At 44.3% G+C, this 65,413-nt stretch overlaps 4 protein-coding genes across 4 annotated transcripts; 2 read left to right on the top strand and 2 right to left on the bottom strand.

The window, feature by feature from the left end:
- Positions 1-7,076: 7,076 nt before the first annotated feature.
- LOC308620451 (olfactory receptor 5P6-like) lies at positions 7,077-7,999 on the bottom strand (the record flags this gene model as incomplete). The annotated part of the gene is given in 2 exon segments (XM_081240020.1): positions 7,077-7,339; positions 7,342-7,999. Coding segments are annotated over 2 exon segments (921 nt in total).
- A 7,865-nt stretch (positions 8,000-15,864) lies between these two features.
- Positions 15,865-16,787, bottom strand: LOC308620623 (olfactory receptor 5P6-like; the record flags this gene model as incomplete). The annotated part of the gene is given in 2 exon segments (XM_081240411.1): positions 15,865-16,127; positions 16,130-16,787. Coding segments are annotated over 2 exon segments (921 nt in total).
- Positions 16,788-39,403: 22,616 nt separating this feature from the next.
- LOC308620622 (lysine-specific demethylase 4D-like) lies at positions 39,404-40,969 on the top strand (the record flags this gene model as incomplete). The annotated part of the gene is made up of 1 exon (XM_081240410.1): positions 39,404-40,969. The coding sequence occupies one exon, from the start codon at positions 39,404-39,406 to the stop codon at positions 40,967-40,969; it is 1,566 nt and encodes a 521-aa protein (XP_081096536.1).
- Positions 40,970-54,716: 13,747 nt separating this feature from the next.
- LOC308620778 (lysine-specific demethylase 4D-like) lies at positions 54,717-55,622 on the top strand (the record flags this gene model as incomplete). Its single annotated transcript, XM_081240684.1, has 1 exon — positions 54,717-55,622. One exon carries the CDS (start codon positions 54,717-54,719, stop codon positions 55,620-55,622), a length of 906 nt encoding a protein of 301 aa, XP_081096810.1.
- Positions 55,623-65,413: the final 9,791 nt, after the last annotated feature.

Below are 65,413 nucleotides of genomic sequence, written 5' to 3'. Positions count from 1 at the left end.
TGGAGTGCTGACACCCACTGCCTCCTTGCAGATGAATGAGATGCAAATGCAGCTCCTGCCACCACCCTGTCATCTCCTTCCCAGTTACAGTGTGATGCCAATTTGCACACCTCCTTTCTTCCAAGTAAGGTCAGTTCCTTGTTGGGCCCCACTGCCACTACGGAGGGGGGACCTGCAGAGCTGGCTCACACTGCTCTGTTGTTGCAGGTGGAGGTGGAAGCTCAGGTCCCCACTGGACCCCTACTCACAAGGGGGGTGCGGTTACAGGGGAGCAGAGTACCAACTAGTACCACCTCACACCTCCTCATTGTCTCATTGCTGCCAGATGACAGAGGAGGTTCATTTCCCTGCTGGACCCCACTGACAGTACCCTGGCAGAGGAATCAAAGGGTGGGTGGGGTGAAGAATACCTCCCTGCTTGGCCCCAGTGATTCCTGCCAGTGGGAGACAGGTACGATTTTTCCACTGGTATTTGTCTGGAGTAAGACAGGTATTGCCAAAATGTTTTCTATTCTGTTAAGGTCACCCTTTTCCCAGTTCTTTGGCTAGCAAGAACAGACTTTTCTTAAAGCTTTTTTTTTGTCTGTGTCTCTTGATGGTTCTGAGTTGGAGGTTTGTGCAGCAATCTGTACAGGATATATGGAAGCAATAAGAAAATGCAGGGATTCAGCACTATGTGATTTCCTCAGGTCCAAAGTCCCTAGGGGTTTGCCTTCTTCTCTGTCCTGTTCAGAATCTTCCTATGCTTGTTTGGTGTTTCATCTAGGAATGTTTTTAGTAATAAGAGGGAGGACCTGAAGGGTATGGAGCAACTTCATCTTCAATGAAACCAGAAGTCTATGCCTTCAAACATGTAACAATATTTTTCCTGCTTATTTTCTTTGTGACAGAAAGTTGATCTAATACAAGTTTGCCTGACATATCCAGATGTAGGAGTCTGCATACTTACTCTGAACAGAAAGGGCTGGCTAGAAAGAAATGTGTCACAGACAAACGGAAGTCCTCTATTGGTGAAGTATTAAAGCCCCTCATTCTGCCCCTCCACAGAGAGTATGTGCCTTAAAAGAAGTCAGAGTATTAAGAGGATATTTGTGACCTTGAACTTCTGCTTAACCTTTATATGCCTCAGTTACATCTTCTGTAAAGTACAAATTAAAAAACACCTTTTGGGGTTATTCTGAGGATTAATTAGGTCACTACTTGTAATGACTGGGAACAGTAACTGGAAGGTAGTAAACTATCTCCTATTAGCTCCTTTTCTAATTCTCTTGCTACTGCTACTACTACTCTTACTAACATTTGACTTGTACATGTTCTAACTCTCCAACCACTCCAAGGCATAAGGGAGACATTATTCAGCAGAGAGTGATTACATAGCTTTTACTAAACCAGGCTGAGATGCTATTTACCAATCTGTTTAAATGTTAAACAGTGTCATGGCAGTGGTGTAACTGTGGTGAGCATGGGTTTGTGTAAAAGCCTATCACAGGTGTAGCACGATCTGACACAAACGTTCAATCACTTGAATCAGGCTGACATTCAACAGATTCAAAGGACGCCAAGTCAGTGGTTCATGCTACAGCAAAACCTTCATACATCCACTCATTTATTAATTTTTCATTCATATATTTTAAATATACATTTATGCTTACCGTGTTGCAGGAAGTGTGTAAAAATTAGACACACAGGAAAAGAAAGACATTGAACGTGTCTATATGAAGAGCTCAGCATTCTGGAGAAAACAAATACTGAATCTGTAGTTGCAACTGCACTGAGTATTCTGAAAAATAATATGTGTGTGTGAGGGGGTTTCTACGGGAGATAACAGGTGCACTTAATTTGGTCTGGAGCCTGAAGAAGGCTTCAAAGAGGATGGGAAACAACATTTAAGTGCATACATATAGCATAAGTTGGTGTTACAAAGGTGAGAGGGAAAATGCATTCAGGCAGAGGTACTGCATGTGAGAGTGTCCTAAGGTGGCAAAAAATATGGACATACATGTGGTTTTAAAAGAATAGCAATGATACCTAGAGGCTGAATGTTTGGGGAATGAGGGAAGAGTGCTGAGAGCTAGAAACATAACAGGGACACATTCAGGACTTTGTAAACATGTTAAGAATTGTTGCCTTTATTCAAAGTCTTTGGGGGATATTAACAAAGGAATTAATCTATTTCGATTTTTTGTTTGTTTTGTTTATTCAAGATCCATTTATTCTCTAGTTCTGCCCACATGGAAATACCCTCCTTGAGGAGGCGTGCCTTCACTTTAACACCTTGCAATGAAAACACGTGTTCCGAGGTTTCAACTAGGAGATCCACATTCTTAAAGCACATTTTTTTTTTTTTTGCGGTATGCGGGCCTCTCACTGTCGTGGCCTCTCCCTTTGCAGAGCACAGGCTCCGGACGCGCAGGCTCAGCGGCCATGGCTCACGGGCCCAACTGCTCTACGGCATGCGGGATCTTCCTGGACCAGGGCACAAACCCGCGTCCCCTGCATCGGCAGGCGGACTCTCAACCACTGCGCCACCAGGGAAGCCCTAAAGCACTAATTCTTAAACCTCATCTAGATTTCTCCCCTTGGATGGGGGGAGAGGACCCAAACACAGCGAAGAACCGCTCAGGACGGCGGGCTCTGCTCGCGCAGAAGACCTTGCAGCTGCCCTGACCACCCGGCTGGAGCCAGGATTAGGGCCCTGAGATGAGGGGCGCCTGCTGGGCTGCCGCCAGCGCCACCGCCCCCAGCTCCTGTCCTCTTCACTGGCTTGCTGTCACCTCTAGTTCCCCTGGAGTTGGGGGATTCCAGACGCTCTCTGCTCACACTTCTGCATCACGCCTGCTGCCTCAGCACTGCTGATCCACACCAAGGGGGAAAAGCACACAGAACTGCTTTTCAACACACCAACGTTCCACACACAAGTTATTTTATAAGCCTGCGGGTTCTTTTTTCATCAGAGGACATTCCCAAGGCACTCTCCTGGAGGACTGAGGCCGGTGCCCTGGGCTCATCAGCAGGATCTGTCCTGAAGCCAGGAGTGACAAGAGCCACACCTGCAGGTCGATTCCACTGACCAGCCGCCCAGGACCGAGCTGGGCCCACGGACCTTGGTCTGGATTGTGTTGGCTGGTCATTCTTGCCCAGGTTCACAGGCCAACAGCCAGTGTCCTTCCTTCCCTGCTCATCGCTGCACCGGCGGCTCACTCCTACCTGCTGCCGTCACGCGCCTGGCAACCTAGTGTTCCGGGGCCAGCCAAGAACTGAGACCCCAGCAGGCCCCTAGTTCCCAGCAGGCCAACTCCCCATTAAACTACTGCTGCCTAGCCTTGTTCTCGAGGCTTCAGAGCCGGGAAAGTGCGGAGAGCATAGCAAGCCGCGGCGCCCCCAGCCCCGGACCCGCGATGCTCCGCGGAGGCGCCGTAACCTCCCACTCTGCGCCCGCCTGTCCCGTGGACCCGGGCGCATCTCCGACCACCGCGACCCAGGACGGAGGCACGGGGCGCGGGGCTCGGCCGGCGGCGGGCGCTGGGGCGGGCGGGGACCCGGGCTCCGGACCCGAGGCCGCGCGGACCCGCCAGGCCCACCTCCGTCCCCGCCGCCCGGAAAGCAATCTATTTAGATTAATGAGTTGTAAGACAGTAAGAGAGGGGAGAGGAAAGCTGGTTACAGTTCTACTAGCTAGGATTCTCCAGAGAAACAGAACCACTATAACGTTGTTGTTGTTTTTATTTTAAAGGAATTGGCTCACACAATTATGGGAGCCGGCAATTCCAAAATGCACAGGGCGGTCCAGGAGATTGGAAATTCCAGCAAGAGTTGATGTCACAGTTTTGAGTCCAAAGGCATCCTGGAGACAGAGTCCTTCTTTTTAAGGGGACTTAAGGCTTTTCTCCTAAGGCTTTCAACTGATTGGATGAGGGCCACCCACATTATGGACAGTAATCTGCTTTATTCAAAGTCTACCGATTTAAATGTTAATCACATCTAAAAAAACACCTTCGCAGCAACATCTAGACTCATGTTTGACCAAACACCTGGTCACTGTAGCCTAGCCAAATTGACACATAAAATCAAATATTACAGGAGTACTACTGTAAAATAAAATATATATAAGGTGGTAGCTGGGGGAAAAAAGTGCTGACAACGAAAATGAAGAGCAACGGGAGATAAATATTGGACTCAGAATGTACAAGACTTTGTCACTGAGTGCAAGCATGTGGAGGGAGAAAAATACATTACCCTCAGGTTTCTAATCAATATGTTGATTGAATGATGGTGCCTCTTATTGGGATATGGAACATTGGAGGGGAGCAAGTTGGGGGTGGAAGGAGATAATTACTTTAGACGATTTGTGCTTGAGACTCAACAGACAAAAATATTTTTGTCTAAAGCACTAAATAAAGGACAGGGAAACAGAAATAAATATGGTAGTCATCAGTGTATACAGATAAATTAAACTTCACAGGGGAAACACAATCTAGTTCCCTCAGTCTTCCTTAACAGGCTGCATCTGAGCACGAAAAAGTCACTTAAAGAGCTTGTTCACTCGCTCCCTAGGAATTCAGGAACCCTGCTCATTTCCACAGAGAAGTCACCAGTTTTGACCTGACATAAGCATTCACAGCTGGTTTGGTCAGGGGCATCTCATCCTGTTCTTTTATGAAGTCTCCTGTAACTAGGCTGCAGCCAGACTAGGAACACAGGCCAGCATTTATGGGTCCAAAAAGCCCACCATCTACAGATAACCATGCAAAAAGAACGTGTCCAGTAATTTTACTGTCTGGTTCCACTTGGTCATCTCCCCTCAGAATGTACTCAGTCATAACTATAATTATCACACTCATTCCAGGACAAGCTGCTGTTGAAGTGGACACAGTCTCAAAAGGTTGGAGGTCCAAAAACCTTAACTTATAGCAGAGTACAGCTTTGGAAAAGATGTGAATAAAATTTTATAGAATTTTCTGCAGAGTATTTTTTCATGTTAACCAACTTGTGTTACTAATTAATAATTAAATTTCATTTTATTAATGGTAGCTCACTATGGGCTTCTAATTTACGTTCTCGTATCAGAAAATCTAATCCTGACCTTTACTAAGAGCTTTCCCATTGTCTAATAACCTACAGACCAATATATTTTGACCACAGACACTCTTTGTCCTTTTATTGTTATTTTAGGGTCTATCATTAGATCAAATACTAAAAAAATTACAAATTGATTAAGAAAATATTTTTCTAGCAAGCTCTCTCTTTACCCCCAAGCTGAGGTGAGCAAGTGAAGCTAGACTAAGCACAAAGGAAAAACAAAGCAGTCTTCATCAAATAGGAAGAGGCGATTTTAAAGGTCACCGCAAGATTAAGGAGAGTGGCCAAGACGTCGGAGTACAAGGACACTGAGCTCACCTCCTCTAGGGAGCACACCAAAATCACAACTATATGCACAACAACCATCGATGAAGAACACTGGAACCTACCAGAAAAGATCTTCTACAACTAAATACACAAAGAAGGAACCACAACAAAACAGGTGAAAAGGTTGGACTCGCGGTATAATCAAACCCTATTACCCCCGGGGTGGGCGACCCTCAGACTGGAGAATAATTATAGTGCAGAGGTCCTCCCACAGGAGCGAGAGTTCTGAGCCCCACGTCAGGCCCCCAACCCAGGCGGGGGTCCAGCACCAGGAAGACGACCCCCAGAGCATTTGGCATTGAAGGCCAGTGCTCCAGGCAGTTAGCAGGAGCCCCCCAGGACCGGGGGAAAGAGAGACTCCACTCTTAGGGGGCACACACAAAATCCCACGCACACCTGGGCAGAAGCAATAATTTGATAGGAGCCTGGGCCAGACCTACCTGCCGGCCTTGGAGAGTCTCCCGGGGAGGCAGGGGGCATGGCTGCGGCTCGCCCTGGGGACGAAGTCACTGGCAGCAGCTTTTCTTAGGAGCTCCTTCTGCTGCGTGGACGCCGCTGCTGGCGGGCGCCATTTTGAAAGTCTTCCTCCAGCTCATTAGCCCAACAGCCTGCAGGTGCCGGCGCTGGGACGCCTCAGGCCAAGCAACTAACTGGGCGAGGACACAGCCCCAGCCTTCTAAAGACAGGCTGCCTAAAAGACTAAAGAGCCCACAGCTGCCTTTAGACGCAGCCCTAGACAAGGCCCTGCCCACCAGAGGGCCAAAACCCAGCTATAACCACCAGGGGGCAGACACCAGCCAGTCCCACCAGGAGGCCTGCCTCTAGACCAACCTCACCCACCACGGGGGAAACACCAGAAGTAGACACCAGAACGTAGGCCAGACCCTACCCTGGGACCAGCTGGGCCCTGGCCCCGCCCACTAGCAGGCCAATGCAACCTTCAGGACCTCCCGGACCCCATACCCAACTGGGTCAGGAACCAGCCCCCACACCGATGATCTGAAACGAGCTCCAGGATCTCCGAGCCCTGCAGCCAGACTCCAGGAATCAGCTCTTCCTGCCAGCATCTGGCACTAACCCCAGGACTTATCTTCACCTGCCAGTGGGTGGGCAGCAGTCTCAGGATCTTTGGGACCCTGACTCCACCCACCACTAGCCAGCATGAGTCCCGGGAACCCCTAGAGTTCTGCAACCAGCCACCCCGTGACCAGGACCCACTAAGCAGCAGCCAGCAGCATCCGCACGAGGGAGGGCCTGGCAACCAACCAGACGAGGAGCCATCCAAGCCCACCAGACCAGCCACATGCCCACCACAACAGAAGGACCCATGCAGCCCTCTTAGGGGGAACCCCTAGAACATACAGCTTGGGTGATGAGAGGGGAGTGCACTGCTGGGATGCACAGGATGCCTTCTACAGAGGGCCACTTCTCCAAGGTTGAGAAATGTAACTAACCTACCACAGATATAAAAATAAAAATAGCAACTTAGAAAAAATGAGGCTGCAGAGGAACATGTTCCAGACAAAGGAACAAGGTAAAACCCCAGAAGAACTAAGAGGTATGGAGATAGGCAATCTACCTGAGAAAGAGTTCAGAGTAACGATCGTAAAGATGTTCAAAGAACTTGGGAGGAGAATGGATGCACACACAGACCGAGAAGTTAAAAGTTTTTAACAAAGCTCTCTCTTCAGAGCCTCATTAATCTCACTGTTCCTCAGGCTGTAGATGAGGGGGTTCAACATGGGGATCACCACCGTGTAGAACACAGACACCACCTTGTTCTGATCAGTTGAGTAGCTGGACTTGGGCATCACATAAATGAATGTGATGGTCCCATAGAACAGAGCGACTGCTGTGAGGTGAGACGTGCAGGTGCAGAAGGCCTTGCGGTGCCCCTCGGTGGAGCGCATCTTCAGAATGGTGATGAGGATTAGGAGATGGCTATGACAATCACCGTGACCACAATGATGGAGCCAGCTGTAAATGAGAGGACAACTGCGGGGATACTGATATCAGAACAGGAGAGTTCAACCAAGGGAGCAAAACCACAGAAAAAATGATTGACTCGATTTGGTCCACAGAAAAGTGAATAATAGAAGCAAATAGTAAAAGACCAAGCACTGAGAAAACCACCTACATAAGCCACTGTGAGTAACTGAACATAAACTCGTGTGGACATTTTGGTGGAATAAAGCAGTGGGCTGCAGATTGCCACGAAGCGATCATATGCCATGGCAGCCAGAAGGAAGCATTCAGTTGACCCAAAGAAAACAACTGAACCAAGTTGAATGGCACATCCAAGATAGGAGATGGTATTTCTCTCCACCAGGAAATTTGCAAGCATATTGGATGTTACAGAAGATGAATAGCCTATGTCAGCAAAGGCCAGGTGGCTCAGAAAAAAATACATAGGATGATGGAGCTGAGAAGAGACTCTGATAAGAATGACTGTGCTGAGATTGCCACATATGGTCACCAGGTAGATACAAAGGATGATCGTGAAGAGGATGACTCGAAGAATTGGATCGTTTGTTAAGCCCAGTAAAATGAACCCTGTCATTGCAGTATTGTTCCCATGCTCCTGGGAATCCATGAGATAGGGTAGCTGCTACCAAAATGAACCTGTGATGAGACATTACATTAAAGAAGTTTTGAATTTGATGGTTTTCTTTTTATTAATACACATAGAGTTTATTATAAACAAGTAAATTATTCAGTTAGGTTTGGACTGACTTTTTTTTACCTTAGAGTAAAAACCTTATATTCTGTTATTTTTATATATATTTTAGAGTAGAAAATTTTATTTATTTATATAATGAGTATTCTATATTTTAAAAATTGTTTTCAGCACGAACACGGGAAAACCTGCTTCAAATAATGTATATCTTTCCCTCTTTATATTATATAATACCTAACGGTTATTGAATATTTACTAAATGGCAAGCCTTGGGTTAAGAATTTTCTATTTATTTCTATTTTAATTTGTATGAAATAATATTAAGTATTTAATCTCATGTGTAGACAATGAAACTGAATTTGGCAACGTAACTGAGCTAAGTTTCCATAGCAAATTGTAGAATCAAAGACGTGACTCTCAGGTAGTTTGAATACAGTCCATTCCTTTAGTAGCTATGCTATAAATGAAATTAAAGAATACTTATGATGAAGTCAAGTCTCTTGGAAATGGGTGGATAACAAATTACGTTGCTACTTTCTGACAGCTAAAGTATAAAAGAGGTGCCTAGGTAATCACAAAGGTTACAAAATTCTCTCAATAAAACAAGACCATGTTTTTAAAAGGAGAAATACAATTTTCTTAGTTGGACAAAGAAGGGGAAAGAAAGTTCGAATTAAGGTTATAAATGAAGTCAGCTATTATAAATGTATTATGTTTATTTCACATTTACAATTAAATATTGTTTTCCCAATTAGTTTGAAATATCAAAATAATTACTGTGCAAAATCTTACATGTGTAATATCTAGGACATAATTAAACTACATTCACTCAAATCTGATCATTTCCTAATGTAATTATGTTTTCAAATTGGAGTAATATAGAACAAAATAGTATTCATTTCAACATAATATATTGATATATATATATATATATATCAATATATCAAGTCCATGGTGGGACTTGCTGATGTCTGCCCCCTGGTGGGTATAGCTGGGTGAATAAAGTTCCAGCTTAAAAAGTTAAGAAGTGTACCCAGGTTCGCCCAGCAAGTTGCCAGGCTGAAACTCATCTCCAAGTTCTCTGGCTTTGTATTCTCAACTTTGCCCCAAAGCCTCTGGTTGCCTGTAAGCCTAAGCCTTCAGAACAATAAGCAAAGGAAGTCTTTCCAACATATGCACAAACAGCAAGTCCCCAAAGCACCTTAAATGTAGTGAATTTTATAGTATAATACTTATTGGCTGAGTACCCAGTTTAATATCGTTGAAAGACCATGTGAGTTTCTGGTCTTACGGGTGGAAAAATGAGGAATCATGGTAACTTGAATTATGCCTATTTATACACTAAGTAGACTATAGAAACAGGTTAATTCAGCTAAGGTTACTTGCTAGCTGGCTGCTGGATAGCATCTGCCCTGTTTCTCCTGGCTTGTGAGAACAGATACAACTTTAGAGAGTAAAGTGTTCTCAAATGGTTATTGAAAATCAGGACAACTGATTAACTCACAAAAGCCAAATATCTTACCTCTAAAAATGAGAATTCATTCATCTTACAGTAATAAATTCAGAGTCATTGTTGTACTATAAGAGCTGTGCTATTTTAGTGTTTGCCTTTGAGGATAAACCTCTGAAGATTCTTGAGATTCAAATGTGAATTCAAAAGCACCAGGGGTCATTATCACATTCTCCAGTGAATATTGAGCAGTGCACCTCACACAAATATAACTAATATTTAAGGATTCTGTCAATTCTCCAAGCGACCAGTTTCTTTCTTTTTCTACTTGTTTGTGCACTTCCATTTGATAATTATTGGAAGTATACTATAATAAATTATCTCATAGCTAAACATTTGTTCTGTTTAATACATCAGGTTAAGGACTACACTACCAATATAAAATGGTAGAAGAATGTGCGATCAAGATAGCAGATTAGGAGGACCCTGAGCTCACCTCCCACAAACACATCAAAATTACAAATATATATATATATATAGCAGCTTTCTCTGAGGATAACCTGAAAACTAGACAAATGACTCTTCTACAACCAAAGAAAGAACCACACAGAGTCTAGTAGCAGAGGAGAAGTGATCGAGTTGGGACCCACACCCTCAGTGGGCAACCCAGAGGAGGAGAATAGCACAGGCTCAGGGATACTCTCTAAGAAGAGAGAGGTTTCAGCCCCACAGTGGGCACCCCAACCCTGGGGTCAAGCGCCAGGAGGATAAGCCCCATTTCCTGGTTTTGAAAACCAGTGGGGCTTACCAGAAGGCTGTAGGAAACTGAGACTCTGCTCTTGAAAAGCACACCCACAGACTTGCTTGCTCTCAATATCAGTGCAGAGGCCGAAGACTGAAAAGTTCCTGGTGCTCTGGCTAACCTGCGGGATTGCCCCAGAACACCCCACCCCAGCCTGCACCAGTCGCCAGCTGCAGCCTCTCTGCCAAAGCCCCACCAAGGTGTGACTGCCAGCATGTCTCAAGACTAGCTGCAGCTTGCTCCAGGCTGTAGTTCAAGCCCCTCTGGCTCCAGCCATACCCCCAAACAAGGCAGCAACTGCCATCATGCCACAGGAGAATCCACGGTTTACACCAGGCTCTGACTCTAGCCACTCTGTCTCCAGCCCTAATCCCCACCAAGGTGGTGGCTGCCAGCTCAAACCAGGAGAAGTCATGACCCTTGCTCATTTCAGATCTAGATCTCCCACCAAAGCCACTGAGCACACACAGAGTTTGAATGTTTGGGGAATGAGGGAAGAGTGCTGAGAGCTAGAAACATAACAGGGACACATTCAGGACTTTGTAAACATGTTAAGAATTGTTGCCTTTATTCAAAGTCTTTGGGGGATATTAACAAAGGAATTAATCTATTTCGATTTTTTGTTTGTTTTGTTTATTCAAGACCCATTTATTCTCTAGCTCTGCCCACATGGAGATACCCTCCTTGAGGAGGAGGCGTCCCTTCACTTTTAAAACACCTTGAGCTGAAAACACGTGTTCCGAGGTTTCAACTATGAGATCCACATTCTTAAAGCACTAATTCTGTGTGTGTGTGTGGGGGGGCGTACGCGGGCCTCTCACCGCTGTGGCCTCTCCCGTTGCGGAGCACAGTCTCCGGACGCGCAGGCTCAGCGGCCATGGCTCACGGGCCCAACTGCTCTACGGCATGCGGGATCTTCCTGGACCAGGGCACAAACCCGCGTCCCCTGCATCGGCAGGCGGACTCTCAACCACTGCGCCACCAGGGAAGCCCTAAAGCACTAATTCTTAAACCTCATCTAGATTTCTCCCCTTGGATGGGGGGAGAGGACCCAAACACAGCGAAGAACCGCTCAGGACGGCGGGCTCTGCTCGCGCAGAAGACCTTGCAGCTGCCCTGACCACCCGGCTGGAGCCAGGATTAGGGCCCTGAGATGAGGGGCGCCTGCTGGGCTGCCGCCAGCGCCACCGCCCCCAGCTCCTGTCCTCTTCACTGGCTTGCTGTCACCTCTAGTTCCCCTGGAGTTGGGGGATTCCAGACGCTCTCTGCTCACACTTCTGCATCACGCCTGCTGCCTCAGCACTGCTGATCCACACCAAGGGGGAAAAGCACACAGAACTGCTTTTCAACACACCAACGTTCCACACACAAGTTATTTTATAAGCCTGCGGGTTCTTTTTTCATCAGAGGACATTCCCAAGGCACTCTCCTGGAGGACTGAGGCCGGTGCCCTGGGCTCATCAGCAGGATCTGTCCTGAAGCCAGGAGTGACAAGAGCCACACCTGCAGGTCGATTCCACTGACCAGCCGCCCAGGACCGAGCTGGGCCCACGGACCTTGGTCTGGATTGTGTTGGCTGGTCATTCTTGCCCAGGTTCACAGGCCAACAGCCAGTGTCCTTCCTTCCCTGCTCATCGCTGCACCGGCGGCTCACTCCTACCTGCTGCCGTCACGCGCCTGGCAACCTAGTGTTCCGGGGCCAGCCAAGAACTGAGACCCCAGCAGGCCCCTAGTTCCCAGCAGGCCAACTCCCCATTAAACTACTGCTGCCTAGCCTTGTTCTCGAGGCTTCAGAGCCGGGAAAGTGCGGAGAGCATAGCAAGCCGCGGCGCCCCCAGCCCCGGACCCGCGATGCTCCGCGGAGGCGCCGTAACCTCCCACTCTGCGCCCGCCTGTCCCGTGGACCCGGGCGCATCTCCGACCACCGCGACCCAGGACGGAGGCACGGGGCGCGGGGCTCGGCCGGCGGCGGGCGCTGGGGCGGGCGGGGACCCGGGCTCCGGACCCGAGGCCGCGCGGACCCGCCAGGCCCACCTCCGTCCCCGCCGCCCGGAAAGCAATCTATTTAGATTAATGAGTTGTAAGACAGTAAGAGAGGGGAGAGGAAAGCTGGTTACAGTTCTACTAGCTAGGATTCTCCAGAGAAACAGAACCACTATAACGTTGTTGTTGTTTTTATTTTAAAGGAATTGGCTCACACAATTATGGGAGCCGGCAATTCCAAAATGCACAGGGCGGTCCAGGAGATTGGAAATTCCAGCAAGAGTTGATGTCACAGTTTTGAGTCCAAAGGCATCCTGGAGACAGAGTCCTTCTTTTTAAGGGGACTTAAGGCTTTTCTCCTAAGGCTTTCAACTGATTGGATGAGGGCCACCCACATTATGGACAGTAATCTGCTTTATTCAAAGTCTACCGATTTAAATGTTAATCACATCTAAAAAAACACCTTCGCAGCAACATCTAGACTCATGTTTGACCAAACACCTGGTCACTGTAGCCTAGCCAAATTGACACATAAAATCAAATATTACAGGAGTACTACTGTAAAATAAAATATATATAAGGTGGTAGCTGGGGGAAAAAAGTGCTGACAACGAAAATGAAGAGCAACGGGAGATAAATATTGGACTCAGAATGTACAAGACTTTGTCACTGAGTGCAAGCATGTGGAGGGAGAAAAATACATTACCCTCAGGTTTCTAATCAATATGTTGATTGAATGATGGTGCCTCTTATTGGGATATGGAACATTGGAGGGGAGCAAGTTGGGGGTGGAAGGAGATAATTACTTTAGACGATTTGTGCTTGAGACTCAACAGACAAAAATATTTTTGTCTAAAGCACTAAATAAAGGACAGGGAAACAGAAATAAATATGGTAGTCATCAGTGTATACAGATAAATTAAACTTCACAGGGGAAACACAATCTAGTTCCCTCAGTCTTCCTTAACAGGCTGCATCTGAGCACGAAAAAGTCACTTAAAGAGCTTGTTCACTCGCTCCCTAGGAATTCAGGAACCCTGCTCATTTCCACAGAGAAGTCACCAGTTTTGACCTGACATAAGCATTCACAGCTGGTTTGGTCAGGGGCATCTCATCCTGTTCTTTTATGAAGTCTCCTGTAACTAGGCTGCAGCCAGACTAGGAACACAGGCCAGCATTTATGGGTCCAAAAAGCCCACCATCTACAGATAACCATGCAAAAAGAACGTGTCCAGTAATTTTACTGTCTGGTTCCACTTGGTCATCTCCCCTCAGAATGTACTCAGTCATAACTATAATTATCACACTCATTCCAGGACAAGCTGCTGTTGAAGTGGACACAGTCTCAAAAGGTTGGAGGTCCAAAAACCTTAACTTATAGCAGAGTACAGCTTTGGAAAAGATGTGAATAAAATTTTATAGAATTTTCTGCAGAGTATTTTTTCATGTTAACCAACTTGTGTTACTAATTAATAATTAAATTTCATTTTATTAATGGTAGCTCACTATGGGCTTCTAATTTACGTTCTCGTATCAGAAAATCTAATCCTGACCTTTACTAAGAGCTTTCCCATTGTCTAATAACCTACAGACCAATATATTTTGACCACAGACACTCTTTGTCCTTTTATTGTTATTTTAGGGTCTATCATTAGATCAAATACTAAAAAAATTACAAATTGATTAAGAAAATATTTTTCTAGCAAGCTCTCTCTTTACCCCCAAGCTGAGGTGAGCAAGTGAAGCTAGACTAAGCACAAAGGAAAAACAAAGCAGTCTTCATCAAATAGGAAGAGGCGATTTTAAAGGTCACCGCAAGATTAAGGAGAGTGGCCAAGACGTCGGAGTACAAGGACACTGAGCTCACCTCCTCTAGGGAGCACACCAAAATCACAACTATATGCACAACAACCATCGATGAAGAACACTGGAACCTACCAGAAAAGATCTTCTACAACTAAATACACAAAGAAGGAACCACAACAAAACAGGTGAAAAGGTTGGACTCGCGGTATAATCAAACCCTATTACCCCCGGGGTGGGCGACCCTCAGACTGGAGAATAATTATAGTGCAGAGGTCCTCCCACAGGAGCGAGAGTTCTGAGCCCCACGTCAGGCCCCCAACCCAGGCGGGGGTCCAGCACCAGGAAGACGACCCCCAGAGCATTTGGCATTGAAGGCCAGTGCTCCAGGCAGTTAGCAGGAGCCCCCCAGGACCGGGGGAAAGAGAGACTCCACTCTTAGGGGGCACACACAAAATCCCACGCACACCTGGGCAGAAGCAATAATTTGATAGGAGCCTGGGCCAGACCTACCTGCCGGCCTTGGAGAGTCTCCCGGGGAGGCAGGGGGCATGGCTGCGGCTCGCCCTGGGGACGAAGTCACTGGCAGCAGCTTTTCTTAGGAGCTCCTTCTGCTGCGTGGACGCCGCTGCTGGCGGGCGCCATTTTGAAAGTCTTCCTCCAGCTCATTAGCCCAACAGCCTGCAGGTGCCGGCGCTGGGACGCCTCAGGCCAAGCAACTAACTGGGCGAGGACACAGCCCCAGCCTTCTAAAGACAGGCTGCCTAAAAGACTAAAGAGCCCACAGCTGCCTTTAGACGCAGCCCTAGACAAGGCCCTGCCCACCAGAGGGCCAAAACCCAGCTATAACCACCAGGGGGCAGACACCAGCCAGTCCCACCAGGAGGCCTGCCTCTAGACCAACCTCACCCACCACGGGGGAAACACCAGAAGTAGACACCAGAACGTAGGCCAGACCCTACCCTGGGACCAGCTGGGCCCTGGCCCCGCCCACTAGCAGGCCAATGCAACCTTCAGGACCTCCCGGACCCCATACCCAACTGGGTCAGGAACCAGCCCCCACACCGATGATCTGAAACGAGCTCCAGGATCTCCGAGCCCTGCAGCCAGACTCCAGGAATCAGCTCTTCCTGCCAGCATCTGGCACTAACCCCAGGACTTATCTTCACCTGCCAGTGGGTGGGCAGCAGTCTCAGGATCTTTGGGACCCTGACTCCACCCACCACTAGCCAGCATGAGTCCCGGGAACCCCTAGAGTTCTGCAACCAGCCACCCCGTGACCAGGACCCACTAAGCAGCAGCCAGCAGCATCCGCACGAGGGAGGGCCTGGCAACCAACCAGACGAGGAGCCATCCAAGCCCACCAGACCAGCCACATGCCCACCACAACAGAAGGACCCATGCAGCCCTCTTAGGGGGAACCCCTAGAACATACAGCTTGGGTGATGAGAGGGGAGTGCACTGCTGGGATGCACAGGATGCCTTCTACAGAGGGCCACTTCTCCAAGGTTGAGAAATGTAACTAACCTACCACAGATATAAAAATAAAAATAGCAACTTAGAAAAAATGAGGCTGCAGAGGAACATGTTCCAGACAAAGGAACAAGGTAAAACCCCAGAAGAACTAAGAGGTATGGAGATAGGCAATCTACCTGAGAAAGAGTTCAGAGTAACGATCGTAAAGATGTTCAAAGAACTTGGGAGGAGAATGGATGCACACACAGACCGAGAAGTTAAAAGTTTTTAACAAAGCTCTCTCTTCAGAGCCTCATTAATCTCACTGTTCCTCAGGCTGTAGATGAGGGGGTTCAACATGGGGATCACCACCGTGTAGAACACAGACACCACCTTGTTCTGATCAGTTGAGTAGCTGGACTTGGGCATCACATAAATGAATGTGATGGTCCCATAGAACAGAGCGACTGCTGTGAGGTGAGACGTGCAGGTGCAGAAGGCCTTGCGGTGCCCCTCGGTGGAGCGCATCTTCAGAATGGTGATGAGGATTAGGAGATGGCTATGACAATCACCGTGACCACAATGATGGAGCCAGCTGTAAATGAGAGGACAACTGCGGGGATACTGATATCAGAACAGGAGAGTTCAACCAAGGGAGCAAAACCACAGAAAAAATGATTGACTCGATTTGGTCCACAGAAAAGTGAATAATAGAAGCAAATAGTAAAAGACCAAGCACTGAGAAAACCACCTACATAAGCCACTGTGAGTAACTGAACATAAACTCGTGTGGACATTTTGGTGGAATAAAGCAGTGGGCTGCAGATTGCCACGAAGCGATCATATGCCATGGCAGCCAGAAGGAAGCATTCAGTTGACCCAAAGAAAACAACTGAACCAAGTTGAATGGCACATCCAAGATAGGAGATGGTATTTCTCTCCACCAGGAAATTTGCAAGCATATTGGATGTTACAGAAGATGAATAGCCTATGTCAGCAAAGGCCAGGTGGCTCAGAAAAAAATACATAGGATGATGGAGCTGAGAAGAGACTCTGATAAGAATGACTGTGCTGAGATTGCCACATATGGTCACCAGGTAGATACAAAGGATGATCGTGAAGAGGATGACTCGAAGAATTGGATCGTTTGTTAAGCCCAGTAAAATGAACCCTGTCATTGCAGTATTGTTCCCATGCTCCTGGGAATCCATGAGATAGGGTAGCTGCTACCAAAATGAACCTGTGATGAGACATTACATTAAAGAAGTTTTGAATTTGATGGTTTTCTTTTTATTAATACACATAGAGTTTATTATAAACAAGTAAATTATTCAGTTAGGTTTGGACTGACTTTTTTTTACCTTAGAGTAAAAACCTTATATTCTGTTATTTTTATATATATTTTAGAGTAGAAAATTTTATTTATTTATATAATGAGTATTCTATATTTTAAAAATTGTTTTCAGCACGAACACGGGAAAACCTGCTTCAAATAATGTATATCTTTCCCTCTTTATATTATATAATACCTAACGGTTATTGAATATTTACTAAATGGCAAGCCTTGGGTTAAGAATTTTCTATTTATTTCTATTTTAATTTGTATGAAATAATATTAAGTATTTAATCTCATGTGTAGACAATGAAACTGAATTTGGCAACGTAACTGAGCTAAGTTTCCATAGCAAATTGTAGAATCAAAGACGTGACTCTCAGGTAGTTTGAATACAGTCCATTCCTTTAGTAGCTATGCTATAAATGAAATTAAAGAATACTTATGATGAAGTCAAGTCTCTTGGAAATGGGTGGATAACAAATTACGTTGCTACTTTCTGACAGCTAAAGTATAAAAGAGGTGCCTAGGTAATCACAAAGGTTACAAAATTCTCTCAATAAAACAAGACCATGTTTTTAAAAGGAGAAATACAATTTTCTTAGTTGGACAAAGAAGGGGAAAGAAAGTTCGAATTAAGGTTATAAATGAAGTCAGCTATTATAAATGTATTATGTTTATTTCACATTTACAATTAAATATTGTTTTCCCAATTAGTTTGAAATATCAAAATAATTACTGTGCAAAATCTTACATGTGTAATATCTAGGACATAATTAAACTACATTCACTCAAATCTGATCATTTCCTAATGTAATTATGTTTTCAAATTGGAGTAATATAGAACAAAATAGTATTCATTTCAACATAATATATTGATATATATATATATATATCAATATATCAAGTCCATGGTGGGACTTGCTGATGTCTGCCCCCTGGTGGGTATAGCTGGGTGAATAAAGTTCCAGCTTAAAAAGTTAAGAAGTGTACCCAGGTTCGCCCAGCAAGTTGCCAGGCTGAAACTCATCTCCAAGTTCTCTGGCTTTGTATTCTCAACTTTGCCCCAAAGCCTCTGGTTGCCTGTAAGCCTAAGCCTTCAGAACAATAAGCAAAGGAAGTCTTTCCAACATATGCACAAACAGCAAGTCCCCAAAGCACCTTAAATGTAGTGAATTTTATAGTATAATACTTATTGGCTGAGTACCCAGTTTAATATCGTTGAAAGACCATGTGAGTTTCTGGTCTTACGGGTGGAAAAATGAGGAATCATGGTAACTTGAATTATGCCTATTTATACACTAAGTAGACTATAGAAACAGGTTAATTCAGCTAAGGTTACTTGCTAGCTGGCTGCTGGATAGCATCTGCCCTGTTTCTCCTGGCTTGTGAGAACAGATACAACTTTAGAGAGTAAAGTGTTCTCAAATGGTTATTGAAAATCAGGACAACTGATTAACTCACAAAAGCCAAATATCTTACCTCTAAAAATGAGAATTCATTCATCTTACAGTAATAAATTCAGAGTCATTGTTGTACTATAAGAGCTGTGCTATTTTAGTGTTTGCCTTTGAGGATAAACCTCTGAAGATTCTTGAGATTCAAATGTGAATTCAAAAGCACCAGGGGTCATTATCACATTCTCCAGTGAATATTGAGCAGTGCACCTCACACAAATATAACTAATATTTAAGGATTCTGTCAATTCTCCAAGCGACCAGTTTCTTTCTTTTTCTACTTGTTTGTGCACTTCCATTTGATAATTATTGGAAGTATACTATAATAAATTATCTCATAGCTAAACATTTGTTCTGTTTAATACATCAGGTTAAGGACTACACTACCAATATAAAATGGTAGAAGAATGTGCGATCAAGATAGCAGATTAGGAGGACCCTGAGCTCACCTCCCACAAACACATCAAAATTACAAATATATATATATATATAGCAGCTTTCTCTGAGGATAACCTGAAAACTAGACAAATGACTCTTCTACAACCAAAGAAAGAACCACACAGAGTCTAGTAGCAGAGGAGAAGTGATCGAGTTGGGACCCACACCCTCAGTGGGCAACCCAGAGGAGGAGAATAGCACAGGCTCAGGGATACTCTCTAAGAAGAGAGAGGTTTCAGCCCCACAGTGGGCACCCCAACCCTGGGGTCAAGCGCCAGGAGGATAAGCCCCATTTCCTGGTTTTGAAAACCAGTGGGGCTTACCAGAAGGCTGTAGGAAACTGAGACTCTGCTCTTGAAAAGCACACCCACAGACTTGCTTGCTCTCAATATCAGTGCAGAGGCCGAAGACTGAAAAGTTCCTGGTGCTCTGGCTAACCTGCGGGATTGCCCCAGAACACCCCACCCCAGCCTGCACCAGTCACCAGCTGCAGCCTCTCTGCCAAAGCCCCACCAAGGTGTGACTGCCAGCATGTCTCAAGACTAGCTGCAGCTTGCTCCAGGCTGTAGTTCAAGCCCCTCTGGCTCCAGCCATACCCCCAAACAAGGCAGCAACTGCCATCATGCCACAGGAGAATCCACGGTTTACACCAGGCTCTGACTCTAGCCACTCTGTCTCCAGCCCTAATCCCCACCAAGGTGGTGGCTGCCAGCTCAAACCAGGAGAAGTCATGACCCTTGCTCATTTCAGATCTAGATCTCCCACCAAAGCCACTGAGCACACACAGAGTTTGAATGTTTGGGGAATGAGGGAAGAGTGCTGAGAGCTAGAAACATAACAGGGACACATTCAGGACTTTGTAAACATGTTAAGAATTGTTGCCTTTATTCAAAGTCTTTGGGGGATATTAACAAAGGAATTAATCTATTTCGATTTTTTGTTTGTTTTGTTTATTCAAGACCCATTTATTCTCTAGTTCTGCCCACATGGAGATACCCTCCTTGAGGAGGCGTCCCTTCACTTTTAACACCTTGCGCTGAAAACACGTGTTCCGAGGTTTCAACTATGAGATCCACATTCTTAAAGCACTAATTCTTTGTGTGTGTGTGTGTGTGTGGTACGCGGGCCTCTCACCGCTGTGGCCTCTCCCGTTGCGGAGCACAGTCTCCGGACGCGCAGGCTCAGCGGCCATGGCTCACGGGCCCAGCTGCTCCGCGGCATGTGGGATCTTCCCGGACCGGGGCACGAACCCGTGTCCCCTGCATCGGCAGGCGGACTCTCAACCACTGCGCCACCAGGGAAGCCCTGCTCATACTCTTTTGAATGTAATTTGATGATCTTTTAGGTGCTACTGAAACTGCTTTCCATTTCAGGTCATCTGAAAAGCATCTGAATGATAGGAAGAGGAGAGGTCAGCACCGCCATTCTGTCTGTCTGAGCTGCCACTCTCTGTAAGGCATTGGGCTTAGCTGGTGCAGAACTGGATCCACAGGCTGCAGACCCAAGCAGAGAATCCTCCTGGGGGTGACAGGATGTGTCATTGAGCTGGAGGCCTCTATGCTCTACCCTTTGTTCATTCCTTTCACTTCTGTTGAGTTCTCAGCATTTTTTTTTCAAGGAAAATATAGCTGTGTTCTGCTTATAGATTTGTTCTGTTTTGTTTTTACCTTATATCCATGTGCTTACATTAGACCAGTCTTAAAGCCTCAAAGTGTTAGCTAGGGAAAACCCTATCCCTTTTTAAGAGTTGAGACTGATCAAGTTGTCAGAAACTCATGATTGACTGAGATTGTCTGAAGGTGGGCCAACTTCTCCAAGTTTGATAGCCTGTGTTACTAAAGTCTGTGATGGCAAAAGGGGATCAGTAAAGGGGAACATTGGATTTAAAGTAGACTAATTACAGCTCACAACCCTGCTCTAGACCAATGTTTAACCCCAGGGAGGATCTTAAAAGTGTGGCTTCATTAGAAACTCAGGAGTCATTTTAACCTAATTTCTCCCTCATCACTGCTTAAAATTGACACCTAAACCTTTAAGAATTAACTCATAGTCTCTGACTCCTGACACTGTTCACCCTTGGTAAGTGCTCCCCAGAGGACCTGAACACTCTTACTAATTTCAGTAAATGTTTTCATGATCTTGGCTGTGGAGTTAATGCTTAACAAATTCCAGAGGAACCAATTTCCTGCCTGAGGAAACTTCCTTACCAAGTTCCCTAATTATTCCCAGGCAGTCATTGCCCTGTGAAATCCAGCCAGCCGAGGGAGGTTGTTAATATGCCACAGGTGGCGGCTACAGTTGAGTTACCAAGGAAACATATGAACTGTACAGAGAGGCATGTTTGACATCAAGAGCCCAGGGACCTGTAAACACATGTATTTCTGCTGTCTCTTGTTTTCTTTTAGCAAGAGGGGGTTGGTGCCCAGTAAGTCAGCACATATATCCTCCTCTTAAAATCATTGAGAAACTGTCTACAGAATTCTCTAAACCACTATTCTCAAACGTTTTCAGTCTCAGGACCCCTCTGCACTCTGACAGTTTATAGAGGACCTCAGAGAGCTTTTGTTTATACATACAGATTATAGTAACTGATATTTACTATATTAGATGTTAAAACTGATGTTTTAAAATATTTATTAATTTGTTTTAAAATGACAATAATAGCCCACTACATGTTAAGAGAAATAACATATTTTGATAGAAAATAATTATATTTTCAAAAAATATTTAGAAGAGCAGCACTTCTACATTTTTTCAAATTTCTTTAATGTCTGGTTTAATAGGATACAGCTGAATTCTCATACAATTCTGCAACTGAATTCTGCACTCAGTCTGTTATAAAATGTAATGTATATATTACATATGAGATAATGCATCATGTAGCTTCTGGAAAACTCTACATTTCTGAGAGAAAGAGATAAAGGAAAATAATATCTTAATGCTACTATGAAAATAATTTTTGACCTCACAGGACACCTAAAAGGATCTCAGAGTCTCCCTAAAGTCCACAAAGCAACTTTGAGAACCACTACTCTAAACAAAATCAGAGTAAAAAATGGTCATTGAATAGCTTTATATCTGAAACATAAGGCAAAACGAGAGACCAAGAGAAAAGTTGCAGTTATTAAGATGGAAGTGTCTGTGCCCTATTCTTCTTCTTTTTCTTTCTTTTTTTTTTTTTTTTTTTGCAGTACGCAGGTCTCTCACTGTTGTGACCTCTCCCGCTGCGGAGCACAGGTTCCGGACGCGCAGGCCCAGCAGCCATGGCTCACAGGCCCAGCCGCTCCACGGTATGTGGGATCTTCCCAGACCAGGGCACAAACCCGTGTCTCTTGCATCGGCAGGCAGACTCTCAACCACTGCGCCACCAGGGAAGCCCTGTTCTTGATATTTATTGCACTATTCTTGATATTCTTGATATTTAGACCATCCTAACCTACAAGGAGTTCCAGCCTCATGCTGGGACTTCCTTATAATGACACCTAAGATGGTCTGCCCCATTTCTGGATGATAATGAGAAAAGCAGAGAAATAGCCCATATAGAAACCTTAACACCAAAAACAGATTTGCTATAATTTTATTTTGAAACATGACTTGATATTCTGTAAATTGCCAAATATCATAAATCCAAAGAGTTAACAAAGTCTACAATGTTAGGGGAAAAAAGCTCATAATACTTGGAAACAGTAATAACAAAGGTTGAAAGAATTTTCATGGGCAATGAATGCCTTGTTTTCCCCTCTTACGACCTAGTTGAGACGTCAGATAAAGGGGGAACATGAACTCTCTAAGAAGAATTGCCTTTTTTAGCTCCCCAAAGAAACTGTGTCTTACACCCAAACGACTCATGTTGATGGGATCGTTCTGATCCCAGAAGAGCTGCACAAAGATACATGATGATCTCAGGTGGTGTGCCTCTCCTGCAAGAACAGCCAGTGTTGACCTGAACAATCCTGCCCACAATCTCTGCTCATGACCTATTCCAAGCAGACAGTCCTATCAGATGTGGCCACCTCCAGGAGTATGCTCCGGCCTGGGATGTACGGTGGAGACAACAGCTCAGTGCATGGCCACTGGAGAAAGGCCTGGGGTACGTAAACCCGATCTGAGCATATTTCTAAGTCCTGTGCTTCTATCACATGAGACGCAGTAAAGCAAGCACAGGGACAGAAAGCGTGAACTCTGAAGTCCAAGAAACCTGTGTTCTAATCCCATCCAGCCACCAAATAATTTTGAATACATGAACAGATTATTTAGTATCTCCCAGCTCTTCTATTAAATGGTATTATGAAGAATAAAATGGGCTCATCCATGCAGGGAACTTAGCTGGGTATATAATGTGTCCAATAAATACTAGTTATTTTTAAAAAGCAAATTTGATTTTGTTTCTCCCCTATGTAACATCCTTCAGTGACTCCTCAATAACTTTCAAAATTGAATTCAAACTCCTTCCATTAGCTCATAAAGTCATTCACAGTCGGGCTTCATTTCCTGACACTCCTCAAGTATTCTACAGAGCCACCACACAATTCTACTTGAGATAGAATTCTACTTAAAATACAGCATGCTTTTTAGACACTAGTTTTTCTCTAAATGTAGAGTCCTCTTTTTGGTTTTTGCCATATAACTAACACTAGTCCTACAAACTATGATCACAATCACCTCCTCCAGGAAGCCTTCCCTGACTTACCAGTATAAGTGTTAATCACAATTGTAACACTCACCACACAATGTGGTAAAAGTTAATTTATCTGTTTCAGTATTTGATTGGAAGCCCCTAGAAATGAGTTACTGTACCTCACCTTTGTGCCTAACATCTAGCACAGCAGCTAGCACATGCTGGCTACCCAATAAGTGATTTTTAATTTATGAACAGATACACAAATGAGATAACAGGCACAGTCCATGAATGTGTAACGTGTCGGGTATTGATGATGGTGAGGATGGTGATGATATGATGCTGGTGGTGGTGGTCATGGTGGGGATTGGAATGGCTTTGAATGCTCCCACTGGCTGCTTCACTCTAGGAAGTGAGTGTGGCTTACTGTCAAATCCCTCCCTTCCTCCACTCATGACGTTGATATTCCTTGGCTCCTTTAGGGAGCCTGGTCATTTGAATTCCATTTCCTGTGTTCCATTCCGTTTTCAAACTATCTCCCCCCTTGCTATGGACCGAATGTGTCCTCCTAAAATTCATATGTTGACACCTTAATCTCCAGTTAGGGATTTGCAGGTGGGGCCATTGGGAAGTAATTAGATCATGAGGGTGGAGCCCTCATGAATGAGATGAATGCCCTTCTAAAAAGAGAGATGATTATTCTCTTCACCTTGTGAGGATGCAGCAAGAAGGTGGCTGTCTATAAACTGGGAAGAGAACCCTCACCAAGAACCTGACCATGCTGGCACCCTAGTCTTGGACTTCCTGCCTCCAGAACTGTGAAAACAAAAATGTTACTCAATCCCCCCAGTTTATGGCGTCTTGTGATAGCAGCTCAAATGGATAAAGACACCCCCGTAACTGCTTGTCTACAGTTCACACTGGCTACTCGAGGAGAAAGGTAAAAACAAGTAGGCTAGAGACAGGAAACGTGGTTACCATATCATGAGGGTCTACAATGTGCCAAGAACCCTGACTCCCAATTTGTATAGATCGTTCACTTTTCTTTCCAAGAGCTCAGTGTGTAGAGTTGGGCAGGTGAAGATTGGAAGCCCAGCTCTGCCTTTTGCTAGGGTGACTGGCAAGTGACTCAGCACTCCGAGACCCCTGCTCCTAGGAGAGCCAGCGGGGCTCAGCACACACCCTGTGTCCAGACACCAGGGCTGCGCTCATAAAACCGTATGACCTCAGCGGGCTGCTTCTGGACATGATAATAACAGAACTCACAACAATAGGATGGTTGTGAAGCTCAACTGACTTAATATAAGTAAGAGACTTAGAGTAGTAACCAGCTTGAGGGAAAACAAGCTATTATTTCACATCTAGTTGAAGATTTTTTTTTTTCTTTTTGTGGTACGCGGGCCTCTCACTGTTGTGGCCTCTCCTGTTGCGGGGCACAGGCTCTGGACGCGCAGGCTCAGGGGCCGTGGCTCATGGGCCCAGCCGCTCCGTGGCATGTGGGATCTTCCCGGACCAGGGCACGAACCCGTGTCCCCTGCATCGGCAGGCGGACTCTCAACCACTGCGCCACCAGGGAAGCCCGAAGATTTTTTTTTTTTAAAGTGTGATTTCAGCACAGTGTTCGACAAGAAGCACACAACAAAGTCTAGCTATTATTGAAGTTATTATTATTACTTATTTTGTATTACTTTAATAATATTATTCATTACTATTATTACTTTCAGACTTAGAGGTGACAGACGTGGGGTTGTCCCTGCTAAAGTACTTGAAAGGAGAATGACAAAGGAAAAGACTATAGCTTCTTCTTCCTTTTTTTAAACTTTTTATTTTATAGTGGACTATAGGTGATCAACAATGTTGTGTTAGTTTCAGGTGCACAGCAAAGTGATTTAGTTATACATATACATGTATCTAATCTTTTTCAAATTCTTTTCCCATTTAGGTTGCTAGGTAATATTGAGCAGAGTTCCCTGTGCTCTGCAGTAGGTCCTTGTTGGTTATCCATCTTAAATATAGCAGTGTGGGCTTCCCTGGTGGCGCAGTGGTTGAGAGTCCGCCTGCCGATGCAGGGGACACGGGTTCGTGCCCCGGTCTGGGAGGATCCCACATGCTGCGGAGCGGCTGGGGCCGTGAGCCATGGCCGCTGAGCCTGTGCGTCCGGAGCCTGTGCTCCGCAACAGGAGAGGCCACAACAGTGAGAGGCCCACGCACAGCAAAAAAAAAATATATATATATATATATATGTATATATATATATAAAACAGTGTGCACATGTTAATCCCAAACTCCTTAACTATCCCTTCCCACCTTCCCCCTGGTAACCGTAAGTTTGTTCTCTAAGTCTGTGAGTCTGTTTCTGTTTTCTAAATATGTTCATATGTATCTATTTTTTTAGATTCCACACATAAGCGATATCATACAATACTTGTCTTTGTCTGACTTACTTCACTCAGTATGACAATCTCTAGGTCCATCCATGTTGTTGCAAATGGCTTTATTTCATTCATTTTAATGGCTAAGTAATATTCCATTGTATATATGTACCACATCTTCTTTATCCATTCCCCTGTCGTTGGACATTTAGGTTGCTTCCATGTCTTCGCTATTGTAAACAGTGTTGCAGTGGGGTGCATGTATCCTTTCAGACCATGTTTTTCTCCAGATATATGCCCAGTACTGTGATTGTGGGATCATATGCTTGCTCTATTTATAGTATTTTTGGGGTTTTGGGTTTTTTTTTTTTTGTGGTACGTGGGCCTCTCACTGTTGTGGCCTCTCCTGTTGCAGAGCACAGGCTCCGGACACGCAGGCTCAGCGGCCATGGCTCACGGGTCTAGCCACTCTGCGGCATGTGGGATCCTACCGGACTGGGGCACGAACCCGTGTCCTCTGCATCGGCAGGCGGACTCTCAATCACCGCGCCACCAGGGAAGCCCCCTATTCATAGTTTTTTAAAGAACGTCCATACTGTTCTCCACAGTGGCTATACCAATTTACTTTCCCACCAACGGTGTAGGAGAGTTCCCTTTTCTCCACACCCTCTCCAGCATTTATTAATCGTGCATTTTATGATGATAGCCTTTCTGACTGGTGTGATGTGATATCTCACTGTAGATTTGATTTGCGTTTCTCTAATAATTAGCGATGTTGAACATCTTTTCCTGCGCCTCTTGGAAAAGGCTGCAGCTTCTTATCATTCAAAGCGTGGCCAGGATCCACAGCACGGACATCGCCCTTGACTTTATTGAAGTTCAGGAGCTCAGACTTGGGCCGCAGACCTACGACTCAGAATGTGCATTTCAAACTCGATCCCAGGTGAGTCAGGGGCATGTTCAAGGTGGAGAGGCACCGCTCCAGTGCACTGGTCCTCAACCCACTGGAATCACATTTGAAACACACTGATGTCTAGACCCTCCCCCCATCCTCTCACCACCCCAAAATTCCGGCTCCATTGGCTGCAGTACAAATGTTAAAACTGCTGTGCAGTCATGTTTGACACCCACCCATCTAACTTTTGGTCCATGGGGAGTTAGGCTGCAGGGGTGGATGGCAGTTTAGTTTCTTCAGCAAGTGCCAGTGAGAGGGCTTGTTTTTTTTCTCGAAAGGCCCAGTGGAAGGATGGAGGGACACGGAGAGAACACATCCTTCTCTCCCGCCCCCGCCATTCCCCGTCTTCATTCCAACTATGGACAGGTGACAAGGCTCTGTGCAGGCTTCTTGGCCAATGTGTCTGTTTCTCTGGTTGCTTTTCACAGTGTCCAGGCTGGGCTGGCTAGCAGTCTCTCTGTCAGTCCCGTGTACGTGGGGCTTGGCTTTTCGGTGGTGGGAGTTTGTATTTCCTTGAAGCGGGGTTCATCTCCTTCCTTCATCCACTCCTGCCCAGTGCTCACAACACCCAGAGCCTGCTGAGCTTTCCTGTGAGACCCTTGACCCCTGGTAGAAAATTCCCATTGCCACCCGGCTCAGGCTGCTTATCTAAGTGACTGTTGCTGTGTGGAGGACGGCTCATGCCCCATCGTAAAGCCAAGGACTCTCCTGGGGGCCAGTCTACTATTGTTTTGTGTGAATGAGGGTCATGGGGTTGTCATTTTCTGAATTTTCCAGAGAAGCTAACAACGTGGGATTTTATGAAAAAAAAATGTAAGTGTTGACAGCTAGTTAAAAAAAAAAGCTTCCAAGTTCTGATAGCCAAATAAAACATTTCCAGAGCTCAGACTTGCCCCCTGTTCTAAACAGCTCATTTGGATTGCAAAGATTCCACAAGCTATGGAGACTAATCCAACTGATCTCGTTGGACCTTTGGAGCTGCTAGAAAAGGGGAGACATCCGGAGTCCCCTAAGCCACGTGGCCAAGGGTTTTTAATCCAGTGACTTGTTAGTTTGGTAGCCCCTCTGCTGAAGCCACGTCTTCATTAGGCCTAAGCATGGCTGTTTCTCACACTCACATCTAAGACCTCTGTATGTCCTCCTAGGGGGACAGGGGACCTCTCTGCCTGACCTGGGGCCAGATACGGTAGGAGGTGTGCAGGGCAGTTGTATTTCCATAGGACAGCAGGTCGGAACGAAAGAAAGGACAGGTTACACTCTCCAATCTTCTCCCTCCCCTCTTTTCTGCCCTCCCTGAATGACAGACAGCCCCAGCATTTGACAGAGCCCCTTGTTTAACACTGCCATGTCTCTGCTAGTGACCGAATGTTTCTCCCTCACTATTGTCTTTATACAAGATGATGTGACCTGTGTTTGTTGCTAATATTAGATCTGTAAGAGATGCCCTCATTGTTGGGCCCTCGGTCCATGTGGAGCAGATTAATAATGCAAAGACAAAGGCCTCAAATACTCAGTGACTTTAAGAGCAGAATTTGCTGCAAGGGACAGGGGCCTTACACTGTGTTTGGCAAGGTGAGGGGACAGGCCTGTGAGAAACCAGGAATTGAGACCACAGTCTAAATGCCATTGGAACTGTAGGCAGAGCTCTTGGGGTAAACGGGCAGGGAGCATAAAGCATCAAGAAGAGGCATCCGCATGTGGAGACAAACAGTAATGTGGTTAAAATGACAGGTCATCTAGTCACCACTGGTGGACAAAATTAGGAGACAGGGGAACCAGCTAGCAAGTCTAGGGAGACAGTAGATAGTTCAGTGAACATGGCCAATGTCGTGGTTCTTTTTGCTCCTTTCCATTTTTCTCAATAAAGCCTTTTAAGACAGATCAGAGGAGGGTGGTCACCTACCATGTACCTCCTGGGTCTTAGCTTGGACCACTGGGACTTTCCTTGCCCCTCCCTCATCTTCTTATTGCAAGATAATTTGTGTTTGTGTTTTATCTTTATTTTATTGAAGTACAGTTGATATATCTATACAATTTTGAGTTAATTTCTTGTATACAGAAAGGAGATTCAGTTATATATATATATATATATATATATATATATATATATATATATATATATATTCTTTTTCATATTCTTTTCCATTATGTTTTATCCCAGGATATTGAACATAGTTCCCTGTGCTATACAGTAGGACCTTGTTGTTGATCCATTCTATACAAAATAGTTAGCATCTGCTAATCCGAAACTCCCAGTCCTCACCCTGTGTTGTGTTTTTCAATATCTGCTGAACGTCTTTTTTCTTCTTCCAAATTTTTATTTAGTTGCCTGAACCTTGGCGGAGTTACTGTTGCACAGCGAGGTGGAGATCGCCTCTCACTGTCTCACCTGCTACATGGACCCACACACTAGCAGGCCTTGTCCTAATGAGCACTTTCTGCCCAAAGTGATCCCAGCGCTAGTGCCCCAGAAGGCTACCTGAGACTTGGTCAAGGCCAGTGGATCGAGGGTATTTTTTGGCCTCTGGAGGGTTGTGCTGCAAAGGTTCTGTGTTATCTTGATTTGGAATTGAATTGTTAAGGTGAATCCTGCAGCTAACCTGTTTATAATCTGAGTTTAATGTTTCTGAAAAGAAAACCAGAGCCCTAAATATACCTGTCTTGTAAAATCCAGACTTTTGTAATTCCATTTTTTTCCCCCTAAATGAAAGACTGGCCACCTACCTACAGTGAAACTATATGGAAGAAACAAACTAACGTTTGTTCGGTTTTGCTATAGGTTAAGTGCTTCACATTGTTTAGTTCATTTCATTCTCATGTCAAAAATGTGAGGTAGGTATTATTTATTCTCATTTTACAAATGAGGGACTTAAGGCTCAGAGAGGTCAAATAGCCTATAAATAGCAGAGCTTAGATTTAAACCAAAGTCTCCTGATCCCCAGACCTCTGCTTTTCCCATTTATCTGCACTTCTGGAGTCCTTTTGCAATTGCCAGATGCTGTTATATTCAGACTAAGACAGAAACATATAGACAGAGATAGGACTGAATGTTTTCCTTAATATGATTTTCAGTGTTAAAAATAAACAGCCATTATTTTAAATTCATAAGTAATTACAATGGAATAGATACTTAGACAAATAGATTTCTGAAATAAATGTTTAAAGTTCCATGTTGAAAATCAAGATGACCTGGCAGAAATCTGAGACTGTGAGTTCCAGGACAGCTGAGACCATGTTTTATACACTCTGTGTCTCCAGCAATTAGCCCTGAGCCTAGCCCACAGTGGGGAGGAAGGCACTCAGTGTCTGCTGAATGAATAAATAAGTGTCTCCTGTATCCACATCAATATTTGGGAAAAAAGAGACCATCTACTTAAGTTAAATGGTCCTCCTTCACCCCCTGAACAGACTGTTGTCTTCAACATTACTGCCCTAGACTGAGTGTTTGTCTCCCTCCAAAGTTCATGCGTTGAAACTTAAAGTGATGGTATTTGGAAGTGGAGCTTTTGGGAGGTGGTTAGGTTATGAGAGGAGAGCCCTCATGAAAGGGATTAGTGCCTCTAGAAAGAGACCACAGAGAGCTTGCTTGCCCCTTCTGCCATGTGTGTATACAGCAGAAAGACGGCCATCTATGAACCAGGAAGTTGGTTCTCACCAGACACTGACTCTGCTGGCCCCTTGATCTCTGACTTCGCGGCCTCCAGAACAGTGAGAAATAAATGCTTGTTTCTAAGCCACTATGATATTTTGTATATCATCCTGAAAGGACCATGAAAATACTAAATAATATTAACAGGGGTTAGGCAAGAGAGCCAAGCCAAGCAGTTGATCCATATCTGGAGAAGGTGGATTTTGGTCATCTTGCTTCATCAGAACCTCCATTTCCTGTTTGTATTATAAAATGACTCAGTGCCTTGGTGATCTATGAACAGCTAGTGAAAATGAAATATTCCTCTGAGTTTTTAAAAAATGTGTATTTATGAAAGCTACAGTGGTTTCCAAACTTCAACTGAATTTAATACTATTTGCTTTAGAAAATAATTTCATTTCTTCTCTTGTAAGTTTTTCTATATAAAATTTTAAATACACAAAAATAAAACAAAATAATTTTACTTACCTATGGTGCAAAGGCAATTATTGAGCTTTTCTCAGTCTTTTATTATCCTTTGCCTATGTTCACACACTGTGATCATACCATGCCTAAATTTTTTATTCTACTTTTCTAATTATTCTTCCTTTTTTAAAGATATTGATAGAACTTCATTTCCCTTTTTTCCTGGAAATTAAAAAAAACTTTCATAATACAAAGGCAATATATCTTTTTTTCCAGTTAAATAAAACAATACAGATGAAAGATACACAGATTATTCAAAATGAAGAAAATTTAAAATGTGGAAGTTTAAAACAGAATGTTCTGCTTTCTCTCATTGACAGTTGAATACATTTTAAAGGGGAACACGCAATCAGCAAGAAACAAAAGGCCAGGGAATCTCCTTTTGATCCCCTGTCTAAATATATAACATTCACTCATGTCTGCATGTCTGCCATCTGAATAAGCACCTTCTGGGGCCCAGAGTTGAGCTGAATTAAAGTTGGTAGGGGAGGCTTACGAGTTACTTATAGAACCAGAGTCCAAGGTTCACTAGAGCATCACTGGAAATTTTCCGGTATTTTAAAAATGTGTTTATTGCATCTTCTCTTAGGGATAGCGGGGTCTATAATTGGAAAACAAGACTTTCATTAGTCACTTGGGGAATGGTAGTCCCATGATCACTATTCTCTTAAGGAGAGTAGTTGGTTAACTTAGGGCTTTGGATTTGTTCCCTGGTGTATGCAGGTTTGGGGTGAGAGCTGGATTCCTGAGCCTCACTGTCAGAGCTCCTACTTCTCTGCTCTGTCTCAGAGTATCAGGCTCTCTAATAAATGATTAGGGAAAGAATGTTGACCTAAAGAGGCATCAAACTTTTACCTGTCCAAGGTATCCCCATCTCAGTGGGTCACATCTCAGAGCACAGGAAGCCTCCCTGGGTATACAGATGTCCCTGGGGCCTCACAGTAGACTGTCGTGGGATCCCCTGACCTTACCGACTCTATGTCTAGGGAGAGGGAGATGTAATAACCAACGGTAAGTAGGATACGGTATTTCCATCCTTAGAAAAAAAGATTTCTAAAGGAGGAAGTTAATTTCAGGAGAAAGTGATCAATTTATAGTTAACAAGTTGATTTTCATGGGCTCAGTGGTCAGTCAATAAGGAAAAGCAAATCAGAAGAGCAGGAGAAAGTCAGTGCTTTTAGAGAAAACTATGGGAATAAATAATATCTTTAAAGAGAGAGAGTGTGATACGAAAGAAAGCCATGAACATAAAAAGGAAGTTTAAAGGGAGAAATAAAGAGTTAAAAGAGAGATGAGAATTGAGCTTTGAAATAAGCCTGCATTTGTATAGTAAAAAAAGAAGTGGAACCAAAGAGAAAGAAAAGAACTAGAGAAGACTATCAGTACCCTGGAGGTCAGGGACATTTTAGGAGGAAGGAGGTGTTCCATGAATCAATAATGTACAGAGATAAAGTGTAACCCATGAAGCAGCACTTGGGAGGAAATGTGATGATTTACAGAGATCAATTTCAATGGAGAAGTGGGGTCAGAATCAGAAGACAAGAGACATGAAGAAATGTTTTTGTAAACATAGATTATTTTTGTTTATGTTTTGACATGTTGGGTATTCAAAGGAAGGTAAGAGAATGGTTGCAGCTTAAATCAGGAAACAGACTGATGACTGATGTTTTAACAACTCCTTACAGAGGTGACAGTGATCATTTAATTGACCATAGTTTTGGAATGCATGGCAGGTGTCAATTTAAGGGTTTAAATGGCAAGGTGAGCTCTGGAGAGGGGGAGTGTCTACTCTTCCCCTGAGACAGGAGAGTAGGAAGAAAGATGGGGTGTAACCAAGAGGAGAGAGGCTGCAGTGTGCGCCAAATGATTTTCATTACTTTTTTTTTTTAATAAACATTTTTGGAGTGTGCACTATAAAAAGTACCAAGATCCCTTGGAAAATATGATGATGAAAAAGACCTAGACGATGCTCTCAAAGTAGTTTTATAAGGAAGATAACTCAGGTACAAAAATAACTCTAGGGATTGAGAACACAAGCTATTAAGTTAAATATAAATTTTTCTACACCTCAGTTTCTTCCTCCATAAAATGGGAATAATGATAGTACCAGCTATGTTTCAAGCATCCCATTCTCTTTCTAGCTTCCATTTCCTAGTGTTCTAATAGAAGTATTTGACCTAATGGAGACATTCAGCCCATGAGTCAAACACTGATTCATTCTCCATCATTGCCCTCATGTTCTCCTTTCCTTTTTACCCAGGAGAAATTTACTGGCCCATCATTTTAATCACTCTCTTATCCCTCGATCCAATCCATCAAGACACTTGTTCCTCTCTCCTTGAGATACACATGGCTGCAAAACCCTAACCCTGATGAAACCTTACTACTTGCTTTCTTCCCATCTTTTGAGTCCCCTTCTGCATGGAGGAAAATTCCACAAAGTCATACGAGATGGGTTCAGGAAACACATCAAGACCAAGGCACACATAGGGTCTGCATTTCTTCAGCATGTAAATGGAGAGGCATCCCATGTTGAGGAGGGTTTTGTTCTAGTGGAGGCCCCTTCCCCATTGCTCTTCCTTCATACAGGGCTTTGATGACAGCAACTTTATTAGGAAAGGGACCTTCAGACTGCTTGGGGAATTAATCTGCCTAGATATCATGCCAGCCGTTTATAGGAGCTGTCTGGGAAGGCCAGCAGCCCTGTATGTTAGGAGGCACCTGGGGACCTTGGGCCCTTTTGGTTGCTATAGGCCTCAGTCATGGAAGGAGTCTAGGCTAGCCTACTGTTCAGGCATCTTAGCATAAACATCTAGGGTCATGTTTGAACAATGCTTCTCCTTAATATCAATCTATCCCCACGACCCTTGAGTGCTCATCAGGTGTTTCTGGAATAGGAAGAGAGATATTATTTGACTTCCACCCAATCTTTAGAGGCTAAGTCAACTGCATTTGTCATGCTCCCTCTGTAAAGAGCTAGACTGTCAACCACTTCCCCTCCCCACCATTTATTACCAATCCATTCTATAGAGACCTGGAGATTGTTTCTTCTATCCTTTGACATTAAAGTTAGAAGAGGAGAAGAGTGCATTGATCCTCCATTACGTACCTTCTGCATATTCTGTGGTGCATGAGGCTCCAGGGCAGAGGTACAAAGAGCTACTACTGCTCACTCAAAGGGCCCCTGCCATCAGTATTCAGGTCTGCAGCAAACATTTGTTTTATGCACTGGTTTTTTTGTTGTAATGTTTATTGGAGTATAATTGCTTTACAATGGTGTGCTAGTTTCTCCTTTATAACACAGTGAATCAGTTATACATATGCATATGTTCCCATATCTCTTCCCTCTTGCATTTGATGCTCTCTTACAAAAGCTACCAGCAGGGGTCACAGAGAGCAAGCCCTTCCTTGGCTATTATTTTGTCCCTCATCCCAGGCCCAAAGGATAAAGGCTTTTTGTTTAAGCCAAATAGTGGTGACCTCTTTGGGGAGAGAGTTGGTAGAGGATTGGGCCCCAGCCCCAGGTTCCTCTTGTCTTGAATGGACCCCAGATGACAGACAGGGACCTCTGGCACCTCTTTAAGACCATGGGAGATGTGGGGAGCTTCTACTACTTGGAACAATGGCAGGCCAGCTGATCTTTCATAGTCTTATAGGGGATGCTACAGGGTGAGGAAGTTTAAATGTCTTCGTTCTCTAAAGGCAGTTGAGCTCTTCCTCACCGATTTCTTTAGCATGGTTTTCTTCTCCTCTCCCTTCTTGTCCTGACCACATACTAGTGGTGTTTAATGCCCTGACCACTGTGCTAGCTCCGCCCATTCTGGCAGCTTTCCCAGGGGAAAGCCTCTGTACCTAAAAGGACCCTGAAATTTGTATAACCTTTGGATCCCATATATTTTCTTGTAAGAAATCTTAAAGGAAAAATTTCAGGCAAAATACCTGTGTTTTGCGGGCTGATAACTTTAAAAATGAGGCCTTTTACTAGACAGTTGGAAGAGCTGATTCCATTCCATTGTGATGTAATAAGGAATGCTGGAGTTAGGCTGGGGCTGATTTGAGTAGTATCTGGAAGAGATACATGGGTACTGACCATCAGTTCAAGTTTCACTTGAAACTGTTTTCTTGAGGGAGTACCTGTTTTCCTGGAAGGAAAATTGTCTCTGCTTTTATCCAAAGCAAGAGGATCAGAGGAAACTTCACTGAAAAGGTGATGTTTGGGCTGAGGCTTGAGAGTTGCCTGGGTGCTAAGACCATCAGACAAGAGTATACTGGCCTTTTCTGAGACACAGCCAGGAATGTGTTTGGAAGGAGAGAGCAAGGAGCAGGGTAGAAAGGGGTGAGGTCAAGAGGTGATGGTGGGCCAGATCGCTTAGGGACTTTTAGGACATTCGAAGGATTCTAAGTGGGGTGGAATAGGTGTGCCTGAAGTTTGAGGACAGGGAAAAGTGAAAGAGCATTTTTTTTTTTTTTTTTTGCGGTGCGCGGACCTCTCACTGCTGTGGCCTCTCCCGTTGCTAAGCACAGGCTCCGGACGCGCAGGCTCAGTGGCCATGGCTCACGGGCCCAGCCGCTCCGCGGCCTGTTGGATCCTCCCAGACCCGTGTCCCCTGCATCGGCAGGCAGACTCTCAACCACTGTGCCACCAGGGAAGCCCCAAAAGAGAATATTTGACCGGTGGAAATTAGGGGAGCTTAAGAGGATTAGGAAACTGTATTAAGGGAGCACTTGAAATAGGTTAATGAGATAGTTTTCTTTTTTCTTTTTTTCTTTTTTTATTTGTACACGTGTATTTTCTGTCCTAAAATTATAACTATTACATAGACTCCATACAGTTCAAGTTGAACTTGGAGTATGTTCCATATGTTTCTTTTTTTTTCACACACACACACTGTATTTTATTTTTATAAGGGATAAATAAACTGACACCAAGCATTGTAAATGGGTGACCACAACAAGAGCAACAATGATTGCAATTAACAAACACGAAACACACTTATACTATGTTATAATATTGACATTCAGTCCAGTAATCCTCCACGGTAACAGGTCCTTTGCTTGCAGTGAAAAATGATTTGTATATTATTTCCCTCGGAGTCCTTGTGGGATTTTTTTTTTATTCAAACAGAAAGTCACAGAAATTGTAATCAGCCTCATCAGTTCACTCAGTCCCATGTAGTTAATTTGTTTTAAATCTTGATCTTTTAGCACTTTTATGAATTCATCAGTTTTCCATTAGTGTTCTGAAAATGCTTATTCATTGAGTTCAATAATATAGTTAGTTACCAGAAACGTGTACTTCTCAGAGTCTTTTCCATGAATTCCTTGAAGATGAAAACCTTTTATAGGAGCATTTTTGCAAAAGCATCAGAGCACACCCAGAACTGTCTGTAAATGACAAAAGACTTAAAAATGACCACGGTGAAATATTTGATGAAAGTTCATAATAATGCAATTGAAAAGGAAATTTAGTTATTTCTGAGATATACATTTTAAAGTAATAACTAGAATTATGACTTATAACATTATACCAGAACATATAAGATTTTGAGAAATTTTGTGTAATGTCTGAAACATTTATTTTAACGTGTTTTTACACAAATAACCTAAAGAAAGTTTAGTATTTGCTGTTTGTTTGTTTTCTTATACAGCAGGTTCTTATTAGTCATCAATTTTATACACATCAGTGTATACATGTCAATCCCAATCGCCCAATTCAGCACAGCACCATCCCCACCTCACCACAGTTTTCCCCACTCGGTGTCCATACGTTTGTTCTCTACATCTGTGTCTGAACTTCTGCCCTGCAAACCGGTTCATCTGTACCACTTTTCTAGATTCCACATACATGCGTTAATATACGATATTTACTTTTCTCTTTCAACTAACTTCACTCTGTATGACAGTCTCCAGATCCACCCACATCTCAACAAAGGATTCTACTTCGTTCTTTTTTACGGCTGAGTAATATTCCTTTGTTTATATGTACCACAACTTCTTTCTCCATTCGTCTGTCAATGGGCATTTAGGTTGCTTCCATGACCTGGTTATTGTAAATAGTGTTGCAATGAACGTTGGCGTGCTTGGGTCTTTTAGAATTATGATTTTTTCTGGGTGTAAGCTCAGTCGCGGGATTGCTGGATCATATAGTATTTCTATTTTTAGTTTTTTAAGGAACCTCCATACTGTTCTCCATAGTGGCTTTATCAACTTAACATTCCCACCAACAGTGCAAGAGGGTTCCCTTTTCAACACACCCTCTCTAGCTTCTGTTGTTTGTGGATTTTCTGATGATGCCCATTCCAACTGGTGTGAGGTGATACCTCATTGTAGTTTTGTTTTGCATTTCTCTAATAATTAGTGATGTTGAGCACCTTTTCTTGTTGATGCATCTCTTTTTCCTAACTTTAATGAGAATGTGACTTTTGTTTCACTGTTAAGAATGATCCTTGCTATTTTTTACCTTGAAATTCTTTATCTTACAAAACAAGTTTCTCTTGATGCTTTGCAAGTAAGAATTGTAAAATCATGAATGGATTTTGCATTTCATCAAATGCTTTTTTGGTACCTATAAGATGATGATATTTTTCATTTACTTTGTTAATATTTTGAATTATATCATTAAATTTTCCAATGTTGAATCATCCTTCCTTTCTATTTGATCATGATGTATTATTATTTTATTATATTGCTGTATTTCACTGGATAATATTTCATTTTATATTTTCATCTATGCTTATAAACAAAGATGGCCTGTAGCTTTATTTTTATTGTTCTTTTTTCTTTTTGCTATCAGAGATCAGAATAGCCTCATCTGAGTAGCTTTCCAACTTTTTCTATACTCTGAAACAATGTGCACAATAAGAGTTAACTGTTTCTTGAAACTTTTCTAGATTCACATATAAAATGATGTGTCTCCTGGACTTTCGGTGGTCATACTTTGAACCAGCTTCTTTTCCTGGGGTATTATTCAAGCTTTCTGGTGTTTCATGGATCCATTTTGGATATGTTTCCTCTCCAGAAAATTATTCTTTTATATTTTGAAAATTTTGCTGTCCAGTTTCTCCTAAGATTCTCTTTTGAGATTTTCAAAATCCTTTTGTGCACTATTTCATTCCTAGGGGTTTATTTTCCCCTTTTTTCTTAGGTTCAGTTATGCCCATGTTTTATTGTTCTCATTAATTTCTTCCAAGAATATTTTTGGTCATCTGTGTTTGGTCTTCTATGTGTTTTCTTTGATTAACTTTCTCTTTATTATTTGTTATTTGTTTACTCCAACCCCTTCTTTCTTGTCTTCTATTTTGTAGCTTCTTCAATTGAATGTTTAGTTCATATATTTTCAATCACCCTTGCTTTTCCTTTCGGTACGATGAAAGATATCTGTCTCCTTTAATTCTTTTCACCCTAAACTATACTTTAAAATGTATTTAAATAATTTAAATAAATTTAAAAAATACTTCACAGAAATTTGTAAAAATCATCATAACTTGATGATTTATGACAATGAGCCATTCTGATGGCTGTGTAACCAGCACCTGCCTTCAGGATAGAATATTCACATTATTCTAGAGACTTCCTCACACCCCCACTCAGAACCTCTCTCTTTCACAACGGTCACCACTACTCTGACTTCTAACATAAATCACGTTGCCTCCTTTTTCTCTTTATATAAATGGAAGCATAGAATAGGCATTCTTTAGAGTCTGGATAATTTTGCTCAGTATTCTGTTTATAGAATTACTCTTATTTTTTCATGTAGTTCTTGTTTTTCTTCATTGCTGAATTGTATTCCATTGTATGAATATACTACAATGTACTTAGCCATTCTAATGTTGACTGGCATTTGAGTTGTTCCCAGTGTTTGGCTACTGAAATAATGTTGTTCTGAACATTCTTGGAATTGACTTTCATTGCGCAGACATACACATATCCTAGGCATGAATCATAGTACATGGGTAAGTTCAATTTTAGTGGATACTGTCCAAAGAGTTTTTCAAAGTGAATGTAATGATTTCCATTCTCCTTACTAGAGTACAGGAACTTCCACTGTTCACAACAACACCATTTGTTGTATTACCAATCTTATGAAATTTTAGCCTTTATTTGAATATGCAATTATATTCCATGGTGGTGTTTTATTTGTAGTTCCCTAGTAACTATTTGCAAACATTAGTTTTCAACCTGTCTCTATTGTATTTTTTTTTTTTTAGGTTTTGTTTTCAATACTGCCCTGAAGACACTACATTTGGGATACCCACCCAGGGCTGGGTGATTCACTAGAACTCAAGAGGCCAGAGCCAAGTGTCAACCAAGGACATCACAGACTTGCAGGCTCAGCCAGCATCAGTCCTGAGCAAGGCTTCTGCCCAGCGTGGAGTCCCCTGCAGAATCAGCAAGCCTAAGAAGTATTATCAACTCATTGCATTGAAGTCTACTGGGGGTTCCTGCTGATATACTCCAACCCATTTTTGAAAAAGCAGTGTTTTCCAGCATCCTCACCTATCCAGAACATAAATAAAACCTTGGGAGTTTCTTGCTTATTAATGAAAGCTATGAAGTCTAAGTCCAACTGGGCCAAGAACCCAAGTTGTAGCATAATGGTATTTCATCCAACCAAAGAAGAGTTTAATGATTTTGAGAACTACATTGCTTATATGGAATCCCAAGGTGCACACCGAGCAGGCGTGGCTAAGATAATTCCACCCAAGGACTGGAAAGCCAGAGACACCTATGATGATATCGATGACATCTTAATAGCCGCTCCCCTCCAGCAGGTGACTTCTGGGCAGGCAGGTGTGTTTACTCAGCACCACAAAAAGAAGAAAGCCATGACCGTGAGCGAGTATCGCCGCTTAACAAACAGTGAAAAACACCAGACTCCATTCTACACTGATTTTGAGGATCTGGAGCGAAAATACTGGAAAACACGCCCCTATGGTTCACCAGTATATGGTGCGGACGTCAGTGGCTCCTTATTCGATCAAAACAGGAAGCAGTGGAACCTTGGCCACCTGGGAACCATTCAGGACCTGCTGGAACAGGAGTGTGGAGTGGTCATCGAAGGCGTCAACACCCCCTACCTGTACTTCGGCATGTGGAAGACCGCCTTCGCCTGGCACACAGAGGACATGGATCTTTACAGCATCAACTACCTGCACTTCGGGGAGCCCAAGACCTGGTACGCGGTGCCCCCGGAGCACGGCCGGCGCCTGGAACGCCTGGCCAGGGAGCTTTTCCCGGGCAGCTCGCGGGGCTGTGAGGCCTTCCTGCGGCACAAGGTGGCTCTCATCTCGCCCACGGTCCTCAAGGACAACGGCATCCCCTTCGGTCGGGTCACTCAGGAGTCTGGAGAGTTCATAGTGACGTTTCCCTACGGCTACCACTCTGGCTTCAACCATGGCTTCAACTGCGCGGAAGCCATCAATTTCGCCACCCCGCGCTGGATCGATTATGGCAAAGTGGCCTCACAGTGCAGCTGCGGGGAGGCCCGGGTCGCCTTCTCCATGGACCCCTTCGTGCGCATCCTGCAACCGGAGCGCTACGAGCTGTGGAAACGCGGGCAGGACCGGACCGTGCTGGACCACACGCAGCCCACGGAGCCCAGCAGCCAGGGCCTGAACGCCTGGAGGGAGGTCCGCGCGGCCTGGGGAGCCGCTCTGGGTCCCAGGCACCACCAGCCCCGCCGTGCTCCGCGCCCCCGTGGGCCTGTAGCCGCGGACGGTGGGACCCGCCACCGAGTCCCTGTGCATGCTGTGTCCCGGCGCCCCTCGCCGGCCCGGGGTTCTTGCTCGGCAGCCCAGTTCGAGGCTGCGGCCACCTGCACCTCCGGGGAGCCCGGCCCGACCCAGCCGCTGACCCCAGGTCCATCCGCCCCGGATCGCCACCCAGCTGGAAGACGTGGCCCTCGTCGTCGTCCTTGGGAACAGGGGACTCGGGAGCCAACTGCTCCCCCCAGGGCTAAGAGGAGGCTTTCCTTAGACATAGCTCAGGACCCAGAGGCTCAGCCCCTTCCTGTGGATGCACCGTCGCCAGACAACGCTGACCCGCTCAGCCCTGGGCTCCAGCATCCCGCCAAGGCTTCTGGGTGTGGTTGTGGCCCTGTCCCCTAAGCCCAGGGGATGCCTTTCTACCCCATCCTGTGGGCCAGCTCTGGATGCTGCTGAACTTCTAAAGAATCCTGGGCGTTGATTAGCCTCCAGTCTCTCTCCTTTCCTCCTTCCGCCAATCTAGAGGTGGTCGTTTTTCCTGCACTTTTCTTCATAATTATATCAAAACGTTTCAAGCAAAACTTATTTTTCTGAGCTTGTTGCCTTGTGTGATGTTGGAGAGTGAGTTTGGGGTTGATGGTTGGGTTCCAGCTGGCTGGCTGGGTTGGGGGATTTGGTTTGCAGCCCTCTCTGAAGGATGACTTGGTGGAAATCACCTGGCACTTGGCAGCTCCAAGTTGCTAGGAGTGATGAGCAAACATAGGGCAAAAAGTGCCAGCATGTGAAAAAATCTCCTCTCCAAGTCTCCACTGCCTTCTCAATGCTGTATGTGTATTTCACATGGTTAAGTCATTGATACATCCCAATAAACAAATCCACAAATAAAGGAACAAGACAATTTCAAGTGGGCATATGTTCTGTGAAAAGATTAAAGGGGATGGGGTGATAGGGCAGAATGGGCAGTGTGGTTCCGGTGGTCAGGGAATACTTCATAGAGCAGGAGACCTTTCTGAGTCCCAGATGACAAGAAGGAAGGTCCAGAGCTGATTTCCACTTGGATGAAACAACAAGTGTAACAGCCCTAACATAGAGCTTGGTGTTTTTGTGTGGATAGAGAGGAAGCTCATTTGTATCTGGAGCTAGAGAAGGGAGAGGCAGGATCTTGTAGCTCATGTTAAATATTTGAGTTTTTTTCAACTTGAAATGAGAAGGCATTGGAAGTTTAAGAGAGCACTTGACATGATATAATTTGCATATGTAACTAATCACCTTAATTGTTCTGTGGACCCCTTGGGGGCAGGAGAAGTAGTTAGAACATCTAAGTAATACAGGTGAGAATCCATGGTTACTGACTTAGGCCATAGTGTTGAGAATGCACAGAAGTGGCCAAACTCAGAATAAATTTTGGAAATTGAAAATGATAGTTTGGATGCAGAAGGAAACATTTCAGAGAATCAAACCACATCTCTCTTCCCTCCAGCTCTTCCCTACAGAATTTCAATAAGATTCTGGAATTTGAAGCACCATGTAAAACTACAGGCAGGAGCGATGAAAAAGTAAGGCTTCTTTGAAGTTCTGATTGAGGAGTAGCAAAAGCCCATGTGTCCGCCCTATCAACATGCAGCTAGGCAACTCTGTGGTAGTATATTCTGTGGAAAACTGAAGCTGAGAGACTGAACTCAGGATCCTCAGTGGAGGATGGCAGTGAGATGCTTGGCTGAATAGATGATTAAGCCCTGTATTGAGATGGTGGAACCACATGATGGAAGCAGACTGGAATTACTGGGAAGGCAGCAGCCCTGGAGAGCAACTGGACCATAGTAGATCTCATATGAGCAAGGAGTAAACTTTGATGTGATAAGTAACTGAGATCTTGAGGGCTTTTGGTCCTTTAATTTAGGTCACTTGTGGATATGGCAGTGCAGAGAAATATGGGAACTCTGAGAAGCCTCTATGAAGACAGTAGCCTGGCTCATATTGCTATTTTAAATTTTAGAAACTGAAATTTTCCTTGTTACATTTCAGGGATATCACAATCTCTTCCCGGCAGATACATGCTCCAAATAGCCTAGGAGAACAAAATTGGGGGTTTTGAAGGAAAAGAAACAAAAATAAATTTCAGAAAATATTTCTTCCACTACACTCCTTATGTTTTCACTTCACTTTTATACGTGAAACAAAATTTCCTTTGCCCAATATAGAGAAGCAATGTTAAAAATACAGTTTAGTTTTACCAGTACACTGGTTCCTAAATTAGTCTCCTTGACCTAAGTAGGCATTTCTCAAAAGAAGATATACAAATGGCCAACGGGCACATGAAAAGATGCTCCACATCGTTAATTATTAGAGAAATGCAAATCAAAACCACACAGGGGTATCACCTCACACCTGTCAGAATGGCCATCATCAAAATGTCTACAAATAATAAATGCTGGAGAGGGTGTGGATGAAAGGGAACCCTCTTATACTTTCGGTGGGAATGCAAATTGGTTCAGCCACTATGGAAAACTGTATGGAGGCTGCTTAAAAAAACTAAAAATAGAGACACCGTATGATCCAACAATCCCATTCCTAGGCGTATATCCGGAAAAGACGAAAACTCTAATTTGGAAAAATACATGCACACCAGTGTTCATAGCAGCCTTATTTACAATAGTCAAGACATGGAAACAAACCAAGTGCCCCTCAACAGATGATTGGTTTAAGAAGAAGTGGTACATACATACCATGGAATATTACTCAGCCAAAAAAATGAAATATTGCCACTTGCAGCAGCACAGATGGACCTAGAGAATATCATACAAAGTGAAGTAAGACAGAAAAAGACAAATATATCACTTACACGTGTAATCTCAGAAACAATACAAGTGACTCTATATACAAAACAGAAACAGACACACAGACATAGAAAACAAACTTCTGGTTAGCTAAGGGGAAAGGGAGCAGGGGAGGGATAAATTAGGGGTATGGTATTAACAGACACACACTACTGTACAGAAAACAGATAAGCCACAAGGATTTGCAAAACAAAACAAAACCAAAACAAAACAAGAAACACAAGGATTTGCAATATAGCACAGGGAACTTTATTATCTTGCAATAACCTATTATGAAAAATAATCTGAAAAAATATGTATATAACAATCACTTTTCTGTACACCGGCGACTAACACAATATTGCAAATCAAGTATACTTCCGTTAAAAAAAATTAGTCTTCTTGAAAGGATCAGGAGCTGGGGGTGGTAATGAAAGGGGTTCATCAAGCAATTCTACTGAAAATTCTATTTTATTTCAAGTCAACCGGCACACTCAGTTTGGATACTAACAATCTGTACCACTCTTCTCAGGAAAAGATGCCCAAACCCAGCTGTTCTTCCATGTCCAGTAAGTTTTTGCTATACTTAATCTTGGAAAAGCAAGGGACACTGACAATGACAATTCCATAGAGGCAAGGATAGAGCCACCTTTGTTCTCACTGCCACGATCTCTCCTAGGCCCCTCTCCACTTCTGAAAAATAACAATCACGAGTCGAGTGTATATTCCTCAAGTTTGTAGACAAAAGGCTACGAAACCGAAAGTAGTATGTCATGTTGGTTTAACAACTTACCCCCACCGTCACCTTTTAGAAAAGTCAATATTACAGTCACAAGATCTAAATATTTTCCTATCTATAGTTCCTAGTCAGTTCAACAAAGTCAACTAGATCTCTGTAATTTATTTTATTTTATTCAATCTGCTGATGATGGACAATAGGGTCATTTCCAAATCTTTGTTAATTCAAACAATGCTTTAGAGAACAGCTTTGTATAGAGGATTACTGGGTTGTATTTATGTTGACTTTTAACTTACTAGGAAAAGCCAGCTTGCCCTCCAATTTCCACCTCTATAGGCAGTGTGGGAGGGTTCTGGTTTCTCCATATCTTGACCCACTTTTTTATATTGTCAGACCTAATCAAAATGGGCAGAGAATAGCTTCTCTGATTGCTAGGGATCCTGCACATCTTCTTGTATTTATTGGCCATTTGGATTTCCTCTTTTCTGAGTTACCTATTCTAAAGCTCTGCCTACTTTTTTTGGTTTGACTATTTTTTGTTGTTGTTGTATAGAAGTTATGTGATATTCAGAATACTAATTCATTGTCTATTTCATGTATGGTGACAAACTTCTCCTAGACTGTAATTTCTTTTAATTTTTTACGTCATTGTATTAGTCAGGGTTCTTCAGAGTAATAGAATAGATAGGAGATATATGTATAGCTCTTAGTAGGGGAACTCATTCATTTGGTTATGGAGGCTGAGGAATCCCACGATCTGTCAGATGGGCCGTCTGCAAGATGGAGAACAGGGAATATGCTTGGGTCTGGGTTCAAAAGCCTGGGAACCAGGAGTGCTCATGTCAGATGTCCCAAAGCAAGAGAAGACGGATGCGTCTGCTCAAGCAGAGAGTAAATTCACCCTTACTCTGTCTGCTCTTTTGTTGCATTTGGGCTCTCAGTGGTTTGGGTGATCCCAGCTGCAGTGGTGAAGGAAATCATTACTCAGTCTACTGATACAAGTGCTAATCTCTTCCCGGAACAGCCATGCAGAACACACAGAAGTAATGCTTTACCAGCTATCTGGGCATCTCTTAGCCCAGTCTACCTGTGGAATTAACCATCACAGTCATTACTTTGGAATCATTTAAATATATCAGACATTCCCATCATGGTGCTTTTGGTTCTCTAAGACATTGTTCCACCCTGAGTTCATAAAGACATTCTTCACTATTTTCTCTTAAAGTTCTGTGTTGTATCCGTCTGTAATGCACCTCAAATTTATTTATGTAAGTGGTATGCGGTCAAGCTCCAATTCTACCCCCCACAATAGTGCCAATGCCACTACCACATATTGAATAGCCCATCCTTGCCCATTGGTTTGCTACCCTACCTCCATCATAGGCAGACTCCCACATATCCACGTGTCTGTGTCTGGCCTCTATTCTGTACGTAGATATATTTGTGCATTGCAGCTCAAATATCACAGTTCGGTAGAGGAGAAGTCACCCCTCTTTGTTCTTCTTTTAAGGAATCATCTTGGAGATTCTTGCTTGAATACTTCCCTACTTACTAGATCTGTCACCTTGACCAAGTTTCTTAATATCTCCTTGATGCGGTTCCCTCATATGAGAAATAGGGTTCATAGGATTTCCCTTATAGGGTCACTATGAAGATAAGGCATAAATAAATTCTTCTATGCAGAGTGCACTGAACAGTGTCTGGCATTAGATAGTCATCATATATTAGCTTTTTGTCTTTTGGTTTTTTTGCGCCGACGCGAGGGGGCCCGGGGCCATCCTAAGGGCCCGGAATGCAAGTCGGCCGCCAGGGCACGACACGGGGTCTCACCGCCAGAGGCCTCCAGCGCAGGGGCGGTCCCGCGGCACCCAGGACGCAGACTGGCCTCCTCGCGCCCACTCAGGGGGCCCCTCGCGGGGCTCGGGAGCACCACCGCCAAACACCCACGGGCCGCGGCCGACCCGCGACAACACTCTCCCGCGGGCACACTGGCCGCCCCGCGGGCCCCACACACACCTCCGCCGGGCCCGACTCCCCCGCCTCGGAACCGTGAGCACTCCACCCGAGGACGTCGCCGGCCGAGGCGGCCGGGGGGGGCGACACCCTCACGTGAGCGAAGCCGTTTCGGTCCCAGACGGGTAAGGGGGCGCGGAGGGGTGGGGGCGGGTGAGGGCCGGCGACGACGGGGAGGTGGCGGCACGCACACACGGCGAGGGCCGCGGGGCAGGGGCGCGGGGCGCTGCCCAGGGACAGGAAGGGCCGAGACACCACCGGGCCACCAGGAAAACAAACGCGGGGTCCACCGCCACACATAGGAGGGCGGTCCCACGACGCCTGAGATGCCGGCCGGCCCCAGCCACCCTGGGGCCTCCCACGACCCGGCCCCGCCGTCAGGGCCCGAGTGCGACGGTCCCCCCGCGTGGCACGGACGGACCCGTCCACCCAAACTCAACCCCACCGTCCTCGCCAGATCCGCCTTCATCTAAGTCCGACCCACGGGGCTCGCGCCCCAGGGAAACGCTCCCGAGCGAGGCGACCCCCACCGTGCCCACACACCGCCACCGGCTGCGACTCGCGGTGAGGGTAGGCGCGACGGACTTCTCATGGCTGCGGGACTGGGTAGTCGGGACATCCAGGCGTCCCCGCCCCTTAGGCTCGCCACCGGGGTCACCGCACGCACACGCGCACGCGCACGCACACGCGCACCCGCCCGCGAGCGCGGCCCCGCGCCGGACGGCGGTCTGGCGGGACCTTTCCCCGACTCAGAGCGGGGAGCCGCGTGCCGCGGTAGGCAAAGAGCGGCGCTCGGCCCCACCGCGGGACCCGCGCAAGCCCTCCCGCGAAGGCGAGGGCCTCTGCTCACACGTGCTCTGGCAGTCGCCACCGTGGCTACTGCACGCTTGGGAGGGGCAGCGTCTGGGGGGTCCGGTACCCCAAGGCTCCCTCTCGGATCGCTAGAGAAGGCTTTCTCACCGACGGTGCGTCATCCCCCACCCATCGTCTCTGCCCTTTGGGCCCACGGAGGCGCTCCACGAGCCGCCAAGTCCACGACTGGGCGGGGGGTGGGCGGGGCGGTCTGCGGTATGGGTAAGCACACGGCCCACAGGAGCGTTCGCGGCCACAGCCGCGGGCACAGCCTCTGCCGCCCCCAGGCTCCGGAAGGAGGGAGCACGCCCGAGAAGCGCGACAGACCCCCTTCTCACAGGCCTCGGCCCAACACGATCGGACCCACGCCCGCGTGCGATCCGCCCCCACAAGGGGGGGGGCGGCACACGTGGCGTTCGCCTGGCCACAGTCAGTCCCCCCAACAGCACACCGTGGGAGGACGACGGCGACGAGGAGGCACCTGTCCCCCACCGAGGGAGAGAAACAGAGGCACGCCTCCCTTTACCGTCTCGACCCCCCCAAGAGAGCCACTCACGGGACGCACCACCGCGGCGGGGAGCCGAGGAGCACGCTGGGAAAAGGGAACGACACCACCGCTCGGCCTCGGGCACCTGAGGGACGACCTGGAGCGCTCCAGGGGCACCACAGAGGACCAAGCAAGGTAGGCTCACGCGCCGGCAGGGGCGCGCAGCACAGCGGCGGGACGGCCCCCCACCAACGCGGGGAGGACCGCTCGCGAGGCACAGGCCAAGGAGGCGAAGCAAGAGTGCCTGCTGCGTCCCAGGACCACGGCCCCGCCCACGCCGTGAGGCAGGGGGCGGGCGACCGAGGGGCAGGGCCGGAGACCACCACCCCTGCCTTCCACACACCCCTCGACAGGCTGGGAGGGCGTGATAAGAGAGGCGAGGGGCCCGCGACAGAAGGAGAAGAGTGATCCCGTTCGCCAAGAATGTCTGTCCCTAGTCTGGCACGACTTAGGCCCGGCCCAGGAGAGCGCGACATCACCACATGGATCAGTCAATATTAGCTATTTTTAATAATATTTGTTCTGTTAGAGGTACAGAGAAGCTTCTGTTGATCAAAAGAAATGAAAAAGAGAGTGAAAAGACAAATCAAAGAGTGAGAACAGATACCGTGTTACTCATACCCAGTAAAGAACTAATAAGCAGAACATATAACTACTACCAAGACAGACAACCCAGCAGAAAAATGGACAAAATACTTGATGAGGCACTTCCTGAAGGAGCACCTCCAGTCAGCCAATAATCATCAGAAAAATTGGTTCACCCCTATTAGTAACCAAGTAAATGCAAATCATTATGAGGTAGCCCTATGCCCTCAGCTGATGGGCTAAAACTGAAAAGGCAGAAAATCACCAAAGGTTTGCAAAAATGAAGGGTGATGAGCACCCTTACGTGCAGCTAGTGCGTAAACTGGTAAAATGTGTTGGAAAAATGTGGCAAGTTTAAGTTTACATATTCTATGGCCAGTATACACGTCAGAGACTTTTCAGAGCAACGCTGTTTTACTAAGAGGCCCAAAGTGGTAGCAACCCACAGCCCCATCAACAGTAGAAAGTTTATATGGTTGAATGCTTTACAGCACTGAAACAGAAAAGTCCAGCTGCATGCAACGGCGTAAGTGATGAAAAACTACACCCAAAATACACTAAAGGACATCAATACAATTGTGTTTCTTCAAGGTTATATAAAGTTTTCAAAAATGGACAGAGTTTTAATTTTATAACGTTTACCAAAATTACTATGTGAATAGTTAGGATAAGGTCAGTCCAGGAGGCAGAAGGGGCTGTAATCTGGGAAAAAGAGCACAAGTCAGGCAGCCAGGTGCCTGGCAATGTTGCATTTCTTGACCTGGGTAGTGGTTCCACTTCTGCTCACTCTATAGTTATTTGTTGAAGTGTACATGTATGCTTTATAGATTTCTGTGAACACTTTGTATTTCATACTTTAAAATATTTTTTAAAGTGCTCTAAAAGATTATGTCACATAGTGGTTCATAGAATCATTTGGTTTATAATGTGCTGTATTGTAGACTGTTTCCCAAACTCAGATTGTTTCAAGTTTTTTTTCATTCTAATATGGTTTATTGATGCCTTCTCCTGTTTATTTATTATTTACAATATTATATTTAGTAATACCTAAACTTTTGAGCAGTTTTAGATTTACAAAACATTGAGCACGTGGATCAGGGTGCATTGACCCGACCCCACTCCCATGTCCCCCTATTAGTAACATCTTAATTCCCACGGTATATTGATTACAATTAACAAACCAATGTCAATATATTATTGTCTACTAAAGGCTATCATTGGTTCAGATTTCCTCACCTTTTACCCAACGTCCTTTTTCTCTTCCAAGATCTCATCTAAAATATCAAATTGCATTTAGTTTTCATGTCTCCTTAGGTTTCTCTTGGCTGTAACAGATTCTCAGACTTTCCTTGTTTCTGACCAAAATTTTGCATGGAAACCTGACAGTCTGGGGGAATAGTGGTCAGGTATATTGTAGGATGCCCCTCTATTGGAATTTCATGCTTTTCTTATGATTATCTTGGGTTTCTCTGTTTTTTTGGAGGAAGATTACGGAGGGAATTTTGTCACATTTTAATCACATCATATCAAGGACATATACTATCAAAGTAATTTATGACTTTGTTTTTTTTTTTTGGCCACGCCTCGCAGTTTGTGGGATCTTAGTTCCCTGGCCAGGGATCGAACCTTGGCCCTAGGCAGTGAAAGCGTGGAGTGCTCACCACTGGACTGCCAGGGAATTCCCAGTTTATGACTCTTGATGTTGACCTGGTTAAAATGGTGTTTGGCAGGGTCCACCTCTATAAAATTACTACCCCTCCCCGAGTCCCATCACCACTTGCCACTTGGCACCAGCTTCTCACACGCAGGGAGCACCCTCTTCCTGTAGCAGGGAGTACTCTATAATCTATTAACCAGTTCTTTCTTTATTTTATTTTGTAAGTTACAGACTTCTATTTTATTAATCATTTATATTTTTGTATATGGTTGTTTTCCCTTTTGTTTTTTGAATTGTTTTTATCATTATCTTTTTTTTCTTTCAAATAATTCTGAGGTATTTTGGTTTCGTTTTTACTAACTACTTGCATACAACATAAAAATCAATAGATTTTTAGGTATTATATGGATATTGTTGTAGATGTTATGTGGATATTCATTTTAAAATAAATATGGTGGTGTTCCCTTTTTTCATTATTGACTTTCAATTTTATTTCATGAGTGAAATAAAAGTTTGATCAAGATGGTACTCAATACGTTGATTCTATGGAATGTTTATTGAGATTTATTATGTGGTCTTAACAGCGGTAAATTTTTGTAAATATTTTATATGGGTTGAAAAGCATTTTGCTCTGTGGTTGCTGCAGGAAATATAATCAAAGTTGTTAACTTTATTGTTTAAACTTTTATAGCATTATTAATTTTCTTCTGTCCTCATGTATCAGTTCCTGGAAGAACGGTGTTTGAAAGAAAAAACCTCACACCATGATGGCAAATATGTCAGTTTTACCTTATAATTCTCAGTCTTTGTGTTCTATGTCTCAGTGTTATGTGTCTAGGTGCGTAAAGTGCATCATTGTAATCTTTCCCACGAGTTTTTCTTTCTCATAACTATAAGCTGCCCTTCTTTTACCTTATAAATACATTCGATATTAATTGCTGCCAGACCAGGTTTCTTTTGTTTAATATTTGCTTGGTTTGACTTTTCCACTCCTTTTATTTTCAACCTGTTAGTTCGCTGTAAGATTGGTTTAAACAATCAAAAGGGCGCAGACAAAGTGGGCTCACCCACCAGAGCAATTACCATTGATTGGTGCTGATCAAATTATACCTTTGCCCAGGTAGAAAGCCAGAGCCATCAGGACATGGGTCTGCATTTGGAGGCCAGCTGCCCAGCGAATACTGTCTCTCTCTCTGGGTCCTTGAATATCTCCAACTGGAATCAGGATTTTGTTGGTAGAAGGTAGGTCACTTTATTTCTGTAATTTGTGCTTATGAGCAAAAGAGTTATTTTCCTACCAGAAGTTTTAAAAAATGACACTATTTATGCATAGAGAGAGAGAGAGCGAGAGAGAGGGTACTATACGTTGGGATATCCTTTCCTTGAGTTTTTATTTTTAAACTATTTTCCAACTTGTGAAGTTAAGTTTTTTCTTAATATTTTCTTGGTAAAAGCCACAAAGATTTTCAGGAAAAAGCACCTCATTTAGTGAACTGCAATCTAATGAGAATGAGAGGGTTTCTAGAACTGGGTAAGGAGTGTGTCAATTGGAAGGGACTTGAAAAATATGTGGGATCAAATTAGAGATTTTGATTCGATATGAGGGTATTAGATTTGGGGTGTTACTGATTGAAATTGAAATTGGTGTGGGACATATATAGCTGGACTTTGAGCACAGCCTGTTTCATTCAGAGGCTGAATCCTTCAAGGAAACCATTTTCTGGGTCTTGTGTATCATTTGGAATTAAGATTTTAGACTGGCAGAAGGCAAGCACGTTTTTGGCCTTTTTTTTTTTTTTTCCTTTAAAGCATAAAGATGAAAAGGATGACATTTTATACCAGAAAGCAACTTTTCTTCCCTGGTAGAATTCACATTTATTTATCCCTTTAAAGTACAAGCATTGCATGCATATCATTTTTAGATTTCTTCTTTGGGGCCATGTATTTCTGTTATTAAAGGAATTAAAACCTGTTTACTCTTTCACTTTATAATTGATTGTTAACTGGTGTATGGGATCTATAGATTTTGTTCACTAAGCAGTGTCAGAAACTTGGTTGAATCCTATATTTCTTTTTTTTTTCCAAAGTCTGTATTGGAGTATAATTGCTTTAGAATGGTGTGTTAGTTTCTGCTTTATAACAAAGTGAATCAGTTATACATATACATATGTCCCCACGTCTATACCCTCTTGCAACTGCCTCCCTCCCACCCTCCCTATCCCACCCCTCTAGGTGGTCACAAAGCACTGAGCTGATCTCCCTGTGCTATGTGGCTGCTGCCCACTAGCTATCTGTTTTACATTTAGTAGCGTATATATGTCCATGCCACTCTCTCACTTTGTCCCAGGTTACGCTTCCCCCTCCCATATCCTCAAGTCCATTCTCTAGTAGATCTGCATCTTTATTCCGATCTTGCCCCTAGGTTCTTCATGACAAGTTTTTTCTTTTAGATTCCATATATATGTGTTAGCATACGGTATTTGTTTTTCTCTTTCTGACTTACCTCACTCTATATGACAGACTCTACGTCCATCCACCTCACTACAAATAACTCAGTTTCGTTCCTTTCTATGGCTGAGTAATATTCCATTGTATATATGTGCCACATCTTCTTTATGCATTCATCCTGTTGATGGACACTTCGGTTGCTTCCATGTCCTGGCTATTGTAAATAGAGATGCAATGAACGTTTTTTTTACATGACTCTTTTTGAATTATGGTTTTCTCAGGGTATATGCCCAGTAGTGGGATTGCTGGGTCATATGGTAGTTCTATATTTAGTTTTTTAAGGAATGTCCATACTGTTCTCCATAGTGGCTGTATGAATTTACATTCCCACCAACAGTGCAAGAGGGGTCCCTTTTCTCCACACCTTCTCCAGCATTTATTGTTTGTAGATTTTTTGATGATGGCCATTCTCACCGGTGTGAGATGATATCTCAGTGTAGCTTTGATTGGCATTTCTCTAATGATAAAGGATGTTGAGCATTCTTTCATGTGTCTGCTGGCAATCTGTATATCTTCTTTGGAGAAATGTCTATTTACGTTTTCTGCCCATTGTTGGATTGGGTTGTTTGTTTTTATAATGTTGAGCTGCATGAGCTGCTTGTAAATTTTGGAGATTAATCCTTTGTCAGTTGCTTCATTTGCAAATATTTTCTCCCATTCTGAGTGAACCCTGTATTTCTAATAATTTGTCTATCAATGCAGATTAATGATTAGATTTTAATTAGAATGTTTCAAGTATTTACACATTAAGGATAATGCTTGCTAAGGATGCGTATGTTTGTGTTCTGTACTTTTATCCTGCTTTTGTTTACATAGGCACTCTTTCTACAATGGTAGATTTTAATCTGCGTCCCCTATTTTATTATAACGTGATATGCTTGTACTTTTCTCTCTTTTCTCTTATGCTCATGTTTTTACACTTTTAATGGTCTACAAATTGCATTTGGGTTTCAGTCATCATTTCTATTGGGTGTTATGTTTTCTTTTGTAATTGTTTCAGCTTATATCATTGTTTTCCTTTCCCTAATTTATCTTTCGGGTTAAGCCATCCAATTTTTGAGTTGAGTGCTTAACTCCTTTCTTTTCAAGCTTGCTTAATGTCCTTACTGTTCAGTTAGGTATTCCTCTTTTTCTGTCTTATGATTTGTCCTAATTCTTTATTTTTAAATTTCAGCTTTATTGCTGTATAATTGACTTTTAAAATTGTAAAATATTCAGTCAACTTTGTGGTGATTTGATATACATTGTGAAAGGATTCCCCCCATCTAGTTAATGAACACATTTCCTTCATATATTTAATTTTTTTGGTAAGAACATTTAAATCCTACTCTTCTGGAAAATTTCAACTATACATCACATTGTTATCAACTATAATCACCATGGTTAACATTAGCTCCTGAGACTTTATTCACTGTGTACCCTTTTACCCTCCCTTCCCTGACCTCCCCCACAACCACTTTTCTCCTCTGGTTCTGTAAGCTTTACTCTTTTTTTTTTTTTAAGATTCCACATATAAGTGATACCATGCCATACTGGCCTTTCTCTGTCTTATTTTACTGGACATAATACCCTCCAAGACCATCCATATTGTTGCAAATGACAAAATTTCATTCTTTTTATGGCTGAGTAGTATTCCATTGTATCTATGGACCACATCTTCTGTATCCATTCAACCATCGCTGGACATGTTGGTTGTTTCCATATCTTAACCACTGTGAGTGTGGGAGAGCAGGTATCTCCTTGATATTCTGTTTTTATTTCCTTTAGCTATCTACCCAGAAGTGAGACTGCAGCATCATATGGTGGTTGTATTTAAAATTTTTGAGGAACCTCCGTACTGTTTTCCATAGTATGCACCATAGCTGCACCAGTTTACATGCCTACCAAAAGAGTGTACTTTTTGCCCTTAAATTCAAACTTTGAAATTAAGATTGCTATACAATTTTCTTTTACGTGATGTTAAATCAGTTTGTTTTGTCATCCACTTATTTTCAATATTTTGTACTTTCTTTAGGTTTGGCTTGGAAACTTCCATGAAGAGACTTTCTGCTCCCGTGAGGTGAGGAGCCACCCATGCACTCAAGCCTGGGAATCTGGAGAGGCCTCAGGCACTTATACCCCCAACAGAGGAAACTCACAGAGCTGCAGGCTGAGGCAGGACTTGGCTCAGAGAGCCGTCTCCTCTGGGAAATACTGGATTTCCTTTGGCTTCAAAATGCTGACAAGAGTGGAGTCCTTCGAGTGGATTGACAAGCCTGGAGAAGATACCACCTCGTTTGTTTAAAAGTTCAAGTCTGAGTTCCTGCCTCTCAGATATATCAAAACTTCTTGAAAAATAAAGAAAGTATAGGGAAGAGGTTACTCCCCAGCATTCTCAGGTATCCAAAGCATACCTAAGAGGCTGGGAGTCCGTTGCTTATTCTATTGCCGCCATGCAGTCTAAGCACTTTGGTAGCCAGAACCCAAGTTGTAACATTAAGATCTTCCACCCAACCATGGAAGAATTTGAAGATATCAGCAAATATACTGTTTACATGGAGTCGCAAGGTGCACACCGAGCTGGCCTAGCCAAGGTAATTCCACCGAAAGGATGGAAAACCAGCCAGATTTACGATGATATCGATGACATCTTAATAGCCACTCCCCTCCATCAGGTGACCACTGGGCAGGCAGGTGTGTTTACTCAGCACCGGAAAAAGAAGAAAGCCATGACCGAGAGCGAGTATCACCGCTTAACAAACAGTGAAAAACACCAGACTCCATTCTACTCTGATTTTGAGGATCTGGAGCGAAAATATTGGAAAACACGCCCCTATGGTTCATCAGTATATGGTGCGGACGTCAGTGGCTCCTTATTCGATCAAAACAGGAAGCAGTGGAACCTTGGCCACCTGGGAACCATTCAGGACCTGCTGGAACAGGAGTGTGGAGTGGTCATCGAAGGCGTCAACACCCCCTACCTGTACTTCGGCATGTGGAAGACCGCCTTCGCCTGGCACACGGAGGACATGGACCTTTACAACATCAACTTCCTGCCCCTCGGGGAGCCTAAGACTTGGTACGCGGTGCCCCTGGAGCACGGCCGGCGCCTGGAACGCCTGGCCAGGGAGCTTTTCCCGGGCAGCTCGCGGGGCTGTGAGGCCTTCTTGCGACACAAGGTGGCTCTCATCTCACCCACGGTCCTCAAGGACAGTGGCATCCCCTTTGGTCGGGTCACTCAGGAGGCTGGAGAGTTCATGGTGACGTTTCCCTATGGCTACCACTCTGGCTTCAACTGCGCGGAAGCCATCAATTTCGCCACCCAGCGCTGGATCGATTATGGCAAAGTGACCTGGTAATGGGGCTCCTCATGACCTTTGGAAAGATCTTCGTCAAAATAAGGAAGATTTCAGGTGAGCACCCTTAGGACATTAAAAATGGGTGGTTGGGTGGGGACTCAAAAAGGGACCTATAATTACCAGCTGGGAAGGGAGTTGGAGGTTAGAATAGTAACATGAAGACCAGAGCTTTGTAAGGTACTGAAAGTGTGTGTGTGTGTGTGCGCGTGTGTGTGCGTGTTTGTGTGTGTGTGTTGCCTTCTGTTTTCCTGAAGCAATATGGAATGGAGACTTTGTTTTCTTGGAGCAGCAAGGAAATAGGAAGGTGGGAGACTTTATCTTCCTTTCCAGCCAGGCTTGGAGATGGAACAATAAGATGAGTGTGGTCATGAAGAGTTGAGGAAGATGGGCCGTGTCCCTGGCATGCACTGTAGAGAAGAAAGGAGACTTGGGGAGGTCTGCATTGTCACCAGACTGTGAGGCCACCTTCCCCGGCCCCTCTCCAGAGCTGCAGAAGCTTTCCTTCCTCATCATGGCAGAGAGGGTGACCCCCAGGGGAAGCTGACTCTGTCCTTTACGAAGTTTTGTCCTTGGCATGGGAAATTCCAGAACGGCTATTACTCTGGAGAGTAATAACGATTCTCTGTTCAGTCCTCCTTCCCTATCACCTCCCCTGCAGCCTCTTATTTTTCTTTTAATGGTGAAGTAAGTAAATGTGATGCTGTTGATGTGGTTTTGTGTTGTCCCTCCAGCCACAAACTCAGTCCATCCATGGACCCACTCTGTATGCGTATGTGCAAAGTTGAATGTCAAGCGTGATGTCTTTCGTAAAGCAAACTTTTCCGTAGTCACTGCTTTGACCTTTCCAGCAGTTACTTAAAGGGGAGGATTGGACTTAGAGTCAGCAGAAATGGCATTGAAACCTGTGCTTTGCTACTTTCTAGTCGTGGGAGTTTTAGCAAAAAAATCATTGATTTTCTCTGAGCCAGAATTACAGTGCGAGAATTTTGTGAAGATACTGGGGATGTAAATGTGACAGGCATGTAAGAGGTGCTCAGTTAATTTGATGTGCATTCATACACTCTCCTGGCCTCTAGGGCCAGCCCAATGCCTGGGACATCTGCTCATATTCTTTCTCTGATGCTCAGTTCTACTGTTGTTTTCCTCCCCACACCCCCAGGCTTACACGTTACTTTTCTTTTGATTAATAGACTTTATTTTTGCAGAGTACTTCACAACAAAATTAAGTGGAAAATACAGAGGATTCCCACATACTCCTTCCCAGGCTCCTCCACCAACATCCACACCAGAAAGAAACATTTGTTACAATCGAAGAACCTGCACTGACAACCTCATTATCACCCAGAGTCCGTAGTTTAATTTATGGTCACTCTTGGTCTTGTACAGTCTATGGATTTGACCAATGTATAATGACATGTATCTACACTTATAATACCATACAGAATAGTTGCATTGCCTAAAAATCCTCTGTGCTCTGTCTAATCATCCCCCCAGCCCCCCCCGACAACCACTGATCATTTTACTGCTTCCATAGTTTTGTCTTTTCCAGATGCCTTCTTTCACATAGTAATGTGCCTTTAAGTTTCGTCCGCATTTAGTGGTTTTATAGCTCATCTCCTTCTACTGCTGAATAATATTCCATTGTATGACGTACCACCCTTTATTTGTCCACTCACGTGCTGAAGGACATCTTGGTTGCTTGCAAGTTTTTCTGCAATTATGAATAAAACTACTATAAATACTTGTATGCAGGTTTTGGTGTGGATGTATGTTTTCAGCTCATCTGAGTAAATACCAAAGGGTGTAATTGCTGTATTGTATGGTGAGACTATATTTAGTTTTGGAAGAAAGTGCCGATTATTTTTACCGGTAGAAAACTGATCTTTTTTTTTTTTTTTTTTTGCTCCTGATCTACCGCATGTTTGCACAAAAGGTCACACATACCCATTTGCAAATTTCACTCCTTGTCCTCTTCATCCTTGTTACAGTGTTACAAAGGCAAGGTAAAGATTTCACAATCAGCCAGGAGCCAGAGGACCCAGCATTTATTCAGACTCCTACACCAACTTGTTTAGTAGTCTTTCAAAAATTCAGGTTTCGATGGCTCTCCACTTGCCGGTTTCGGCAAAATGAGCTCTTAGCCACATTGCACCTCTGTTAGAGTTTGCAGATAACAAGTTCAGATCATGGCAAAAATAATTTGTGCTAAATAAATATTACCTATTATCATTATTACTTAGGACCCAAAGTTGCAAGATGGACATTAGAACCTGTACTTAAACATAACTTGTAGAGGTTGGAGTTCTGGTCTTGGGACTCCTCTAAGATTTAAAAAAGCATCAGTTATGGATTTGTCTGACTAACTGGCCGCAATGAATTATTCGTAGAGATTAACCATTACACCATTCAGTTTCCGTGTGTGTAAGGATTCCTTTCCAGATATTTAGAAATAACTTCACCATGATATTTATGTTGTTAGATTGTGACCATATATGGGTCTTGAAGTTGCTTTTTCCCCCAGTGCTTGTGTTGCCTTTCATCACTTTAAATACGAAACCACAAACAGTTGGTAGGAATTGGCTACCGAGATAAGTGGAACGGACACTGGTCTGAGTTGAACAGATCCTGGTGAGGAACAGCCCTTACCCATCGTGCTCTGCTCACCAGCCTCTCAAACTGAAATGCCTCCCAAGCCCCTTGTCATTGACCTGCAGTGATTACAGGGTAATTGTGAGACCCTTCTTACGGTTCCTCAGCAAGTGGTGCGTGTTAGGGGGATAAGCAATTTCAGGGAGGACAGAGGAAGGGCAGAACTGAGCCCTGCTGGGCATGGCTAACATGTTGGAGGTGCCACTCTATGAAAATGCAACATGTGTGTGGCCGGGTTTCTGGATTCTTCTAAGATCCTGGCATCCAGTATCCTCGAGCCCTAAATATTCAGGCCCCTCTAACTAAAAAAGAGCAGCGTCCAGGCCTGTAGACCTCAGAGAGCATCTTTTCTTTGTCCCATCTCTCAGAGAACCTCTTCTCAAAAGCTTCACATGGTATCTATATATTTCAGGGCCTGTTCACTCACTGACTTATTCATTCATTCATTCAATCTGCACATGTTTGCTAAGCATTTACCGTGTACCAGGCACTGTTTTTGGAATTGGAGACACAACAGTGAAAAAGGCAAAGTTCCAGTTCTCCTGGAGCTTATATTCTCATTATAAAGAGAGACATAACAAGTCAAGCAGATAAAGGCTAGGGGAAAAAATAAAGCAGAGTAAGGGGTTAGAGAGGGACAGGACTGCTATGTCGGAGAGGGTGGCCTCTTGGGAGTGTGGTCTTCGAATGCGCGCTGTGGACAAGGGAGTGAGAGCATCATTCTAGGCAGAGGGACAGCACATGCAAATACCTGTGGTGGGGGCACCCTTAAGGTGCTCACAGATTAGCACAGTGGCTGGAGAGCAGGCGAGAGGCGGCGGGAGCTGAGGCGGGGGGAAGGCATAAAATGTCCTAACTCAGTTAATGCAGACTCCTCCCACGGAGTTATTGGGGCCATTGGTGTTTTAGGTGAGCTGGGGATGAAGAAATTTGGGGGCCACAGAGTCTTTGAAAGCACGGATAATTCACAGCCATCCCTGGAAATGGCTCTATCGTTCCTACCAGATGCAGATCCTGAGAGTAGAAGGTGTGTATGTTCTCGTTTCCTGCTGTACCAGCTGACATGTCACGTTTCTGACTTGCGTTGCATTAGGTGGGACTTGAACAGACCCAGCAGATCTCTGACATTCACTAAGTTGACAACAGCCATTCCAGCTATGTATGGCAACACCGAATCACTGCAGTCAGTATTTTGAAATTGTGCTGAGGCCCATATTCAAATAATGTGGAGGGCAGTGAAGGAAGCTCCTCAGGAGACTTCAGGAGAAATTCTCTGGAAAAACAGCTACCAGGTGAGAGATCAGGTGTGAGAGTTGAATGGGCTATAGATTTAGAATTTGAGGCTATGCATGGGCAATCCTGGCTCCAGAGACAGATAATTTTTAGGAAAGAGCTAGGATTAAGAATTTGCAAAGAAAGAGCTCAGGATCCATTCCCTGGGAATGTCAAGGGTCTATTGCATAAGTTTCTTTTTCCTGAGAAACTCCTTAGTAACCAGGTGACCTAACCTCAGCTCTCAGGTGGTATATCCCCTTGACTGTACTTACACACAACCGTCTAGGACCCTGAGTACTTTATTAACCTATGGTTTAGCTCATGGATTGAACCAGATTGAAGCAGTTGATAATTATCTTTCTTGGCTTTCTCTGTTTAGTGAGGACTCAATGAATATTGTCGATTGAGTGAATGACTTGAAACCACCAACAGAAATGAAAAAAAGAGCTAGTATCATAAGAAACACCTAAAATAAATAAAGAATTCCTATTACAGCATAATTGCTTTCATGTTAATTGTCTATTAAAATAAGATATGCAGTTCTAAGCTGGGGGTTGAAGTAACTTACAGAGCCAGAGAATAAACTCTGTTTCTCTTATTCCAATATGAGACCTTCGTTCATTGACGCAACAAATATTAAGCACCCTCACCGTGCCAGGCTAGTCCTACATGCTAAGGAAACATAGTATGACGTTTATGATCTGCTTGGAGACAGATGGGCAATTAGGCAGTTTCACCACGCCACAGCTTCTTCCCAGCTACCATAAGCATAGCCAGGCTCTCCCCCACACTGCTGGTTTTAGAGCCTCTGAAGAAAGGTATCTTTAACTGGGAAGAGTCAGCCTCAAGTTCAGGGCCAAAACCTCTTGGGGCGCTCAGAGCTATTTCAGTCTGTTCTCGGGCACATGGCAGCTCTCTTGTTCACTTTTCTCAATCGTACCTGACAAATGGGCACAGGTCACCTTTTTGGGAGAATGGTGGCTACTGCGGGCATTCCTTTCTTACCAGGTGTGCAGGGGGGTGGGACTGGCTTTGAATGCTCCCACTGGCTGCTTCACTCTAGGAAGTGAGTGTGGCTTACTGTCAAATCCCTCCCTTCCTCCACTCATGACGTTGATATTCCTTGGCTCCTTTAGGGAGCCTGGTCATTTGAATTCCATTTCCTGTGTTCCATTCCGTTTTCCCACTATCTCCCCCCTTGCTATGGACCGAATGTGTCCTCCTAAAATTCATATGTTGACACCTTAATTTCCAGTTAGGGATTTGCAGGTGGGGCCATTGGGAAGTAATTAGATCATGAGGGTGGAGCCCTCATGAATGAGATGAATGCCCTTCTAAAAAGAGAGAGGATTATTCTCTTCACCTTGTGAGGATGCAGCAAGAAGGTGGCTGTCTATAAACTGGGAAGAGAACCCTCACCAAGAACCTGACCATGCTGGCACCCTAGTCTTGGACTTCCTGCCTCCAGAACTGTGAAAACAAAAATGTTACTCAATCCCCCCAGTTTATGGCGTCTTGTGATAGCAGCCCAAATGGATAAAGACACCCCCATAACTGCCAGTTCACACTGGCTACTCGAGGAGAAAGGTAAAAACAAGTAGGCTAGAGACAGGAAACGTGGTTACCATATTATGAGGGTCTACAATGTGCCAAGAACCCTGACTCCCGATTTGTATACATCGTGCACTTTTCTTTCCAAGAGCTCAGTCTGTAGAGTCGGGCAGGTGGAGATTGGAAGCCCAGCTCTGCCCTTTGCTAGGGTGACTGGCAAGTGACTCAGCACTCCAAGGCCCCTGCTCCTGGGAGAGCCAGCGGGGCCCAGCACACACCCTGTGTCCAGACACCAGGGCTGCGCTCATAAAACCGTATGACCTCGGCGGGCTGCTTCTGGACATGATAATAACAGAACTCACAACAATAGGATGGTTGTGAAGCTCAACTGACTTAATATAAGTAAGAGACTTAGAGTAGTAACCAGCTTGAGGGAAAACAAGCTATTGTTTCACATCTAGTTGACACTTTTTAAAAAAGTGTGATTTCAGCACAGTGTTCGACGAGAAGCACACAACAAAGTCTAGCTATTATTGAAGTTATTATTATTACTTATTTTGTATTACTTTAATAATATTATTCATTACTTTCATACTTAGAGGTGACAGACGTGGGGTTGTCCCTGCTAAAGTACTTGAAAGGAGAATGACAAAGGAAAAGACTATAGCTTCTTCTTCCTTTTTTTAAACTTTTTATTTTATAGTGGAGTATAGGTGATCAACAATGTTGTGTTTCAGGTGCACAGCAAAGTGATTTAGTTACACATATACGTGTATCTATTCTTTTTCAAATTCTTTTCCCGTTTAGGTTGCTAGGTAATATTGAGCAGAGTTCCCTGTGCTCTGTGGGAGGTCCTGGTTGGTTATCCATTTTAAATATAGCAGAGTGTACATGTTAATCCCAAACTCCCTAACTATCCATTCCCACATTCCCCCCGGTAACCGTAAGTTTGTTCTCTAAGTCTGTGAGTCTGTTTCTGTTTTCTAAATATGTTCACATGTATCATTTTTCTTTAGATTCCACACATAAGCGATATCATACAATACTTGTCTTTGTCTGACTTACTTCACTCAGTATGAAAATCTCTAGGTCCATCCATGTTGTTGCAAATGGCTTTATTTCATTCTTTTTAATGGCTGAGTAATATTCCATTGTATATATGTACCACATCTTCTTTATCCATTCCCCTGTCGTTGGACATTTAGGTTGCTTCCATGTCTTGGCTATTGTAAACAGTGTTGCAGTGAATATTGGGGTGCATGTATCCTTTCAGACCATGTTTTTCTCCAGATATATGCCCAGTACTGTGATTGTGGGATCATATGCTTGCTCTATTTATAGTTCTTTTTCTTTTTTGCGGTGCACGGGCCTCTCTCTGTTGTGGCCTCTCCTCAGAGCACAGGCTCCAGACGCACAGGCTCAGCAGCCATGGCTCACGGGTCCAGCTGCTCCACGGCATGTTGGATCTTCCCGGGCCGGGGCACGAACCCCTGTCCCCTGCATTGACAGGCGGACTCTCAACCACTGCACCACCAGGGAAGCCCCCTATTTCTAGTTTTTTAAGGAACGTCCATACTGTTCTACACATTGCCTATACCAATTTACTTTCCCACCAACGGTGTAGGAGAGTTCCCTTTTCTCCACACCCTCTCCAGCATTTATTAATTGTGCATTTTATGATGATAGCCTTTCTGACTGGTGTGATGTGATATCTCACTGTAGATTTGATTTGCGTTTCTCTAATAATTAGCGATGTTGAACATCTTTTCCTGCGCCTCTTGGAAAAGGCTGCAGCTTCTTATCATTCAAAGCGTGGCCAGGATCCACAGCACGGACATCGCCCTTGACTTTATTGAAGTTCAGGAGCTCGGACTTCGGCCGCAGACCTACGACTCAGAATGTGCATTTCAAACTCGATCCCAGGTGAGTCAGGGGCATGTTCAAGGTGGAGAGGCACCGCTCCAGTGCACTGGTCCTCAACCCACTGGAATCACATTTGAAACACACTGATGTCTAGACCCTCCCCCCATCCTCTCACCACCCCAAAATTCCGGCTCCATTGGCTGCAGTACAAATGTTAAAACTGCTGTGCAGTCATGTTTGACACCCACCCATCTAACTTTTGGTCCATGGGGAGTTAGGCTGCAGGGGTGGATGGCAGTTTAGTTTCTTCAGCAAGTGCCAGTGAGAGGGCTTGTTTTTTTTCTCGAAAGGCCCAGTGGAAGGATGGAGGGACACGGAGAGAACACATCCTTCTCTCCCGCCCCCGCCATTCCCCGTCTTCATTCCAACTATGGACAGGTGACAAGGCTCTGTGCAGGCTTCTTGGCCAATGTGTCTGTTTCTCTGGTTGCTTTTCACAGTGTCCAGGCTGGGCTGGCTAGCAGTCTCTCTGTCAGTCCCGTGTACGTGGGGCTTGGCTTTTCGGTGGTGGGAGTTTGTATTTCCTTGAAGCGGGGTTCATCTCCTTCCTTCATCCACTCCTGCCCAGTGCTCACAACACCCAGAGCCTGCTGAGCTTTCCTGTGAGACCCTTGACCCCTGGTAGAAAATTCCCATTGCCACCCGGCTCAGGCTGCTTATCTAAGTGACTGTTGCTGTGTGGAGGACGGCTCATGCCCCATCGTAAAGCCAAGGACTCTCCTGGGGGCCAGTCTACTATTGTTTTGTGGGAATGAGGGTCATGGGGTTGTCATTTTCTGAATTTTCCAGAGAAGCTAACAACGTGGGATTTTATGAAAAAAAATGTAAATGTTGACAGCTAGTTAAAAAAAAAAAGCTTCCAAGTTCTGATAGCCAAATAAAACATTTCCAGAGCTCAGACTTGCCCCCTGTTCTAAACAGCCCATTTGGATTGCAAAGATTCCACAAGCTATAGAGACTAATCCAACTCATCTCATTGGACCTTTGGAGCTGCTAGAAAAGGGGAGACACCCGGAGTCCCCTAAGCCACGTGGCCAAGCCCAAGGGATTTTAATCCAGTGACTTGTTAGTTTGATAGCCCCTCTGCTGAAGCCACGTCTTCATTAGGCCTAAGCATGGCTGTTTCTCACACTCACATCTAAGACGTCTGTATGTCTTCCTAGGGGTACAGGGGACCTCTCTGCCTGACCTGAGGCCAGATACGGTAGGAGTAGTGCAGGGCGATTGTATTTCCCTAAGACAGCAGGATGGAACGAAAGAAGGGACGGGTTACACTCTCCAATCTTCTGGCTCCCCTCTTTTCTGCCCTCCCTGAAAGACAGACAGCCCCAGCATTTGACAGAGCCCCTTGTTTAACGCTGCCACGTCTCTGCTAGTGACCGAATGTTTCTCCCTCACTATTGTCTTTATACAAGATGATGTGACCTGTGTTTGTTGCTAATATTAGATCTGTAAGAGATGCCCTCATTGTTGGGCCCTCGGTCCATGTGGAGCAGATTAATAATGCAAAGACAAAGGCCTCAAATACTCAGTGACTTTAAGAGCAGAATTTGCTGCAAGGGACAGGGGCCTTACACTGTGTTTGGCAAGGTGAGGGGACAGGCCTGTGAGAGACCAGGAATTGAGACCACAGTCTAAATGCCATTGGAATTGTAGGCAGAGCTCTTGGGGTAAATGGGCAGGGAGCATAAAGCATCAAGAAGAGGCATCCGCATGTGGAGACAAACAGTAATGTGGTTAAAATGACAGGTCATCTAGTCACCACTGGTGGACAAAATTAGGAGACAGGGGAACCAGCTAGCAAGTCTAGGGAGACAGTAGATAGTTCAGTGAATGTGGCCAATGTCGTGGTTCTTTTTGCTCCTTTCCATTTTTCTCAATAAAGCCTTTTAAGACAGATCAGAGGAGGGTGGTCACCTACCATGTACCTCCTGGGTCTTAGCTTGGACCACTGGGACTTTCCTTGCCCCTCCCTCATCTTCTTATTGCAAGATAATTTGTGTTTGTGTTTTATCTTTATTTTATTGAAGTACAGTTGATATATCTATACAATTTTGAGTTAATTTCTTGTATACAGAAAGGAGATTCAGTTTTATATATATATATATATATATATACACATACACATATATATATATATATATATATATATATATATATACATTCTTTTTCATATTCTTTTCCGTTATGTTTTATCCCAGGATATTGAACATAGTTCCCTGTGCTATACAGTAGGACCTTGCTGTTGATCCATTCTATACAAAATAGTTAGCATCTGCTAATCCCAAACTCCCAGTCCTTACCCTGTGTTGCGTTTTTCAATATCTGCTGAATGTGGTTTTTTTTTTTTCCAAATTTTTATTTAGTTTCCTGAACCTTGGCGAAGTTACTGT

Source organism: Mesoplodon bidens, assembly GCF_964165515.1.
Source record: "Mesoplodon bidens genome assembly, chromosome: 7".
Classification (NCBI taxonomy): Eukaryota; Metazoa; Chordata; class Mammalia; order Artiodactyla; family Ziphiidae; genus Mesoplodon; species Mesoplodon bidens.
The sequence above is the reverse complement of the archived record's forward strand: the minus strand, read 5'-3'. Positions and strand labels throughout refer to the sequence as shown.